Below are 72,089 nucleotides of genomic sequence, written 5' to 3' on the forward strand. Positions count from 1 at the left end.
TGTTCCTACACATCCAAGAGCCATCATGCACCGTGTTGTTTCAGAGTCTCCTATTTCTATGGCCTGCACTGTGGCTTGTATTGAGGGGGAGGACATTTCTTCTGTGCAGTTCTCCATCATCTCTTCGATGTCACAGGGCATCCTCGACAGGGCATCAGCGTCACCATTCTCTCTTCCTGGCCGGTACTTGATGGTCAGATGGAAGTCCGCCAGTTCAGCAACCCACCTACTCCCTGTGGCGTTCAGCTTGGCTGTGGACAACACGTAGGTAAGTGGATTGTTGTCGGTGTATACAGTGCAGGAGGAATTCATCAGGTAGTCTCTAAAACGGTCAGTCACCGCCCACTTCAAGGCCAGGAACTCTAGTTTCCCGGAGTGAAGGTGGTAATTCTTCTCCGCCTTGGTCAGTGTACGAGATGCATACGCGATGACACGTAGCTTTCCCTCCTGTTCTTGATACAATACTGCACCTAGACCCTGGTTTGAAGCGTCTGTGTGCAATATGAATGACTTGTTGAAGTCTGGGAACCCAAGGATGGGAGGCTCAACCAGATAATCAATCAATCTCTCCAGTATCCGCTGGTGGTCATCAGTCCAAGTGATTGGCTGATTCGAAGGCGTCCCTCTGTTCTTCCCCTTTCCTCTTGCAGTCCTCGTGTTGCTGTGCTTCTGTTTATCTGCTCCAGGTTCCATTTCAAGCAGTGCATACAGGGGCCCAGCAATACGTGAGAAATCCTTTATGTACTGGCGGTAATAACTGAGTAAGCCCATTACTGCTCTGCACTCACCCACGGTCTTTGGTCTCTTCTCCTTTAAGGCCCTCACAGCCAACGTATCAGCAGGGTCCATTTTACTGCCATCAGCGGACACGATCCGGCCCAGGTAGCGGACCTCGCGTCTGAATATCTCACATTTGCTGGGCTTCAGCTTAATGCCGTGTTGTCTGAGTCGCTGCAGTACTGTCCTCACATCTTCCACATGGTCCTGGAAGGATCTACAAAAGACCAGGGTGTCATCTAAGTATGGAATGCAGATTTCATCCCTCAGTCCCTCCAAACATTCCTCCATGCAACGCTGGAAGGCCGCTGGAGCGTTCATCAGGCCGAATGGAATTCTGATCCATTCATAGAGACCCCAGGGAGTCACGAAGGCTGTCACAGGTCTGCTCTCCTTGGCCATAAAGCCTTGATGATATGCCTTCATTTGATCTAACAGAGAGAAGTACGAGTTTCCTCCTAAGCCATCCATGATGTCTTGCACTCTGGGAATAGGCTGTCGGTCAGGGAGAGTTTTCTTGTTTACTTCACGGAAGTCAATACACAGTCGTAGACTCCCGTCTTTCTTACGAACACAGACGACCGGTGATGCATATGGTGAATTGGACTTCTGGACCCAGCCCTGTGCGATGAGGTCATGTAAGTAGTCTTTCATTTCTCTGTACAGTGGCTTGGGCACAGAGAGGTAGGTTCTCGCCACAGGTTCAGTGTCCTTCAAAGAAATGCTGAGTTGCAGCTTTTCAATGCATCCAATATCATCATCACTTTTTGAAAAGGAGGCGCACTCCTCTCGCAGCATCTGGTGAACTGTTTCTCTCTCAGACTCACTGAGGTGGTTCAAACTGACAGGCGGGTCCCATAGTTCAGCTGCTCTGTTCTCTTCAACCCGGATGTGACTCATACTGGCTGGAGGTGGAGGGCGGGACCCCTCTAGGATGGAAGCGGGGTACAGGGTTTGAATATTTTGGACAGTTCCAATCACAGTTCTCCCAGCTAACACTATGTCATGAGCTGTGGGGTTCTGTACACTTACAGTGATAGTGGGTCTGCTGTCTTTATCCACTTTGACGACGGTGTCACAGATTTCCAGTCCCTCTGTCCAGCGGGGGTTGACATCGGGCTCAAAGATCAGTGTGGTGTCTTCATATGGGGAATGCATCTGGACATGACACTCCACTTTGACAGACATGTGTTTAGGAATGTTGACCCGCTCCTTCTTTGTCTTAACAGCATATTCACTTCTCTGTTCAACGCTCACCTGCTGTACAAAGGCTTGGGCTTGCTCTGGTTCAATGTTGGGGAATACTGTTCTCACTGTATGACTCAGGCGTTCTCTGTCAGTGGCATTGGACTGTTTCAATTCACTGTCTATGATTAGCTCAATAACATTGGACCCAATGATTGGTCGGCCAAGCTTGTCACCCTTCATTACAAGCGTGGGGACTTTAACTGAAGTGGTGGGGGCTCCCCCTGAAGCTAGACTAAAGGTTACTTCCACCCAACCCACATATGGCATGTTCTCCCCGTTTGCTGCTACAATATCTAAAGGGCCCGCTTTGTCCAATATTTCCGAGATGTCTCTTAGTCTTGTGTCTGGTAGGTGCTCTTCTTTCCATAGCTCGTCAATGATTGTCACTTGAGAACCTGAGTCCCACAACGCCTGAACCCCTTGGCCTTGGATGTGACAGTCAATTAGACACTTCTTGCCTACAAGTGGAGCTACTTGGGCCTGTCTCTCTCTTCTGGGGGAAGTGTTCACAGTCATACATGAGGGGGGTGAACAATGTTCTCTGTGCACAGTCCAATTACTAACTTGGCAGGGCTTAGAACAGTAGAGGGCCTTTTTACATTTTGCACATTGTTTGAATTCTTCACTCTGTTTTCCACAGTGCGCACAGTGCTGGGACTTTGCTGGGTCACTGGTCACTCCCTGTCCCGTGCGAGTGACCCCTGCTCGTTTAAAGACTCACCTCCAAGCTGTCCCTGCTGTCCTCTCACCCGACATCCGGCTGCGTAGTGTTCACTGCTGCCACAGCGGAAACAGTGTGTGCAGTACTCTTCTGTGCCACGCTGTTGACAGCCGAAACACCTCTTCCCTCGTCCACGGTTTGGTGGGGGAAAGCGTTGTGGGGCGAACCCCTGTTGATATTGGGCGGTTCCTCTTCTCTGACCCGGACCAGGAGGGGGCCAGTATCCCTGTGGCAAGTTCTGTGTCTGCTGACCTTGGAACTGGTGAGGGTTGTACTGGGGCTGTGAGTGGCGTGGTGGGGGAATGTACTGGGGTTGTTGGGGGGTGTACAGGGGCTGTGGCTGGTACTGTTGGGAGTTGTACTGGGGCTGGGGTTGGACCTGTGGCAGGGGTTGGCACTGTTGGGGGGGGAACTGAGGCTGTGGTGGGCATTGGGGCTGTTGCATAGAGTCTCTGATTTGGGACACTTGGGCCTTGAGATCTTTCAACAGGGCCATTTCCGTTCTCATCTCCTCTAGCTGAGATACTACTGTAGGGGGCAATTTGACAGGGTCTTGTTGAGCAGGTGGCTTGTCTTGCTTTTCCACAGGAGCGTCGCTCGACTGTACAGAGTTGATTGTGGTAGGCCGTGGCTGTGCTAGTGATTTCTTCTTGTGCTGCCTCTCTGTCTCATAGGCACATGCTGTGTTCATCCTCTCTAGTAACAGCTCATCAGAAATGTCAGTCTGTTCAAGATAGGGCTGGAGATCACGTTTTATGTTGTCATTCTGTAGACCAGTTAACACAGTATGTAGGAACATGTTCTGCACTAGACCTGGGTCATATTTGAGGCCTGACTCGGCTTCCTGTGAGGCAAACAAAATCTTCTGTCTCAGGTCAAATGTACGAATGAGGAAGTTCTGTGGTGTTTCTTTCATGCCTTGCACTTCAGAGGTCAGCTGCTTGTAAAGCTCAGTGGCACTTTTCTCTTGATAATGGGAACGGAGTAGTCTTCTCAGAGTAGGAAGGGTTAGGTTAGCTTTCCCCTCTAAATAGCTACGAAGTTGCATGCCAGGAATAATGGCCCGTATTACGGCATCAACTATTTCGAGTTCTGGAACCCCTTTACTTAGACCGTGTTCAATTTGGCGGGCCAGACTTGAAAAGGTCAGACGGTCTTTCTGCCCCGGCTCTCCTATTTGGCCAGATATTTTAAAATCCTTGTGCCAAGGGGTAGGGGGGTAGTTGTGGGGTGGGCTCCGTGTTAACATTCTACTAGGGGCTGGGGTTTTTATTTCTCTTTTATCTGACTTGTCTCTCTCGTTCTGTTTCTGTTTCTCAGCCAACTGAAGCTGCAAGGCCTCAATCTCTTTCCGTATTTTTTCCTCTTCTTCTTGTAATTCTTCCTGTGCCTGTTGCTGCACTAGGGCGGCGGCTGTCTGAAGCTCACTGATTTTGTCTTTAAGTTCAAGCAAGTCAGCCATTCCACCATCCTCTCGCTGTTCAAGCTTCTCACTCTGTATGTGGTCTGAAATTAACTTAATGAGCCCTCCTTGACTTTTACCAGTCACATGCTCACGTGCTCCTCCTGCGATGAGTAAATGGTCACATAACTCTGCCAGAGTGTCTCGGGACAACTCACAAAGCTCTCTGATAATCTCGACCTGTAGTCGTTCTACTCCTGACGACGCCATCTTTGTGCAGGGTGGTTGTGAACGGTGCAATGCGATACCTTTTCACCTCTGGAACGTAGTAGCAGCTCTCCTGGTATGTAGCAATACCTCAGATCGTCTGCTCTGCTCACTGATGTCAGGTCACCACTGCCGCTGGTTCACCACGGTGCTCATGACGACGGTTGGTTAGGAGAGACGTGTGACGGCTGGGGACTTCTGTAGCAGGAAGTGGACCCACACTGCACACATCTCAGCAGTGCCTCCAAAATGTAGCGCCCCCTAGCTGTAGAGGGGCAAAAGTGTGAATGAATGATTCACGACGCTGTGTCTTGCTTCACAACACAAAGTGTACTTTTATATAAATTTCTTCAAGGCAATTATCAAAATTACAATCAATCATGTTCTTCACAAAATGTACAATAGTTCAGTAGCATCATGTCACATACTGTATCACTACCATAATACTGTCTCCATATTACCATGAATTCCAAACTGAATTCCCTCAAAATACCTTCACCGAAATACACAGTATACAGGCCTACTGCAGAATCAATGAATTAAATAAGGTGCCATTCAGTCAATAACTGTAGCATTATATAATAGCAATAAACAAGGCACCTTGTATGCTTAAACATCACTGTTACCATTATTTTCCCCAAAATGACTCAAAATAAATGCACTAGTTAGGCATCATCAATGCACTCTTATCTGTAAAGTATCACAATAGCAACAGAAAAGGCACATTGCATGCTAGAGCACTTAAATGTTACCATACTACACAAGCAAAGTGCATCAGAAGTGCTTCAATGCACTGATTAATTCAAAGGCACCTGTAAACATGTACTGTACATTCACATTTTTAACCCATATTATATAAATGAATTGTTTTTAAACCAAACCGTTTTTATCACCTTTTTAACCTTAGGTTATTCTTATTTATGTTTTTAAATGCACTTTTATCTCTCCATGAATTACTCTTGTTTTTAACAGCAACACTCTTATCTTCATGAATTAATCACGTTTTTAAATGACCACAGCATCTGTAATGCATCATGTAGTTTTTAGCTTTCACCCATAAAGTTCACAGTTTCTGTGCTCCATGAATTAAACAATGAAAAAGATCAAAGGCAAACACACACGACATGCAGCGACGCTTCACAGTGTAAACTGCGGAAAATGGCGTCTCCCTGCAGTTCACCATGTGAGTTCCAAACAATTCCAACTACAGGTGTAGATTAAACTCTTAGAGTAAACATTTCACAGCGAAAATACTGCTCTACACATCATATACAGTACCCAAATGATATAGTTTTCACATTGAGTTGTCTGGCGACAGTATTACCTGTAGAGGGGCAAAAGTGTGAATGAATGATTCACGACGCTGTGTCTTGCTTCACAACACAAAGTGTACTGAAGCGGAAACACCAACGCGCGCCCTGTACAGCTCTGATCCAGACCAACACAATCGATAGCAGATCCCCCAAACACTCTAGAGTCGATCACAGAAATGTAGATCACTGTAGTGATGTAAAATAAGAAAGAAGCATGTCAAACTATTTTAAATGGACCCAAATTGTTTCACAAATAACGAAAATAGCTTACAGTAGTTATACCAAAATAAACACATTGAAATACAGTACTATTAACCAAAAGAATAGCTTAAAAGACCGTTTTTGCATGAATGCATGAATCAATAAAATAATTAAATCAAATAAATTTCAGTCTACTACAAAAGCACAAAATAATGTGAAATAATGCTTTCCCAGTCTAAATGTGTTAAACCCCCTCCCCCTATGAAGAACATTCATGGGGGGCCCGCAGTGAATCCTTGTACCCTGGGCCCAGAATTTGGTGTGACACCCCTGGTATGGGTCCATTTGGTGCCGTTTGCCAACTCAGAGTTACACTAGCGCTAAGGACTTCAGGAGATGACTGGAGAAAAACAAACAGAGTAGTAAAGGACAGAGAAGTAGGAACGCCAAGCCAGTGTCAGAGAGTTGAGGAGGTGAGTAAACACGGATGACAAACCTCTGCCTCCTCCTCAACACTGTCTGACAACACTGCACGCACACACACGGACACGCGCGCTCACGCACAGATGCACACACGCGCACAGCACACACAGGAAAAAGAGGCAATAAAATAAACACTTATGAAAAGGCCTTGGTGTAAAAGTAGGTTTTCAGAGGTGATTTAAAACTGACTTTGCTAGCTTTAGATCCTCAGGTACTGTAGAGTGCTCTAAAGCCTACTGTAGGTGTCTGGGCCGCAAAGGCCCAATTGCCCCTAGTAATGAGGTGAGTTTAATCTTGGTTCATTCCAGTTTCGTGACAAGATAAAACTGTTTTAAGCCCGATTTATATTTCATCATACATCAAAGTGGAAATCAAGGTAAAATTGATCTGTAAGCTTAAAACACTGGATCACATAACAGCCAAATCCCCCACCCTTTCTTTGTTTTGAACACTACACCTTCATTACAGTTAAACTAGTTATAAAGTCATGCACTCAACCACTTAAAGCCCTATGTACTTTCTTGCATAAAAAAGGATCTACAAGCTCACAAAGCATTGTGATGCAATGGTATTGTGAGCTTAGAGATTGGTTATTTTCTCTCTCTTTAAAAAGTGAATGAAAGCAAATCTTTAAAACAGGGGTCTTCAACGTTTTCAGGCCAAGGACCCCTTAGTTGAGAGGGAGATGAAGCAGGGACCCCCACAACCTGTTCATAGATTCCATATGGTTTCATTGTTTGACAGCACAATCGTCAGTGTATTTTGGATTCATGTCAATTTGTGTTTTCAGATATTTAACCACTTGAACCGTCAATATTTAATAAATAAAGTTCTCAGAAAATGGACACTAGTGTTCAAGTGGCTAATATTAAAAAAGGAGAAAAAAAACCTATCACTCAACGATTTGGAGGACCCCCTGTAGTAACTCTGAGGACCCCCTGTTGAAGACCCCTGCTTTAAAATGTTGGAGGAACAGTCCCTGCAATGACCAATGCCCAAAATAGGGATGCCAGGTTGAACGCGGTGAAGCCAGGGGCGTCAATTGGGTATGGCAGGGGTATGCAGCTGCCATACCCTGGGTCCAGGTGGGGAAAATAAAAGTTACTTTTAAATATAAATCCATGAATGTCTCTTTGTCTATCTGTGGTTATGTTGTTAAATTACAGTAAAATAACTACAAATGCAAAATTTAACATAATGGTCACTTTAACAAGGTATTATAATTGTATTCTCCACACCTGTATTCTCCCCATCTTGACAGAATGTTATATTCCCAGGTTCCGCAGGTCAGCTGCACAGGTGCAATGCATTATTTGTTAATTGTGGCACGTTTACTAACATGCCAAGTTCAGCTGCACTTGAACAACCGTTCCAGGCTGCCTTATCCAGCCCAAGAAACCGTAGAAACCTGTGTAAAAAACTGACAAAAGTATTATTTTTTTTTCAGACATTGTGAAAATAGCAGATCTACATGCTCACAACGCCTCGCTGTGCGAGGCGTTGTGAGCATGTAGATCTGCTATTTTCACAATAGAAATGTGTTATCCAAAATGTAATGCCTATTTTCCATGAGGACTCCCATCTTTGCCATACCCTAGCTTTTGCTGAACTGACGCCACTGGGTGAAGCACAAACATATGACACGTACGCTTCTATAATGATGTTTTCACCGTCCTCCTCATTCCCATCATCATTCCACATACTGTTAGGTGACCAAAGTCACCGTTTTCCCCTTCAGAACGTTCAACATTCCTGTTCAGGGTTCACCAGGTGCACTCGGAGCCCCCCGGGTTCAGAGTTCGAGCCTCTTCTTCCCTGTCAGGAATCTCACTGCGAATGCCAACAATCACAGAAACCTCATTGTTCTACGTGGGGAATTATTTTATGGGCCCCTTAAGGTCCCAGAACAACATCCATGGTGTGGCCGTTATGTCACAAACACTGACATAATCAACAGAAAACAAGTCTTTGTTTCATTATTGCCATGCTGCTACAGTGTACTAATAGTTATCGTCACTGTCGGGCAGAAACCTCGTATCTCCAAGTTTCACATTTGTTTGTTTTTGTCGTAGATTAAAGCCTTACTTCATCATGCAAAAGTGTGGCACAAAAGTAGTGAAAATATTTTAGATCTTTTTAAAAATAATAACAAATAATGGAAGGTTTTGGACATACAAGGTTTCCACCCGACAACGACGTTATACCGGTAGAGGGGTTTATCACAGATAGGGTACTTAAAGTTATACCATGTAACTTTTTTTTATAAAACAAATCTTAAAATTGCCCTAACTGTTAAATCGCTAAAGTTTTAGAACACCCACTCCGTTATTTTCAGCTTCTAAAGCCTTCTCTTTATATGTTTTCTATGATCCTTGCCGGGGTCCGGATTTCGCGGAAAAATTACGTAATCTGCATCATCCGTATACGTTGTGTGTACGTTGGCCAATCACATTGCGGATCATACACACATGATACACTACCGGCCAATTACAGTGCATCTTGCGTCTCTTCAGGAAATAGCTTGCTTCAACAGCTTTGTTTACACTGGTCTAGAAGTCTAGCATGTAACTCCCCAACCGCTGCTCGTAGAGGAACACGAGAGACCTCTATGGATGCGTCTCGGCGAGGCGGACGCGGTTTGCTATACTGCTACAGACCACTAGTTGAGCAACTTACACAGTAGGCCTATAGCTTTAACTTGTTCTCGGTGGTTTTCAAAGTGGGGTTCCCCAAGGGGGCGCCAGGGGGCTCACTCGCCAGTTTACCCACTTTTCAACCTGGCATTCCTATTTTGGACATGTAATTATATACATTTTTCCAAAATTATCATAATTCTTTTACAAGCATTGCAAATCTCCAAGCACAAAGGCATTATGAGCTTGGAGATACGCTATTTTTATACTCTTTTTTTATATAAAGAAAGGCATTTTGCAATATGAATGAATGAATTATTTTATTTAAGTGTCATGCCACCCCGTGGCCCATCCCTCATGGAATCATATGGCACCTTTTCAAACAAGGTTACAATATTTGTAAGTACATTCCTTTTTTCTTTTTGAAGCGGTGAAAACCGCTTCCAATGAATGGCTTTGTGTGTATCACGCCCATATATGGTCATTTCATATATCATATATGGCTTTTTCAAAAACAGAATGTCCGTTTAATTACCATATATGGTGAACTCAGTCCAAAATGAACAGGGTTTTTCAAAAACACAATGTATGTCACCTCATGTCCATATATGGTCACTCCAGGCCAGAATGAACAGGTTTTTTCTGTCCTGTACGTGCAAAATATCAGTCCAGAATGAATAGGCATTTTCAAAAAGCAAAATGTGTGTCCCATGTCCATATATGGTCATTTCAGTTCAGAATGAATAGGCTTTATATGTCCTGTACGTCCAGAATATGTGTGCGGTGTCCCTCCCGGTCAGATGAATGGTGCGGTGTCCCTCCCGGGCAGATGAATGGATACTTTGAGGATTGGTCAAGCTTCACATGATAATTTGGCCTTCAGGGTTTATCTGTCTTGTACATGCAATAGGTCTCACCTATTGCATGACAAATAGCCGCATAAGAGCAAAAGTAAAGGCACAATAAGAATATACAGATGTCAACAGAATGGTAAAAAGGAGCATTAAGGCAGACAAGAGGTAATACTTTGAAAACCTAGCAGAGGAAACAGAGGAAACTGCAAGAAACAGAAAAATGAAACAGTTGTACGACACCACCAGAAGGATGTCGGGCAAATATAGTAGGCCACAAACGAGTTGAAAAATGTAGTAGGCCACAAAGATAACACGGCCAGATAACAGACCTGGGAAACTGAAATAATTATAGAGGGATGCAGTTGACAAACAACTAAGAGACAGGAATTTTTATATATGTTTTTAAAACCTATTATACCGGCTGTCATACCGGCTCTCCACACAATTCTATACTAAGATTCACCGCTTCACTTCGAACCGAGGTTTGATTTTTTATATACATCAGTTACGGGTGTACAAGCTTTCCCAAGCTTTCTCAAAGTAGTTTGCCAGTTTAAATACATGTTTTTCGATATAGACAGCTAATAAGTTGTGAGTATATATGTGTGCCGCAGCCAGACGCTATGGCTATTTGGGCATCCTTGGCATGGAAAAGGTCGGGTGCTTTGCCACAGACCACTTGTAAGCCCATACAAATGTTTTGCCTCCCGCCTCACCCTGTGGTAACTGTACCATCATAAACATCACCAATGGGTAGAGCACATGGTTGCTTTCTCCCTTAGCTTAGCATTGTCTCGTGATAATAATATGTCATCATGCTTGCCCACTAATACAGATTTAGAACAAGTACAGAATGTAGGTTTTCATCACTCTGTTATTGAGATGGCCCCCCTCTCGCGCACGTAATCACACACGCACGCACGCACACACACGCTCACACACACACACACACACACACACACACACACACACACACACACACACACACACACACACACACACACACACACACACGCACACACCTACCATTAATACCATAATGAAAAGAAAATTCCTGGTCTTAAAACCACATTCCAGACCTGTTTTCACTGAGACTCTCTGAGCCTTTATTGTTCATAAAAATGTTTTTCTACGCCTATTTGAGTCTCACATACTGTATGCACAGGTGGTCCCTGTAGAGGCTATAGAAGGCCATTCTTAACCAAAACCCGTAGCATTCCAGTGCTTATGGAGCTCTGCGGTAGCTGGGGGATGAAATGGCATTCGGTGGGGGGTCTTCCACATCTTAACCTGTTTAGAACGGGTACGCATTATTACGTGTTATTTTTTGCTTTAACTATTGAAAAATAGCAGATATACAAGCTCACAGTGCAAAAATTTTAGCGAGTTTTTGAATATGTTGACCCGATTCTATAAGTGTCTTCTAAATGCTTCCAAGGTTTTTTGAAAAAAAAAAAACGTATGTTTCTATGTCAGTGTTGCTCAAATTTTGTCATGTGAAGGACCCCCAAAATGATATGTATTTGGTCACGGACCCCCATCTCAAAATATGTTGTTCCAGGGACCCCCCAGAAGCAAACATTTGAGTTAAAATTGATCGCTTTTAAAAAGATATATTAAAAAAATCACAATATTTCAAAAATAGCAGATCTACAAGCTCGCAGCGCGGCACTCGGTGCCGCGCTGTGAGCTTGTATATCTGCTATTTTTCAATAGTTAAAGCATTAAATAATGTTATAAGCCTGAAAGGGTTAATGTAGGACTATAACACTTCAATAAACATCAACACAAAGTACAAAGGTGTCGAATGAGAGACGAAGCGAGACCAGACCAAATGCCATGTTTTTGGGGTCTTGAGGTCTTTGCGGCGATGGGTCCTGGAATGGGAGTGCACTTTACCCACTTCCAGGGCTGGATTACAGTAACTAAATATAAAGGCTTTGTACGTCTAGGGGTGGATGTCCTTTGTTCCCATTCTTGAACACTTTGCCCTTTAGTCACTGACTCACTATACAATCCACGGGCCGTTTTGATTTCCTTTTACAGTGAATGACTTTGCTAACACACCGTTTCCTGGCCCATTACAGATAGTGGTGATAATTGGACGGGTCTTCTGCTACTTTGGTCTGTCATTATTACTGAGTTGAGTTGTGATGGTTGGAGGCTTGTGATTTGGGAGGTTTGAAGGCAGAACCTGCTTTAAAACTCTGGCACAGAGAAAAGAAAAAGACATGGTCTCTGCTCTCTCAAGAACTTTCATGTCAATGGCGTCCTAGAATCTACAAGAGTCTTAGTTTTTCTTTTACTAGACAAGCCAATTGTTTTTTTCCCACTCATCTGCCAATTTAGTCGTTATGCCAAATTCTCACATTCCCCACACACTTATGTGTTATTGTTGCTGCTGTTGATCCCCTCTGGATCCCCTGCCAGAGAGGAGCCCCCACCGGGAGGACATAGCATGTCTAGCCCTGCAAGGCCCAGTGTTGCTTTTTGGCAACATTTTTTAAATCATTTTTTTAAAAATGTTATAATTAGTTTTCCTGTTATTTTTTCACATTAACATCACCATTAAATCCTATTGTTTAGTATTACAATGCTATTGGCCACGATATTTGCATATAAATACCTACCACAGAGGCTGACATTCACACCTCCCAGAGAAGTTGAAATTCCAGCGTCTGGACGAACAACATCTCACTTTTTAACTGAAGCTATTCCTCACTAAAACATAAGTTAAATGCCTGTAATCTTTTTTTTCGTGATCATTAGAATGTCTAGAACATGTACATATGTTATTATTGTGAAAAATATCCCCAAAATGCAAATTAGAGCATGATTTATGATTTATGATTTATGGCTATAAAATCTTACAAAAACATTATTAATTTTTTAACATTACATTTTCCTGTGATTAGGACTCCTACAACACCATCACATTTTTTGTAATTGTTTTTGGCCAGTAGAAATTAATTCGGGTCTTGCAGGGCTAGAGATGTCTAAATGCGATGTCTAATTGCGATGCACCAGGTATGGCTTATGAGCTTGGAGATAGGCTATTTTTATGAATGAATTAATTATTTTATTTAAGTGTCATGCCACCTCGAGTGGCATGCATTCTAGAGTGTCATGCCACCTCGTGGCCCATTCCTCCTAGCGTATCTCCAAGCTTATGAGCTTTTGGAGATACACTATTTTTATACTCTTTTAAAGAAAAGCATATTGCAATATGAATGAATGAATTATTTTATTGCCACTTTTATTGCCAGTGTCATGCCACCTCGTGGCATGACACCTCTTTGTCCGTATGACTCGGTATGAGTTACTGGTGCGTCTTTGTCCGTATGACTCGGTATGAGTTACTGGTGCGTCTTTGTCCGTATGACTCGGTATGAGTCACTGGTGCTTCTTTGTCCATATGACTCGGTATGAGTTACTGGTCTTTGTCCGTATGACTCGGTATGAGTCACTGGTCTTTGTCCGTATGACTCGGTATGAGTCACTGGTGCGTCTTTGTCCGTATGACTCGGTATGAGTCACTGGTGCTTCTCTCCCGTGAACACAGACGATTTGTTGTTCATATGGACCCTCAGCCAAGCCAGATGCACCATGGTGGACTCCAACCTCTAGTTTGTGTGTGGACAGGAACTTTACCCCTGTGCCACCGCAGTGTAGAGTTCTCAACGGGCCTAAAAATTAAGGCCCGGCCCTAACTGGGCAGGCCCGAGGCCCTACCCGGCCCTACTAGTTGGCATACATTTTAGGCCCTACCCTACCCTAAATGTCGGGTCGGGTTCGGGTATGGTCGGGTTCTCATTACTCTATCACAGAGTAATAGTAATAAAATAATAATAAAAATATATTTTCTTTTTTCATTGAGCCCGAGCCCTACCCGGCCTGACTAATTAGCATACATTTTAGGCCCTATACCCTACCCTAAATGTTGGGTCGGGTTCGGGTATGGTCGGGTTCGGGCAGAATTTGAGAACTCTACCGCAGTGCCCATGCAGGGTCTTAAGTAGGGATGGAGCCCTAAACAAGGGTAGCTCGATAACCCGATAACAGATGTATTGAGTACCCGGTATCAACAAACTTTGGGCTTATCAAGCTTGTTATCGAGCATAGCAGCCCATGATGTCATGTTTAAACAATCAAGACAAGAGGCGATCAAGACATTATTACAATACTATACATAATATAAACCATTTAACACTTATTTCACACTAATGAATGATTGTTTTGATGATCTTTAATGATTTCATGATATGTGTTAGATTGTAGTCAGCAACAAGCTCACAACAACTGGCCAATAAAAAAAGAAGATACCAGTTATATTCAGATTTTTTCATCTCAATCTCATGTCTTAATTTCCACAAAATATTAGAAAACGCTCAATAGTGGGCTCGATAAAAGCCTGGCTCAATTCCAATTCAAAGGAGCTTTATTGGCATGAGAAACATACGTTTACATTGCCAAAGCAAGTGTCACAAATGAATAAAAACAGTTGAAAATAGGGAACATACATTAGGAGGGGGTACAGCATTGTTAAAAGCCCGGCTCAATAAGCAGGATCGATAAGGTGCTCATTAGTCATTATCAATAAGAATTAACGAGCTCTAGTCTTAAAAGGATCCCTGGCTAATACGACAAATATGCCTTAATACATAATTGTCATCTATAACTACAATGTAAAATTAAAAACACCTTAAATATTTTATTTCTCCTAGAAATAGCTAATCTTTCACTCAATAGGGGAAATGCCTGTCGCAAGTTGATGATGTCATACATGTCATGTGTGATCTATCCCTATGGAATGTATGGCATGCATGTGCAAAAAACACATTTGAAATATTGATTTGATGCTCATATTAACCATAGGAAGTATATTAAGTTTGTTTTTATTTGCACATGCATGTCATAAATTCCATAGGGATAGATCACACATGACATTTATGACATCATCAACTTGCGACGGGCATTTCCCCTGTTGAGTGAAAGATTAGCTATTTCTAGAAGAAATAAAATAATTGAGGTGTTTATAATTTTACATTGTAGTTATAGAGGACAATTATAATGTATTAAGGCATATTTGTCGTATTAGTCAGGGATCTCTTTAAGGCCCTGACACACTACAAGCTCATTGACACCAGTGTCCCTGCCATGAGTCAAGTTAGGTCACTTATTCACATTGGAAATGTCAAATTGTCTCATTATCTTTTGTTTTGTATTTAATAAACAGCTAGTTTGTATTTTGCAGCAACACATTTTGCTCAGTTATTTTCGTATTGTGGTGGGAACAAGAATCAACTTGTGATGAATGGATTGATTGGTGACGACGAGTCATGCCCATCACCACCATAGATGGCGCTCTTGAGCCTCTCTCTTAATTTTGTAGAGCGACTTGTCTGTGCGACAAACTATAGACCTTTTTTCCAGAGCGCTTCCGTGTAGCTGCGGTGTTGGAGAAAAGCTGCACACACACATACAGTAGGGCATTAACGAATTGTGATTTTTGCAAGTCGACTCGACTCAGTAAAAGGTTGAGTTGAAATCGACAAAACCCGAAATCCTGTGCTTAATTCCATTGAAAAAACACAGTTGGAAAAGGAGAGAATCATTCTGTCCTTGACAATAAACAAACGTACTGTTTGAATGCTGTACACAAGCACACTTGGAGCAAAAATAATACGTTTGTTTTTATTTTTTATTTTTTTTCAACTTTCGACTTTCCCTTGTGGGAGTCGACTTGTGTACTGATATCAACTGTGTCGACTTGTCGACTTTTTGGTTAATGCCCTAACATACAGTAGTTGCCGCCTGACACCGTAGTTATGGTTGCTGCTCTGAGAAATCGGTCTATAAATCAAGTCTCTCTTTGGCAGACGGTTTGTAACCCATGGAGGATCGTTGCTGAAGTTGCTAGGGTTCTACGTTGTGCTGCAGTGAAGCTCATGCATACTGAACACTTCGACTTGGCTAAGTAAGAACTCTGTGACCTGCTGTGGACTGTGGAGCCTATGTGATGATGTGATGATGCTCCGTCCTCACACATTCTATGCAAGGCTGTGAGTCAACAGGAGGGCATTTGAGGATAGTAGGCCAACCAACCAATCAATGCACAGTTAAATAGATATTATTAACCACTTCCAACCTGCTGTCCCTGTTTGACCAAAATTGACAAAAATGTAATGTACTCTTAATTTTTTTTTTTCCATTTTCCCTAAAAATTATTAAACATAATTGAAAACAGTTATTGAAAAAACACGGCCTGCTCACATATTAGGATGGTATTATGAATCACCAGAAAAAATAATAGATGTTTTTAATGAATCTATCATGGTTAAAATGGAGTTTGAAGTTACAATGGGTGTGTATGGGGAAAGGAGGGCCTGATAACACTTACATCAAATATCTAAATACTGAATGAAGCAAATTAAAAACTGTTCAGGGTGTTCATAAAAGCCTGATTAGACAATAAAATGTCCAAAAGTTATTTTGAAAGTGGAATATCCCTTTAAGTGGTTAAGAGACAGTATTTTGACTGAAATGTCCCTACATATTCCATATCTGGGCATCACCACGCAGTAGCTGTAGGTGTATGATTAAGGGCTCGTCTAAGAATATTGATCTTGACAAGTGAATTACTTCACTCCTCCGTACATATTATGGCCCAAAGCCTGCCTGTCAATGTCAGGCTTTGTGTCTGCCTTACTATTTGCTCTCCTCCGTGTTCTTTAACCCTGGCATTCTAAAGGTCTGTCCAGGATCACAGTGAGTTGGGAAACATCAAGCTGAGGAAGAGAGAAGCAGTGCCACATTCCTCACGTGGAACCACATCACAGGCCATGTGTGCCTTTTAGCAGTGGTAAAGGCCTGTATGCACTTCCCCTATTCGTATCTCTAACCCAGGGGTCTATAACGTTTTCAGGCCAAGGACCCCTTAGCTGAGAGGGAGATAAAGCAGGGACCCCCCACTACATATTGTATAACATTTTGTAGCAGATTTTCAAGCACTGTCATCAGTATATGTTGGATTCATATAAATGTGTTTTTTTTCCCAGACATTTCACTACGTTGACAGTAAATTTCACCTTTCACTCTGTACTTGGTCAGATCTTTTTTTAACCTCTACACCAAACCTATTTGCCAAAAATAGCTGATCTACAAGCTCTCAATTGGCTCGCAGCACGAGGCGTTTTGAGCTTGTAGATTTGCTAAGTACGCAGCACGAGGCGTTGTGAGCTTGTAGACTTGCTATTTTTGGCTGAATTTCTCCTTAGTATAGGGATGCAAGGGTTCAAGTTGTTCATTTAAAAGAATTATCTTATCACACAAAGATTTTGGGGGCCCCCCTGGATAACGGACCCCCTGTTGAAGACCCCTGCCCTATCTCATTCAGTGAAAAAAGCAGATCTGCAAGATCACAACGCGTCACATCTTGCCAGTTTGTAGATGGGCACATTTCTGGGAACCTTACAAAAACAAAGCTTTGCATATTGTTGTCATGCCTAAAATAGGGACACCAGGTTGAAAGTGTTTAACTTATTAGTTATATTCATACTCCTGCACATGCAATAAAGGCTTCTAGCAGATCCCTGCCTCGAGGAGGAGTGTGGTTTGAGTCAGCTAGAGATTTTAATGCAAGACATGCTTGCATCAGCAGCACAGCTGTAGCCAATCAATATGTTACTGTTGTCTTGATAGTTCATTGCCAATCTTTCCTCATAAGAAAAGAAAAATCCATTGACAACCTGTGGATGGATAGAATTATGACTTACCAGTCAGTTACACATGATTACAATCTTATCCATTTTGAAGATGAGAAATGTACACAAGCAATAGACTTTTTAACAACTATTTATTGTCCTGGAAGGTACGTAACAAAATAATCGCTATGGATAAAAACAGCATTTTTGCATTTTACAACTAAAGTAAAAATGTTTACAAACAAGCGACACTAAATTGTACAAAAATAATGGGTGACAATAACGATACACAATAACAAAAAAAAAGGTAAAAACGATAAAGAACAGAACATCCTCACGTCAGTGTGCAAACCGTTTATACAGATGGACACGCCCCCCTTAATCTGGCGACGGATCCCGATAAATTATTTAAATAGCATTTATCTACACACTCATACACACAAATCAACCTCTCACAACAAACAGCTAAGGACGAAAACAGAACAATAATTTATCTGCTAAAAAGAGCATTGGACACGCATAACAGAGCACAAATCATTTTTATATATTTATATTTATATATAAAAAGAACTCTCCCATTGTACTGTATTCTCCACTGGGGTGGGTCATGGTCGGAGTAGGAAAGTTGGGGGTCTGGGATTTTTTTAAAGATACATATTACTAGTATTTACATCTCATGTTACAGTAGCGGTTAAGATGCCGATAATTTTGAAAGCTAATGAAAGAATTACTTAAGGTTTTTGTTTGATCAAATTATATAACAGCAATGAGGTAATATTTGTACATCATAAGTATCCTTTGTTTTTCATCTCTCTCTGAAGAAAAGGCACACAGGAGGTCAACATAACGTATTATACTAAGTAGACCTACCTTAGGAATCACCTAATACCTATAATTTACTTTATAGAGAACGATATGATAAGACACTGTCCAGAGTGTTGCTTCTTACTTTACGACACCATTATGGCTGACTGTACCTGAATCTGGGCCAACTGTTCGACATGAGGTTTTGGGGGAGTTCTCACCTTTTTTCTTTTAAGTACTCAAATGAATTTTGCTGCCTACATTGTAGGCAAAGAGTTAATAAATTACATTTATTTACATATTTTCAAATTCAAAGCCTCAATGAGCTGGAGGGAGAAGCCCCTTACTTGATGTCTGCGTCAGTGGGGGAGCGTTTCATTCAGAGGCCTCAATACAACTGGCTCCGGCTTTTGTCTTGTTAAACGTTTTGCATGGTACCGCCATGGTTGTTCTTTCTCTGTACTGGTTTGATATGCTAAGATGGTTATTTATTTCCATCTCACCCTGAGAATACTGTTCAGTCGACCAACATGGATCCTTCTGTACTGCCTGCCACAAAGCCAGTGATACTGAAAGCCCGGTATGTTTTTCAAAGACACTTAAAAAGCAAATGGCCACGTTACTTTAATAATTCTGTCTCCGCAAACTCTTCTATATTTATCTGTTCTTGCCCTGATGGGTCAAAGCAAGCAGGTTTAACGTTACATCTTACAGTATGACCATTCTTTCACCTTACACACATACACACAAACATACACAACATAATGTTCCCTCCGATTCTTGCTCGCTCCTAATGGGTTCTTACAAAAAACGAAAACAAGGTCAAAAGTGTTCTGTGACAGAAAAAAGGAAACAAATGTCTTATTGCTTTCTTCATCCTCCCGACGCCTCAGTGCTGCTGCGTCATTCTGTTGAATCTACATCCTGGTAGATTCAGTAAAGCCAAAGGAATCATTTTCATCAGTCTTTTTCTTTGGGACGTCCATCCAGAAAGTAAGAGAGAGAAAGGCACAGAGGAGAGAGAGAGAGAGAGAGAGAGAGAGAGAGAGAGAGGCACTGAGTCCGAAGAGGAAAGAGGGAGAGAGAGAGAGATGTAAAGGCTTGCAAGTGCATAGTCATCTATGGGGAGCTGCTCCCGCACAGCGATTGATCGAGGTCTTTCAGGGAGCGAGACAGAGTGAGGAGAGCTGGGGACAACAGAGAGCTGTTGGCTCTCCCTGCTCATGCAAAGCAACAGGGCAAGGTTATTTGTTTCCCTAAGCTTCCCCTTCTCTCTGTGGATGGCAGGGTCAGGGAGAAAGAAGGGTGGCAGGATCGATTCTCTGATCCTCAACTGGCAGTCAGCCGGTTGGTTGGTTGGTTGCTGCGTTCCCAACCAGCTTCAAGTTACCCTGAGGCTGACCACACGTGCCCATCCATTGGCTCCATCCGTGTGTGTGTGCGTGCCCGCAGAAGAAAGAGTTTACGGAGATAAATCGGTCCCTGGACTTTGCGTCGGAATACATCGAGTTCATACTTTATACAGAAAGGTGCATTCCTCAGAGCTTCCTGTGCAGCGCGTTTATGCATCTGTGAGGACAAAAGTAATATTATTAGTCAAAAAATATTTTTTCTTATCATGATCTATTGATTGCCATTGTATTTATGGCGAGTAAAACAAGCATGTTGTTTGTGTTCACCAACTATAGCCCCATTTCCACTGTAGGGCCGACCCAGAACTAGAACCAGAACTTTCCAGAACCAATTGTTCTGCTTACATTTCCATATGACCAGACCTAACCGGGAAGGTCCCCAAAAAACAGCAGCAGCGCTGCTGGCCCCGCCCATAGGTTCCCAGAACTCAAGTTTAGTTCTACCTCAGGAGCAGGACATAAAAAAAGGTTCCAGGAACCTTGTCTGGAACCGGGCCGTACACAATGGAAACAAAACCAGAACCAAAAAAATAGGTTCAGGTTCCTGAAAGTTCTGGTTCCACCTTGCAGTGGGAAGAGGGCTTTATACAACATGAATGTAGCACAATATCACTATAAACCTATAATCCATACCTCTGCATTCATACTTGAGGTCAGAGAAATAAACCATCTCTTGTGAGAAGACGAAAAGGCCTAGTCGCCCACCGGCGTACGTCTTGTCGTAGATGCTGCCGGTATCGGCCATAATCTTCTTACCCTCGTACATCACAACTCTGTAGACGTAAAGCATGTTAAATGTTAAATTACAATGAATCCCATAAGGACTTGAATAATCTCTCCTAATCCGTTTTTCCCCAACTACAAGGGACCAAAGCTAGCCTCTACTGTAGCTCACCTAATATGTCCTGTTCTGGGCCTGTGGATGAGGTGCCATCTGTAGGCCGTGAAGTCTTTCCATCCCACATTCTTAGGGTCGTGCCAGAGAGTTCGCACCTAAGGAAGGGACAACATCGATTTTATGATTCCAACACAGTTAAACTATTACCAGTAAGACTCCCTAATCGGGAGATAAGCGACCGCCAGGTCGCATGTAAAAATCGGCCTGATGGTGGCGCTAAATGAGACAGATCCATGTTGATGACATGACTTTAGAGATACTGTGTACCGCTTTGCGTGATTTTAGCCCAAAATCTGTAGGAGCAGTGTCCAAAAATGTGTCAAAAAAAGTGTCCAAAAGTCAGCCTGATGGTGGCGCTAGAAGAGGGCCATGTGAGAAATGAATGTTGGAGGTTGTGATTTGCCATCCAAGGAGTGTGTGTACACAGTTTGGCATTGATAGGGCCAACGGTGGCGGAGATATGAGTAGGGCAAAAGTGTGACGTGACGGACAGACTGACAGCCGGCGGAGCTTTTCATAGTAACTGTGACCTAACGGTCGCAACAATATATCGTCACTGTCGGGCAGAATACTTTGTATCTCCAAGTTTCAAATGTGTGTGTTTTTTCGTAAAGTAAAGGCCTGCTTCATCATACAAGAATGTTGCATAAAACTGTAAATAGCTGATCACGTTGTGTGCTTGTAGATCGTCTATTTTCACTATTATTTATTTTTAATACAAAACAAACGGTTTTGGACATACAAGGTTTCCACCCGACAACAACGATATTTTCTCTTTAGTTTATATAAATGATATGACTATGCTCTGACGTCATGTCCCATATCTCACCTGTCCTGGGGTGTTGCCCGTGTGCCACAAGGCGTTCCTGAGGTGCTCTCCCGGCCCAGTGGTGGAGTTCACCACCTTGATGGACAGGCCAGAGTAGCCCTGGGCCTTGGTGGGCTTGTTGGACCAGTAGGTCTGCGTGATCTGCTTCCACATGACCACGTAGAACCTGGAGCTGGACTGGTAGCCGAACACGAAGCCGGCGTAGTCGTCGTCTCGCTCCGTGTTGATGAAGAAGGTGCCGCTGAAGTCCACCGCGTTGAACTCATCGTAACCTGGTGGTGAGAGAGAGAATGACACTGTTGATGTGGTACACTCATTTAGGAAGTAAAGGTGTTGTGCCTGTATGTATGCTTTTCTGGTACAAATTAGTTTTTGTTAAAACGTTAAAACTCTATAGCAGGGGTCCTCAACGTTTTCAGGCCAAGGACCCCTTAGTCGAGTGAGAGATGAAGCACAATCATTAGTGTATTTTGGGTATTTAACCACTTGAACCATCAATACCTTTCACTCTGTACTTAGTCTGCTCTTTTTCCCCTCTACACCAAAACTCTTTGCCGAAAATAGACGATCTACAAGCTCACAACGCCTCGTTGTGAGCTTGTAGATCGTCTACAAGGGCGTGTTGTGAGCTTGGGGCTTGTGTCACAAGCTTGGGGCTTGTGAGCTATTTTTGGCTAAAGTTCTCAGAATATGGACGCTAGGGTTCAAGTGGTTAATATAGAAAAGGAGAATTTTTTTTTTACCACAAATATTTGGAGGACCCCCTGTAGTAACTCTGAGGACCCCCTAGGGGTCCTGGACCCCCTGTTGAAGACTCCTGCTCTATAGGGCATAGCAGTGGGTGTGGTGTTCTGGTTTCAAATTTGTAAATTCTTTCGCAAAGTAAAGCCCTGCTTCATCATACAAGGCCGTAACACAAAAGTACTGAAAACAGCAGATCTACAAGGGTGCGAGGTGTTGTGTGCTTGTAGATCTGCTGTTTAAATAATTTAAAATCTTTTTTAAAAACCAACGGTTTTGGACATACAAGGTTTTCACTCGACAACAACGGTATGACATATTGCTTCTAGAATCAATCGCTCAGTTTATCCACGGGCCTACTTACCGACAGCGATGCCAGGGTCACAGTTGACGGTCTGAACCAGCTCTTTGCCCTGGTGGCGGACCACCCAGTTGGGGTCAATCTGGGAGGTGCCTTTGGGGTCCAGCGGTACCATCTGGAACTTGCGGAAGTCTGTCTCGCTGATGTCAAAGTTCTCCGGACACACGTCGTAGATGTCTGGCACGTTGTCCTGGTCGAAGTCGTCTTTGCAAGCATCGCCACGGCCATCACCTGTAAAATATAGTACATGATAATACACAGTATATCCATTAACTTGAGCCAAAGCCTGGTGAAAAACTGAATTATAAACTTTTTAGGCATTCTACAATGAATGAATGAATGATTTTATTTTTGTGTCTGGCTACCTTTCACAGCCCATTCCTTACGGGATTATTCAGACACAATTTACCGGTAAATAACAGTTTATCCAGTGCCAATATGCTGACACAAAAATGAATAAATACATAAAATGAAGTAATACTGCATAATGTATACTATACTGATCAAAAGTACATCAATAGTCCGATATTCTGAACGAGAGTGGAGAACGCAATCGCAGCACTACAAGTATTGCGCAATAAAAACAACTGATTTGGTTATTTTCCATAATTGATTCAGTTCTTTTCTGCTTAACCACAGTGTGGTAGCATCCCTATTCTGGGGCAAACCTTCTAAGGAAATATCTAGCTTGTAAATCTGATATTTTCTGCAAGGGAAATATTGTAAGAAGAGGGGCCTAGTAAAGACCTCTGGGGGACTTCGGTCAACAAACGCGTACCGTATGTAGGAATTTAAGTATGTTCCAACTCACCATCGGAGTCCAGCTGGTCAGGGTTGTGGGCGAGTCTGCAGTTGTCCTTCTCATCGGGGATGCCATCGTTGTCGTCATCGTGGTCACACGCGTCTCCCTTGCCGTCCTTGTCGTGGTCAGCCTGGTTGGCGTTGGGGATGTAGGGGCAGTTGTCCAGGTTGTTCTGGTGTCCGTCCTCGTCGATGTCCTGGTTGCTGTCACACTTGTCACCCACGCGGTCGTCATCTGAATCCACCTGAGGCGTTGGGAGTAGAGGAGCGAACATCGTCATGACCAAAATCACCAAATGAGTTACTTATTGGCATTGGTGATTATTAAAGATGAAGTGCCATGATTCCCCCCCCCCCCCCCCCCCAGGTATCAGGTATTATGATTATACTAGGAGGAAGCTTTTTTCCAAAAATGTGTACAGAAAGAGTTAAAATTAGGTTTTTATGTGGCCACACCCACCAGTTCATTAAGTATGCCTAGTTGGTCAGGTGGGTGGTGATCCGGCTGAAGTTGGCCACACCCACAGTGTTGGGTGAATGGTAAAAGTGGAGGGGATGATTCTATGATATCACTCTATCTGTGTTTTTGGATCGGCACTTTTGACCCACAAGGTGGCAGCCTCAAGGAAGAAATCCAAAATACAAAGGGAATACATAATTGCTCATAACATCCACACCAGGGGGTCTGATGAAGTACTGTCAACCTCCTAGACACATGAAAACCAGAAAAAGTACAAAACTATGGCACCGCCTCTTTAACCATTAAACTCTTAGTCAACTAATGCTTCAGGGTCATTCAGGGGCCGGCTCTGTATTTGTCTGCTCTTTTTTTCCCCTTGAGATTTTGTGTCTGCTATTTTCTGAAATGATCCCGCCACAGAATAGGGATGCTAGGATTCAAGTCAGTAGATTTCACAGCACTTGGTTCATTACACCTCTGTTCTGTTCAATATGCCTTTTCTCTTTCAACTCCTCTTCTCTTCCTGCTTTCATGTTGGGTCCGTTCTTAGAACTCCCGATTATTTCCCCCTTTATAAAACTGCCAGTTTGTCCAAAGCATGTCGCCGTTCTTCATCTCCTGACAATCAAAGGTTCCACCACACCACTCCCTGCTCCTCCTACGTCAATTCGCTTGGCACTAGAAGCCTCCATACTGCAGTTATGGACACTGGTGTAAAGTAACTAAGTAGATTTACTTAAGTACTGTACTTAAAGGGGAAGACCACCCATTTTCAATATTGAACTATTTAATTAATATAACTTAGAGGAGTTGTGTGGAAATAGAAAAAAAGTTCCCCCTCTTCTGTGTTGCCTAGAACTGGAGGATTGATTTGGGGGTTTGTATTGTAAAGTAGAATGTGTGATGTCATCAAGTTGATGAAGAATGATTTTTATACATCTGAAAAGGGACATTCTGTCTTTATGAGTACTTTTACTTTTGGTACTTTAAGTACATTTTGATACCAATACTTTTGTACTTTTACTCCAGTTTACTTTGAATTCCAGATTTTTACTTGTAACAGAGTATTTCTACATCACAGTATTGATACTTTCACTTAAGTAAAACCTTTGAGTACCTTTTCCACCACTGGTTATGCAGGACTACAAACATACACACACACACACACACACGCATGTGCGCACGCACACACACGCACGCACACGCGTGCGCACGCACACACACACTCATCCCGGCAGCATGAGGACGGAGTTAAAGCGATGGAGGGAAGAAATGAGGGAGGGTGTTTTTTTGCGGGGCATTTGTCTTAATGGGGCCAAAACATTTGGACGAAATATTTCACTCGTGTACTTTTCAAAGAGAACAAAACCCTTTGAAACCAAACGTGTGGAAACTACGCCGCCCACCCCCTCTTTTACAGGGCCTACTGTTCTGTTCCAGCATTCCTCCTCTGCAGTGTACCGTAGCACAGGTGGACTGGGCCAGGCCATAGTGTGCACATGGAGCATGCCATGCACACAGCACAGCACAGCGCCGAGCTTTTCCACAGCAATTTACCATCATTCCTGTGGTGGAGATATTACTCAAACATCATACTTTTGAGTGCATGACACCCAGGACCAGGGCAGGAATTTCATGGAGGCCATGAATGCCATGGCCGCCGTTGCCCCTCAGTTTGGCCTTGTGCCCCTCAAACCAATGGCATGACTTGAGACCACAGTGGCCTTAATGCCCCACAAACCAATGGCATGACCTGAGGCCACAGTGGTCTTAAAGCCCCAGCTGACTGTACCACTTTCTGCTCTGTCTCTTTGGTCAATATGTAGACAGTCTTTCTTGTCATGTAGACGCCAGTGTCTTTTGTTGAGATTCTGAAATCTTAACTCCCCGAGTCCCCATCTTTAAACCAATCCAGTGACTTTGATTGGTGCAGGGCTGAGCATGGATCAGATTGTAAATACCATTACAAATTCTTTCAATGGACTACAATCTTGTTTTATTTGATGGCCTTCCTGCCCTGACATTTGGCCTTTGTGCCCTCACAAAATGGACAACACCAAAGGCCAAGTTGCCGTGCCCATAAAATGACGAAATTCCAGGCCTGCCCAGGACACGCCACCTTGTCCGATTACGGTCAATAACCAGCCATGGGCCTCTTCTCGCACTCTGGCAACGTCAACTAACGTCAATGGGCCATTGAAAAGATCCCCCCTAGCACGCCTTATTGAACTGATATGCCCTTGGGCTTTGCGTGGGATTTGCGCCTCCTTTCATGTAGCGTGCAAAAGCCTAGGACGGCTACACAGGGCCAATCAGTAATGCTTAATGTATGCTCTGTCGCGCGTCGAAACTAGCAGACCTACAAGCTCACAAAGTGTCGCAGATGCGATGTGTCGTGAGCTTGTAGGTCGGCTATTTTTGCTTGCGTGATGTCGTCGTACGACGAAGGATGAATCGGGCTTAAGGGGGATTTCAACTGAAAAAGAGAGGGATGCTGAGCTATAGAGAAGGGCAGTGGGTGAAGTGGAATGAAAATAGGGAAGGGTGGAGTGTGTGTGTGTGTGTGTGTGTGTGTGTGTGTGTGTGTGTGTGCGTGTGCGAGTCGCCTCAGTAAAAAAGTTGAGTTGAAGTCGACTTTATCGTTTGATGACGTCATCACATCACACACGACCCCCCAATTATTTTGGGGGGTCCCCAGACGAGTAACTTAATGTGCAACATTGTTTTCTCACTCAACTGTAAACAGACCAACATAAAGTTTAAGTGTATAGAGGGTATCTTCAAATTTCTAAAGTGACAATTTAAGGACTTTTTAATACCGCTAAAATGACAAATTAAACATTGTCCAAATTGCCAAATATATAGAGGCAGAAATTGTGAAAATAGCCGATCTACATGCTCACAACGCCTCGCATCGCGAGGCGTTGTGAGCATGTAGATCTGCTATTTTCACAATAGAACCATATTATACCAAATGTAATGTAGCAATGTAATATTGGATCATTCCGTCATTGACAATGTTTGAATGCTGTACAGACACACACATGGAGCAAAGATAATGAAATACAAAGGATTTCAACTTCGACTTTCTCTGGTGGGAGTCGACTCGTTAATGCCCTAGTGTGTGTGTGTGTGTGTGTGTGTGTGTGTGTGTGTGCGCGCGCGCGTGCATGCGTGCCTGTACACACCTGGTCAGGGTTATGCTCCAGAGGACAGTTATCACACATGTCTCCAACTCCGTCCAGGTCCGTGTCTCTCTGGTCCACGTTGTACACATAAGGACAGTTATCCTTCTCATTCAGAATGCCTGACGGATACATAAACACATCATCTAGGTTAGAACAGACACAGTTACTCAGTGGTTCCAGCCACTGTTGTTATAGCTTTGACATTTCATATTATTATTTTGTGAGTTTTCAGTGTGGTTTACAAACTGCGTTACATTCACCCATTCACACAATGACAACAGAAGCAACTACACAAGGCACCACCTGCTCATCGGGAGCAGTTATGGGTTCAGTGCTTTGCTCAGCGAAACTTTGACAAGAAGCCAGGAAGAGCTGGAACCGAACTCAGTCGGCCACTCAGTTAGCCACAAACTTAGTTTTTAACATATTTTAGGTTCATTTTTCAGTTTTTTTTTCCAGGGTCAGATCGAATGATTTGCAGCAATTCTTTTCTATGTCTGATTTGATCTAAATTCTGTAAAGTAGTAAATCCATTCACTCTTTTAGTGTCAGTTATCGTTAATAACAACACTCTAATGCTTCTTTGTATGACGAATACCAAAAATAACCGATCAACCAGCAATTTGAGAAGAAACATTAAGGTTTTTGAAAGATGACACATTTTAACAGATTTAGTGAAAATGTGCAAACGTCAGACAGTCTACATTTTCCCAAGCGGAAATGCATGGACTTCCAACGTAAAAACGGATTTGGTATGTTCCTTTTAGGCAGGGTGTTTAACTGTACTTTCTATTGTATTGACTATACTATACTGTTCTCCATCTTTTTGTCTAATAAATAATCAATCAAAAATGTATTTAATTCAGCCTGACCAGAAGCATATAACATATTCCCAGCCACCATAAGAATGATCAAAAGCAGAGGCATGGACCCTCCATCGTCCCAACACAGACACAGACATGGTCCTCACCATCTCCATCAATGTCCACAGAGCAGGCGTCTCCCTCCCCGTTGTTGTCGGTGTCTGTCTGATCAGGGTTGCTGTTGTAGGGACAGTTGTCACAGCGGTCGCCGACGTCGTCGCGGTCGTAGTCGTACTGCCTGGGGTTGTAGATGAACGGGCAGTTGTCCTGTTTTGGAGGGACAAGGGTGATATGAGCGACAGACAGCGAGGTCAAGTCGTTTTGCTTGGACAGTGTTAAAGGGGCCCCACCATGCTTTAAAAAATATATATTTTATATAAATATTTGTCCATAATACGGTCTTATACAGGTTTTAACCTAAACAACCACTCAGATATTGAAATGTAATGTTCTGTCTGTCTCTAATTCCAAGCCGTTTCAGATGCAATACTAAAATGTCCTTTGTTGACAGTGGGGCGCTGTCTTTGGGCTGAAATTGGAACGATACAAAGAATATTAGAGAACCACGATGAGAACCATGTAGAGTCAATTGTAATCTTCTCTGTATCGTTCCAATTTTTAGCACCACTTTACCTCATATGTATAGTCTCAATAGAATATAGCCTTCTCGAGGGAATATAGAATATAGCCTTCTCGAGGGAATATAGAATATAGCCTTCTCGAGGGGGCCCAATAGGAAATGAGCCCCCTGTGATATAGAATGGGGCCCAATTTCAAAAGAGTACCGTTCAGACACGCCCATTCAGAAAATCACTGAAATGAAAGGCAAGGCTTAGAGTTAATGAATTGTTTTTTTTGGGCTGGAAGACCAAAAAACAAGAAAAAAATGTAAAATTTGAAATTCTTGGTGGTTGCCCCTTTAAACCCTCTATGCTTTTAAACTCAACTCTGTACTTGGTCCGATACGTGAGTAGAAGCTTGTAGAGCGGCTATTTTTGCCCGAACGTACGCCCCCGGAATAGGGGAGCAGTGGTTCATGTGGTTGGAATCACACCAGATGCAAATGTTCTGATTCGGCGCTCGTCACTCGCTGCTGTGGCTCTATTTTACTGCTGGGAGGGGGAGAACGGCCATGAAAGGGTTGCTTTATTTTTAGTCCCCCCCCCCTCACCCACACCGCCCCGCCCCCAGGGCCCAAATCTAACGGTTGGATTAGCAGGACACACTGTGGCTCCTTCAGAGTTTTACCTGCGCTGGAATTTGAGGTTTGGCTCAGACCAGAGAAATATTCACCTTCCTGCTGCATCCCCCTTCCTCCCCCATCCTCCCCCATCCGCCCCCACAAACACACACTTTTATGTGACATGAATGATGACTATATAAAATGAAATTCCTGCCCTTATTACCCGCCTACGAACACACACGCACACACACAGTCACACACACACACAATGACTAAGCCGAACCTTTGCCATCACTTGACGATTCAACAGCTTCTTACCCTGTCATCAGGAATGCCATCGTTGTCGTCATCATCGTCACAAGCGTCTCCGATGCCGTCCTTATCGTAGTCTTCCTGCCCCGAGTTGGGGAGGTTGGGGCAGTTGTCCTGGAGGAGAGAGAAACACCAGGTTAGGTGTAACGTGTCACAGTCAGACATTGTAACAGACATACCGTATCATTTATATTGTGTAAAGCGCATTTAACCATTAACCCTCAATGACATGCTTTGGCCTGCTGGCTTTACCTTCATGAATATACAATATGAAATACTGTCTCTGTCTGACTCTCCTTAGTCTCTCGATTACAGACTTCCGCATTACTGCAAAAGAGCGACCAAACTTTTCCTTGCGGATGGCTATCCAGATTGGACTCTCCTAGACTTAACTCAGACCTACAGTAAAAGGCTCTGGAGCTCTAAAACCTGGCCATACCACTAACTACATAGTAACTTTACACCACTGCCACTAACTACAGTATCTACCTTCTTGCAACTACGGTATCTAATATGTAGTGGGGTAAAAAAGTGCAATGTTTGCCTCTGAGTTGTAGTGGAGTAGAAGTATAAAGTATTGAAAAATGGAAACACTCAAGTAAAGTAAATATACCTAACACCTGTACCTAAGTACCCTACTTCAGTGGTTCTCAACCTGTGGGTTGGAACCCCAAGGGGGTCCCCAAATTATTTTGCGGGGTCCCCAGATGATTAACTTAATGTGCAACATTGTTTCCTCACTCAACAGTAAACAAACCAACATAAGGTTTAAGCGTATAGAGGGGTAACTGCACATTTCTAAAGTGACAATTGAAGGACTTTTTAATACCTCTAAAATGGCAAATTAAACATTGGCCAAATTGTCAAATATTAGAGGCAGAAATTGTGAAAATAGCCGATCTAAATGCATGTAGATCTGCTCACACATTTTGTATAACACGGTTGTGTTATACAAAATGTAATGCCTCAACTGTTAGTGCTCGTCAGGGTTCCCAGTTAAAATAGGATTATTTTGGGGGTCACGGCCTGAAAAGTTTGACAACCACTGCCCTACTTGAGTAAATGCACCATTGGTAGCTACCTTCTTGCAGTGGTAGGTGGCGTTCTGGTACGTACCTTCTTGCAGTGGTAGGTGGCGTTCTCCACACACACCAGGTCAGCGTTGGGCCACCCGTCCAGGTCGGTGTCCTCCCCACAGATGTGCCCGTTCCCGGCGTAGCCGGGCTTGCACTCGCAGCGGAACATGGGGTCAGCGAACTGTCCCAGGTAGTTGCAGCGGGCGTTCTTGTTGCAGTCGTGGCTTCCGTCCAGGCAAGGGTTGCGGGGCGAACACACCTGGAAGATGAAGAGGGAGGAGGAGGAGAGGAGAGGGACGATGAGTTGTTTGAGCGATTGTTCTCGGAGGGTTCAGAACCAGAGCATTCTCTTCTTGGCTCTGAGAGGAAGACCCATTGATCAAAACATGAAGGAGCGTGTCAGGCACTGTGTCAGGTTTCTATCTGTCAACCACTGTGTAAACTAGGCCTGGGCAATACGACTTCATGTTGGTAGGATGATTATTTCAAACTTTTGCCTCGATTACGATTATTGAACGATTCTTATTTATTAAATAGTGAAAATAACACATCTACAAGCTCACAATGTGTAACTTGTGATGCTACGCGTTTCTGACGGATCTTGTAGACTGGCTATTTTCGCCACCATTGTTCAACAGAGTATAATACAGGGCTTGAGGGGGTTCCAGACGGTACGCGGTCACCGCCTCCTAGTCATTCATTTTCAATGGGAGGCGGGCAGCTATTTTGGCCGCGCAGAGAATTTGAAAGGTGGCGAGGCGAGCGGGCGCAGTCCTGTGAAATCCCCGCGAGCGTGCTCGTTCGTGCATGTGCACGTGCGCGGCAAGAGATGGATTGTGTTCATCTTTGTGAAATACCGCGTGGTGTTTACTCACTGAGCGAGTTGTGTCTGTGTTTGTGTCTCACCGTGGCGCGGCCGCCGCTGATACTAGCGGGAGCCCCTGCGGCAACCGCTGCTCATCTGAAGAGCCCTTTATAGTGGTTAATCAATTTAATTGATGGACACTGATGGCTCCATAGACAAGACAAAGACGGATAGACAAACAGACAGTACATACCTGTTTCTTAGCAGCAGCCTCCTCCACTCCCTTGCCAAAGGGCTGCGGTCCAGAGTAGCGTGGCGGGCAGGGCAGGCAGTTGTACCCAGGGTTGGTGTTCTCACAGCGGTGGGCGCCGTTGAACTCAAAGCAGGCGTCGGGGACCTCTTTACACTGTTTATGTGTTCACAAACCATAGAGTGCAGATGTCACAAAGTGGAAGATAAATACATAAAAATCATACGAATAAACAAATGTTTTGAAAGTGTTAAGAAATCTCACCTCGTCAATGTCCTTGCATTTGATGCCGTTACCGGTGTAGCCAGCGGGACACTTCCCACACTTCCAAGAACCGTCGGGTAAGCTGGTGCACTTGGCTCCAGCGAAGCAGGGGTTGGACAGACACCCGTCTGAAAACAAGAATATTATATTAATGCATCCTGAGTGTTATATGATCTAAACAAAGAGTCTCAGGAAAGATAGGTGACGTTTCCATGAAGCCGTTTTTTGCGCATTAAGGCTTTTGCGCATAAATCTTTTAATGGAAACACCTGAAAAAAATCGAGTCTTCATTTTTTGCAAAAACACTTTTAACGCTTGGAGGGCGGATTTTGGGGCTTAATCGGAAAAACTAAATGCGCAAAAGTGCAATGGAAACACTAAGCAAATAGCTTTTGAATTAAAACGCATTGAAATCGCAGGAAGGGGTGCTGGGGGGGGGGGGGGGGGCAGCCAGCCGCCTCTAATTCCAACACCGGGCCAGAAAGATACTGTCACAGAACTGCTTATTTCATGAACTATCTCCCAAGAATCGCCTTTGATCAGTGGATGAAAACAGACAAAATGCGCATTTTCTTTTTTTGAATTTCTGATGATTTGCTTCCTATTTTCGAAAAAGATTTATTGAAACGCAACTATAGAGATCTACTAAAGACTCTTAAGTCCGGGAAAAATGGGGGTGAACGTGGATTCGCCTGATTTCGCCATGATTTAGCTAGGGCGCCCGAGTCTGCGACATTCGGGGTCGCCACAGCGGCCAAATCAAGTTGGGCTCCCATCGACTTTAGTGATGAAAAGTGATGAGTCATCACTTTTCAGAGTTTTGTGGGTGTTGTGGTGACCCCGAAGGTCGCCGACCTAGCTAAATCATTAGAGCATGCCCTGAGCTACATCTGTGCAAAGTTTTGCGCTTTTAGACTGATTAGCACGAGAAAAAAATCCCTAAGGCCTCCGACTAACATGAATACTCACCCATACGTGTATTGTTTTCTGAGGCTATTTCTAGCCCACGGAATGTTTTTTGTGCAAAACAAATGCCTGCAATGGATTCAACATCATAACAAACCCCTAGTTAGACCCCTCAGATCCTCCTTAAATACCCCAAAAAATAATCTTTTTCTGGGTATTTTCCTCCTGTATAGAAAGTCAATGGGAGCCCATGTTTCAGGCATTAAGGGGTTAATAATAAAAAATGCTCAATGGATATCACTGGTCATCTTCTTGAATCCTTAAGAGGTGACCCCAAGCTACAAGAATCAGTTGAGAAAAAAACTTTTACAGGCGAATCCACGTTCAGCCAAAAATCACCCTTTTTTTCCCGGACTATCTCATGAAAGACACAAAATGTGATGACATTTAAATTACAAAGTGAGATTATCAGTGACTCACCGACGGGACAGCTTTTCTTATTGCAGATCTGGTTGTCCTTGGCGTCACCCACACACTCTTTGCCACCATATTTGGGTACAGGGTCGTTGCACAGGCGTTTCCGTGTCTGGGCCCCGCCTCCACAGGTGACCGTGCAGGTGTCCCACGGCGACCACGGTCCCCAGTTGCCATTGACTGAGGAAGATACAAAATACCACATGATCACTTGTTGTGCTGGACACGTGAATGCTGCTGGCTTTGTCAACTCAGTAATCACTAGTATAACGTTATTGTGGGTAGAAACCTTGTATGTCCAAGACCGTTCGTTTTGTATTTATAATTTTAAAAATGACTGAAACTAGTGAAAACAGACGATCTACAAGCCCACAACGCCTCGCACCACGAGGCGCTATGTGCTTGTAGATCTGCTGTTTTCACTAGTTTTGTGCGGCCGCCTTGTATGATCAAGCAGGGCTTTACAAATTTGAAACTTGGAGATACGAGGTTTCTGGTCGACAACAACGTTAAACTTCTATGAGTGTGATTTGTAAAAAGGGACCCCAATTGAAACAAGCCCAAAAGCTTTGTTGTGTTTTTTTTTATCCTTTTAGTTGACCTTGTACCAGTGTCCCGTACCTTTCACTATGCAAACCTCTAATAAAGTCTTAAATCAATCAATGATAGTTACAAACCAAATGGACCCTTACAGGTCGGTCTTTAACTCCAAGAGTGTATAAACGCATCACTCCATTTGTTCACTCCATGTTAAAACCAGTAAGACTCCCTAAATCGGGAGATAAGCGTTACATACACAAACTTTAGAAGGCAATGGCAATCAGGAGGGAATATGGGAAATGGGAAAGATCCATGTTGATGACATGACTTTAGAGATACTGAGTACCGCTTTGCATGATTTACGGCAAAATCTTTAGGAGCAGTGTCCAAAAATGTGTTTTGCAAAAGTCGGCCTGATGGTGGCGCTAGATGGGACAGATCCATGTTGATGACATGACTGTAGTGAGCATTGTTGTAAATTAAAGACATTGAGAATCACTGCGTTATAGTTATAGTTATAACAGAGACTCACTCTGTTGTTATCACTGAATTAAATCAATCAATAGGGGGGGTCCTTCCTTACTGGGACATGGAGATTTCTGGCACTTCTCAGTCTGCCGGCCCTCCCCCGCGCAGTCCTTGCCCCCCAGCTGGGGGGTGGGGGAGTTGCAGAGGCGGATGCGGGTGATGACGCCGGCGCCGCAGGTGACGGAGCACGACGACCAGGGCGACCAGTGGCTCCAGCTGCCGTCCTGCTTGACTGGAGGTCGCAAAAACAGGGCGAAGGTCAGAGATTAGAAGAAGGCGGCGGGGAGGGAACAGTCTGGAAGGGCGGCTAGCGCAGGTCAAATGCAGTAAAACAGCATGTTGATTGTCATGGGACAGGGACGTGCAGAGAATGTTAGAGAGGCAGGGGCTGACATTTCTAAAAGGGCCCTTTTGGTGAAAATATCGAAACTGAGCTTGGAGGTCGGCTATTTTCGATGCTTGGTCTGTTTCTACTCAGAGAGGGCAATTCTTTCAACATAAGATGCTGCGTTCAAGTTCGGGAGAGTTTGGACGAGGTAATTCTCTTGAATGCTGCCTTCAGCTCTGGCATGGAAAGAGGGTGCCATGACATCTCATTGTTCCTACATCCCATTGGTCAGAATCTGGTGATGTTAACCTGGTGAAAAATACTATGCCTAAACCTAAACCCAACTCTAACCTCAGTAAAACTATGCCTAAACCTAACCCAAACCCTAACCTCAGTAAAACTATGCCCAAACCTAACCCTAATCCTAACCCTAACCTCAGTAAAACTATGCCTAAACCTAACCCAAACCCTAACCTCAGTAAAACTATGCCTAAACCTAAGCCTAAAACCTAACTAAATTCGGACTAATGAGATGTAGGATTAATGAGATTCCGGACTTATGGGCAGTCCCCGGAAAGAGGACATTTGCATTTCTTTCACCATAGTAAAAAACTGCATTCATGGTCTGGAGAGGGCACTTTTTTTACCGAAGGATAAAAGGGCTAGGGGCTCAAGCCCCCTTTGATGTCGTATGTGTGCACGTGCCTGGTCATGGACTATTGCGATGCGAACAGGGTTTTTTGTGTGTTCGACTCACAGCGCTTGTCGCACTCCTGGAGGTAGCAGTCGCGCGTCTGCACGGAGGTGCCCTCGCAGTTGTTGTTGATGCGGTCGCAGGAGCGCCCGCGCTGCTGGATGCCCCGCCCACACGACACGGAACAATGGGTCCATTCAGACCAGGGGGACCAGCCGTCCTCCGCGTAGTCACTCGCTGAGGGAGAGGGAGAGAGGGAGAGAGGGAGACAGGGGTGTCACACCACATTCTGGGGGCCCTGGGTGGGTACAAGGATTCACTTGCATTTTGTGCTTTTAACTGTTGAAAAATAGCAGATATACAAGCACCGAGTGCCGCGCTGCGAGCTTGTAGATCTGCTATTTTTGAAAAAATCGTGAACAGTCTATGAATATTTCAAATCCTTCTTAAGGTTTTGTTGGAAAAAAATATATATGTTTCTATGTCAGTGGTGCTCAAACTTGAAGGATCCCCAAAAGGATATGTATTTGGCCACGGACCCCCATCTCAAAATACTGTATTTAGTTCCAGGGACCCCCCAGAAGCAACATTTTGAGTTACGAATGTTTGCTTAAAAAGTACATATATTCAAAGATTTGCACACATTTCACAACTTTTCTACAAGCTTGCAGCACGGCTGTGAGCTTGTATATCTGCTATTTTTCAATAGCTAAAGTATAAAATAATTCCAGGCCCCTTCACCTTGGGCCCTAGTAACTCAGTCCCACTCCCCCCCCCCTTGTGACGCCCATGGAGGGAGAGAACGAGGCAGAGAGAGAGAGACAATAAAAGAGCTATTTCAGCAAGGGAATGAAAGCGCCCTCTCCTCCTCCCCGAAAGCCCTAAATGAGGAGGGGAAAAGCTCTTAAAAGCAGAGAGCTAATGGTGTGTGTTTAGCTGGGTCTGCGGGACAGAGAGAGGGTTCACTGTTGAGAGGAAGGGCAGAGACCAACGTTGTTCGAGAGGGCCAGTTGAAGAAATAGAGAGAAGCACTGTCCTCAGAACACACTGGGATGTCCTACTGACTTAATCCATTCAGAACGGGTACTGCGTATTATTATTTTATGCTTTAACTATTGGAAAACAGCAGATCTACAAGCTCACAGCGCGGCACCGAGTGCCGCGCTGCAAGCTTGTAGATTTTTGAAAAATCGTGAAACTTTGAATTTTGACCCGATTACTATAAGTGTCTTTTGAATCCTTCTAAGGTTTTTTTGAAAAACCTATGTTTCTATGTCAGCAATCTGGCCAGCCATCGTCAAAGAAAAGGTCATTTTCACTCAACTGGAGCTCAGTTAGTCTGTTCTTGAGAGACTACTATGTCAGTGGTTCTCAAACTTTTTCATGTGAAGGACCCCCAAAATGATATGTATTTGGCCACGGACCCCCTCTCAAAATATTTAGTTCCAGGGACCCCCCAGAAGCAAAATTTGAGTTACAAACGTTCGCTTTAAAAACACATATATTCAAAGATTTGCGCACATTTTCATGACTTTTTCCAAAAATAGCAGATCTACAAGCTCGCTGTGAGCTTGTATATCTGCTATTTTTCAATAGTTAAAAAGCATCCAATAATCCCGGGCCTAAACGGCTTAAGTTTTCCTAAAGAGGAAACAGCTCGAAACACATTTAGCAAACATGGCCCCGGGGCGATGTAATGACTTCAACGAGGAGGCACCCAATAGCGATGAATGCAAGCTCCCCGCTGTTTATTTAGTTTTTCGGGAACCGCCGCGAACCCAGCCCACGTAGGTATGTGGAACATGTCACTTCTCCTTTGCGCGGAAGATGGCTTCACTAAAAACAGCCGACCAATTTTCCGTCCCACTTTAACCAATTTGGTCCAATTGCAGCCATTACAACTTGAAGATTCAAAGATGTTTCGGGGCACAAAGCGCCAATGTTCCATACACATATTACAGGGATGTTATTGCAGTTAAATCATCACGGGAATTAACATGGTTTTCACTTCTGGTAGAAACCTATACATCTATAGGAAATAACTGTGGGTTTTTGTGTTTTTATGGCAAATACAGTAACATACAAAATGGCTTTGAGTAAATAGAGCAGCATTTGAATGGCCGGTCTGTTTTAAGAAACATATACATTCTGGATTACATGGTCCATTCATAGAGTAGAAATATAGCACCAACCCACATAACCGCAGTTATAAGTTGCATATCATCACCGTCGGTCAGAAACCTCATATCTCGAGTTTCAAATGTGTACGTTTTTTTCGTAAAGTAAAGCCCTGCTTCATCATACAAGACCGTCGCACAAAACTAGTGAAAATAGCCGATCTACAAGCACACAACGCCTCATGGTGCGAGGCGTTGTGTTCTTGTAGATCGCCTATTTTCACTACTTTGAACCATTTTTAAAATGATAAATACAAAACCAACGGTTTTGGACATATAAGGTTTCCACCCGACAACAACGATATGGCTACATAGATTTAGGCCTGAACACATTATGACGCAATATGTTATGCTTTAAATATAAAAAAATAGCAGATATACAAGCTCACAGCGCGGCACCGAGTGCCGCGCTGCGAGCTTGTAGATCTGCTATTTTTGAAAAATCGTGAAAATTTGAATTTTGACCCGATTCTATAAGTGTCTTTTGAATCCTTCTAATGTTTTTTGAAAAACCTATGTTTCTTTGTCAGCAATCTGGCCAGCCATCGTCAAAGAAAAGGTCCTTTTCACTTCAACTGGAGCTCAGTTAGTCTGTTCTTGAGAGACTACTATGTCAGTGGTTCTCAAACCTTTTCATGTGAAGGACCCCCAAAATGATATTTATTTGGCCACGGACCCCCATTTCAAAATATCTAGTTCCAGGGACCACCCAGAAGCAAAATTTGAGTTACAAACGTTCGCTTTGAAAATACATATATTCAAAGATTTGCACACATTTTCACAACTTTTTTCAAAAATAGCAGATCTACAAGCTCGCAGCGCGGCACTCGGTGCCGCGCTGTGAGCTTGTATATCTGCTATTTTTCACTGGTTAAAGCATTCAACAATTCTAGGCCTAAATGGGTTAAAACAGAGTAGAACAGAGGAGAGAGATGCTTTCTGTGCAGTTCTTACGTGTTCCGCAGCGAGGGCAGCACTCTCCATCGGGCACGGTGGCGTTGGCACAGGGGATCAGCGGGCAGGAGATCTTGCGGCACACGGTAGCAGAATTCTACGATGGTACAGAAATAAAGTTAAAGGTGGATCGTATGCTCAAAGGTATTTGCCCAGTGCAACGCTACAGATGTCCTCCATAGTGGAGGTGGAGTGGATGGATGATGTAGGTACAGATGTCCTCCATAGTGGAGGTGGAGTGGATGGATGATGTAGGTACAGATGTCCTCCATAGTGGAGGTGGAGTGGATGGATGATGTAGGTACAGATGTACTCCGAGGTGGAGTGGATGATGTAGGTACAGATGTACTCCATAGTGGAGGTGGAGTGGATGATGTAGGTACAGTGAAACTAGGGAATTTAAGGAGCCCGTTTCTACTGCCGCGACGTGAGGCGGGACTACGGCTGCTATGACGCAATCGCCATTACAGGTGTCCCACCCATGGCACCATGGTGTCCCACGCAGCAGACGTTGTAGACGCTTCGTGGAAAAGGGAGCTTCTGGTGTCGTTAAGGTTCATCTATCGAGCGCTGATCCTTTCCGGTTACCGTTGTCATCTGCTGTAGCCGTCCAAAGCTTAAATAGCCTACTATTTCAATCGACAAAAGCCTTGATTATTGTGTAAACCAATTAGTGGACAATCTTAACACAACTAGTGCCTCTTAATCTGAAGGTTGCTTGTTGCCTTGGTGCCGCGTCGTTTCCTCCGTCGGCCGCCGCTATTATTTTGAAGGGCTGGAAGGGGGTTGTTTTTGTTTTTTTGGATTATCACTTGACGGCAACGATTACGTCATCTAGTCACATGACAGTGTGAGCCCAGAAGAGAATCATGGCTGCGCCCTGCTTTGTGTATTGTTTACATTAGATCTGCCTCAAAATGGCTCAAAATGTCCCTTTTGGATTAAATGAAGTTTCTTTATGGGCCTCGCCATTGACTTAACATGGAGGAGCTTCACTTCGCGTGCACGCCCAACGTGCGTTTTAAACAAATCGCGGACATTACCGATGCGGCCGCGACCGGAGCGACATTAAGTAAGTATTAATACATTTACTGTAAATACAGTAAGATTGACGGTGAGCGCTGTCAACGGCGTCATGTAGTCACCGATTTGAATGACGGTGAGGATCGTCTACAGCAGCAGAACAGTTAATACTATGGACTGGGCTTAATCCATGTCCGTGCAACCAACTCGTTAAGGGTTCCACTCTTTATCCAGAGTTTGTCTCGGTCTCCGGTGCCAGGGAAACTAAGAAGGGGAATTTTGGCTGCAAACGGAGACCCCTACGGACATCCACCTGCCTACTGGAGACCCCTACGGACATCCACCTGCCTACTGGAGACCCCTACGGACATCCACCTGCCTACTGGAGACCCCTACGGACATCCACCTGCCTACTGGAGACCCCTACGGACATCCACCTGCCTACTGGAGACCCCTACGGACATCCACCTGCCTACTGACCCCTACGGGACATCCACCTGCCTACTGACCCCTACGGACATCCACCTGCCTACTGGAGACCCCTACGGGACATCCACCTGCCTACTGGAGACCCCTACGGACATCCACCTGCCTACTGGAGACCCCTACGGACATCCACCTGCCTACTGGAGACCCCTACGGACATCCACCTGCCTACTGGAGACCCCTACGGGACATCCACCTGCCTACTGGAGACCCCTACGGGACATCCACCTGCCTACTGGAGACCCCTACGGACATCCACCTGCCTACTGGGAGACCCCTACGGACATCCACCTGCCTACTGGAGACCCCTACGGACATCCACCTGCCTACTGGAGACCCCTACGGGACATCCACCTGCCTACTGGAGACCCCTACGGGACATCCACCTGCCTACTGGAGACCCCTACGGACATCCACCTGCCTACTGGGAGACCCCTACGGACATCCACCTGCCTACTGGAGACCCCTACGGACATCCACCTGCCTACTGGAGACCCCTACGGACATCCACCTGCCTACTGGAGACCCCTACGGGACATCCACCTGCCTACTGGAGACCCCTACGGGACATCCACCTGCCTACTGGAGACCCCTACGGGACATCCACCTGCCTACTGGAGACCCCTACGGACATCCACCTGCCTACTGGAGACCCCTACGGGACATCCACCTGCCTACTGGAGACCCCTACGGACATCCACCTGCCTACTGGAGACCCCTACGGACATCCACCTGCCTACTGGAGACCCCTACGGGACATCCACCTGCCTACTGGAGACCCCTACGGACATCCACCTGCCTACTGGGCCAGGACGGAGACCCCTACGGACATCCACCTGCCTACTGGGCCAGGACGGAGACCCCTACGGACATCCACCTGCCTACTGGGCCAGGGCAGGGTGGGAACGGAGACCCCTACGGGACATCCACCTGCCTACTGGGCCAGGGCAGGGTGGGAACAAGGCCAACATCCTAATAATGGATGTTAGTTTCACTTTGGAACTGAACGGGGCACTGAGTGCCAAGCGCCTGCCTGTGAGAATCTGGTAAATAAAAGTAAAACATAAATGGACCTTACACTACACCAGTGGTTCTCAAACTTGCCCCAAGTGGGGTCCCTGAATTGTTTTGTGGGGTCCCCCAGATGATTAGCTTAATGTAATTTCTTTCCCCCACTCAATGGTAAACAAACCGACACACAGTATAGTGTATACAGGGTATCTGCATTTATGAAGTGACGATTTAAGGACTTTCAAGACCGTTTTAATACCAGACTGGCCAAACCTTGTAAGCAAGAGGCGAACAATAGGAGATCTACATGCTCACAACGCCTCGCGTTTGCGAGGCATTGTGAGCATGTAGATCTGCTATTTTCACAATATTTATCTGTGGAACCGAGTCATATTAAATGTAATACCTACAATTCCAAGTGCTTGTCAGGGTGGGGGTCCCCAGTTCAAATATGTTTATTTTGGGGGTCAAGGCCTAAAGAAGGTTTGAGAACCCTTACACTACACCTATGCTGTATGATGTTTCTCTCCTAAGCTTCTTCTTCTATGCTAGCCTCTTATCTGAGCCAAAGTCTTAATTATAGGCAGGAATCCTGCTGTGACACTCTCTGGTCAAGGCCCTCTCTTGGCAACACTAGAAATGAGACGATCACTTAGCACTCCAAACCACAACAATAACCCTCATTGGCTCGCTGCCAGACATTCACACTACAAGCAATTACTGGCTGGAGGGGCTGGAGAGGGGGGGGGGGGGGGGGGTGAGTGAGTGTGCAGTGTGCACACATGCATGGTTTGATTTGGAATAGAACTGAGGGGCTTGCCGTACGACAAACAGTGAATAGCTCACAACACAAATAGCTCACAAGCTTGTAGAATGTTTGTTTTGATTTGTTTTTGGGCTTTTATGCCTTTAAAGTCTACTAGACTATTATTGATAGGACAGTAATAATCAGGAAATGGGGGGAGAGAGATGGGGAGTGACAAACAGCAAAGGTTGCCGGGAACGGGATTCGAACCTGCGACATGCTGCCAGGCATCAGAGCCTACGTATGTGGTATGCGCCTAGACCCCTAGGCCAGCAGGCCACCAAGCTTGTAGAATTTTGACAAATTTTGATAAATACCGTACATTCTGATATTATCGAACACACATTTCAAACATATACCCAAAAGGAAATACATGTATTTAATTCAGTCTGATCAAGGGTAGGGATAAAACATATCCCCACCAGTGACCTGATCCCCAAAAGACTGACTGACGAGAGGGGGGATTTCAAAAGTAGAGTCATGGACTACCCCCCCCCCCCCCCCCCCTCCCTCCATCAAATAACACTGCATGGGGTGCATTTGAGGGTCTGTGCAGCAGTATTGTGCATGCGTGTGAGTTACCTGACAGGTGCACTCGGTGCAGTCATCCACGGTCCACTCGTCCCTGTTCTTGCGCACGATGCCGTTGTGAATGCAGACGCCGCTGTGAATGCCGATGCGGTTCTTTATCAGCTTGTTCTCGTCCGTCTGGGGGTTGGGGGCGGGGGGGGGGGGGGGACAGACAGGGAGACGGATATCAGATATTAATATGGAATGAAGAAAGAACGCCTGGCTATCTGCAAAATACATCGCAGGGCCCACTGTGATAGACAGACATACAGAGACAGACGGACAAACAGAAAGACAGACGGACAGACAAACAAAGACAGATGGAACGACAGACAGAGAGACAAAGAGAGAGACACGAATGGACAGACAGAGAGACGGATGGACAGACAGACGGACAGAGACAGTTAGGCCTGTCACAATTATTACATAATCGTCTAATCACAATGATTTGATTTTTTTTCCATAATCGTCATAATCGTTTCCATGTTGAGAAATGTTAATATAGTTTCAAACACTTTCAAAACGTATTGGAAATAGCAGATCTACAAGCTTATGCGACGTGTTGTGAGCTTATAGATCGGCTATTTCCACTATCAGTGTTGTATGTCAGTAATTTCTTTGTATATTTAAGTTATGTGTCATAAATTGCCATGTGTGCAACTTGAAAGCCTAAAAGCCAAACAGGAATGTGACTTGTCAACGACAAAAATACAATTAAATCGTTGATCGCTATTATTTGAGTGGCAATTACTGGTCATGTAAGATGTCATAATGGTGACAGCCCTAGTAGAGACGGTGTCTCACCAGTTTGCGGAGGTCGTTGGACAGCTCTTTGACCACCACACCCAGTCCCTTCAGCTCCTTGAACATGCTGGCCAGGTCGTCACAGGAGAAGCCACACACCATCTGCAGATCTGGACACACAAACAGCATGATTGTGGATCGCTTTTGGTTGATAGGAATTTTCATTTTACTGTGAACTTCAAACGTAAATAACGGAGCAATCACTCATTCAGGCTTATTGTCGTGTTCTGTTTTATTTGTAGTGGTAATTTTAGGTTTACTTTACTTAGGCTTATTCCAGATGATTAAACCCAGACTGGCTGAGGAACTCGGCAATACAATGTGTGTATAGGCATTAGGCAGGGGTGTCACACCAAATTCTGGGCCCTGGGTACAAGGATTCACTCACATTTTGTGCTTTAACTATTGAGAAATAGCAGATATACAAGCTCACAGCGCGGCACCAAGTGCCGCGCTGTGAGCTTGTAGATCTGCTATTTTTGAAAAATGATGAAAATTTGTGCAAGTTTTTGAAGATTTCAAATTCTATGTTTCTATGTCAGTGGTGCTCAAACCTTTTCATGTGAAGGACCCCCAAAATGATATGTATTTGGCCACGGACCCCCATCTCAAAATATTTAGTTCTAGGGACCCCCCAGAAGCAAAATTTGAAAAATTTAGAAAAAAAAAAAAAAAAAAAAAAAAAACATAAATTAAAAGATTTGCGACTTTTCAAAAAGCTAAAGCATCAAATAATTCCAGGCCCCTCCACCTTGGGCCCTAGTAACTCAGTCTCACTTCCCCCCCCCCCCCCGTGTGACGCCCTTGGTATAGGTTCACATGGCACAGCCTCAGCAGCAGCAGCAGTGTTTACCTTTGGTCTTATGGCCGGTGTACTCTGTTCTGATCGCCGAGGAGCCGTTGAGATTCTCCAGGATCAGGGTGTCGGTCGGTATGGCTGAGAAAAAAAGACCACAACAACATAATGATAATGTAAGCCCAACAAGAAGAAGTATCACATAAACTGAGCCTCAACAAGCAAACTCTCTCCAGGTTCATCCAAGGAATTTGGGTGCATTACGAGTGACAGGAAAATTGTTCTCTGTGTAGTAGTAGGGAGTTAAACACACTCACAGGGACGTGCAGAGAATGTTAGAGAGGCAGAGGCTGAACTTTCTAAAAGGGCCTTTTAGTGAAAATATCGAAAATAGCAGACCTCCAAGCTCACAACGCGTCGGAGCTTGGAGGTCAGCTATTTCCGGTGCTTGATACCACATTGAACTAAGCATAATCAAGTCAATACTGGAGATGTGGCGTAACGGCATGGGTTTCTACACAGAGAGGGCAATTCTTTCAACATAAGATGCTGCATTCAAGTTCAGGAGAGTCTGGACAAAGGCAATTCTCTTGAATGCTGCCTTCAGCTATGGCATGGAAAGAGGGGGCATTTGCATTTCTTTCACCATAGTAAAAACTGCATTCATGGTCTGGACGAGAGGGCACATTTTACAGATGGCTAAAAGGGCAGGGGCTCAAGCCCCCTTTGATGTCTATGTGTGCACGTGACGTGCCTGCACTGCACACCCACATTATCTTAAATCACAACTAAAGGGATTAAAGGCAATGTGTTCCTCCAGCCCAGAGAAAAGTACTTTGTAAATTCATACTCTTCTGAGATGTTTGCAAACTGAGTTAATGAGAGGTAAACGCCTCCTTGAGGACTTCATACGAGCGGCTGTACACATTCCTTCAACTAAGGGGATTTGGCAGAGCAGAAGGAGCACAGATGATGCATGAATACAAAAGAGGGTTTGCTCTCTGATTACTCACAGTTCTGGCAGCCTTTGTTGCGCAGGATTGCGTCCAGAGTGGTTCCAAACACAAAGCGCACGTTCTGCAGCACCCCCTGCAAGCATCAGAGCTGACTTTAGGCTGTGAGCTGCACAATACCGAGCCAACCCTCCCCACATTACAGCTGTGAGCTGCACAATACCAACCAAGGACGTGCTGGCCATTGGGAAAAGCGGGACAACTCCCGAACGGCCGGTTGATTCCCGGCCGGTCCAGGCCGGCCATTAGGAAAAGAATGTAAATAAAACGTCGGCCTTTGTTCCATTTTGGGGGCTGGGCGGCCAACAAAGTAAATCGTCACTGTCGAGCAGAAACCTCGTATCTCCAAGTTTCAGATTCGTTTTTTCGCAAAGCAAAGCCCTGCTTCATCACACAAGGCCGTCGCACAAAAGTAGTGAAAACAGCAGATCTACAAGCACACAACGCCTCGCACCGCGAGGCGTTGTGTGCTTGTAGATCGGCTGTTTTCACTAGTTTAAATTGTTTTTAAAATTATAAATACAAAACAAACGGTTTTGGACATACAAGGTTTCCACCCAATATCGACAAAATATAACTCATGTAATTGGCCCACTGGCTTGTCACTTTGTCACAAATCTTTGAGTAGCAGCAGCGCTATGGAGAGAGATCTCTCTCTATAGCGCGCAATGAGGGCCTCTCCAACTCTTTTTCCCGGGCTGAATCAGGGGCCCAGCATGTCCCTGATACCAAGCCAACCCTCCCCACATTACAGCTGTGAGCTGCACAATACCAAGCCAACCCTCCCCACATTACAACACAACAACACCAACACAGAAACCAGCGATAAATCATCAGGCTGCGCTGCTGCGTAAGCGCGCCTGAACACATTCACTGTGCGCACAGCATTTCATACAGCCTACTAATCTCTCTCTCACGCAACAATTACACACTTCAAAGTCATACATTTGGCCTCCTCTCAGTAAAATCATCAATGTCTTATCATAGGCTACTATCCAGTGGTGTAAAGTAACTAAGTACATTTACTTAAGTACTGTACTTGAGGTATTTGTACTTTACTTACTACATTTTCCAATACTTTTACTTCTACTCCACTACATCTCAGAGGCAAATATTGTACTTTTACTACACTACAATTATTTGAAAATGTTAGTTACCAGTTACTTTGTAGATTTTGATTATTGTTAGTACAAAACAAACATTAACCACTTCAGCCCCCATAGCCTCATACATTCAGCCTGAATGTTTCAAAATAGCCTGAATGATTCAGGCTATTTTGAAACGATTTTTATACATTTGATATATTTGAAATCTTGTGAAATGGGATTGTGCATAATAAGTTGTAGCCTACTTTCTACTTTTGATAGTAGGTCTACCAATACTTTTATACTTTTACTCAAGTAACGTTTGAATTCCGGACTTTCACTTGTAACATCGCAGTATTGATACTTTTTACTTAAGTAAACAAATGTAGGAGCGACTTTTTCCACCACTGCTCCAATCCCATCCCAGTGCAGTTAATGGACCTGTAGTCTATTTGACTAAAATAGCCGTATACACGCTCGGAGTTCAATGAATAGGGTTCTGTGCATCCAAATCCAATAATGCAGTGTTTCTCAAAGTTGTGGATTCCAGTGACTCTGCTTTGGGTTCCTTTAGGAGGGTCTAAATCGACTCTTTCAAGTCTGTAACTCTGACAGTGTACAAATGGAACCAAATGGACCCTAGCCGGTCCATTTGGTTCCATTTGCACACTGTCAGAGTTAAGGGGAGGACCTTGGAATTTAAAAGTTTGAGAAACACCGCAATAAAGTGTTGCGCACACACCAAAATACCTATGAGTGGAATCCGCAATCCGCCAATACATTTCAATGAGAATTGAGCGTTGTTTTGCTGAAATCCTCTACTGGCATGAAACCGCTATACATTCTCGAAATGCATTGGCGGAATGCGGATTCCACTCTCATGGGTATGTTTGGTGTGACAGGTGTGTGCGCACAGCGCACCCTAATGCGTAATGTTCACGGTGTCTCGGTTCTCCTCACCATGAATCGGTCCTTCACGGCTCCCTTGCCGATGCGCAGCTTGGCGCTGGCCGGCGTCTCCAGCGTCAGGATGCTCTGGATGGGCGCGTCCAGCTCCGCCACGTTCACCTCCTCGCAGCCGGCGAAGAGCTGCGCGCGGTCCTCCTGCACGAACAGCGTGATGTTCTTCCAGTGGCCCGTGGCCAGGTCCGCGTCCTCGATGCTCACCACCTGCTGCTTGTTCTCCGTGGAGTAGACGATGTCCAGCGTGTTGGCCTTGCCGTTGGACACGAGCTCGAACACGGGGCCCGAGCCGTCCGTCTTCTCCACGGTCAGCAGGGCTCCGCGCGTCCGCTTGAACTGCTTGAAGTTGAGCAGCAGCAGGAAGCCCCGCTCGGCGTGTATGGAGTCCACCAGGTCCCTGAAGGCGTCCTCGGGGACCGGGGGGATCAGGTCGGGGTTGAGGATCTTGTAGGCGGGGCTGTACGGGTCGTCTCCCTTCACCAGGGTCACGCCGTGGTTCTTCTTGGGGACCTGGACCACCTCGAACAGGTCGAACACGCTACTGTCTTCTAGGCTCTCTGCGCGTAAAATGGATAAGCGGTCATCCTTTTTGTTTTGGCGCACAGCTCTAATAGCAGTGGTTCTCAATCAAACTTTGACATTTGAATGTCTCCCCTTAACTTTGACAGTGTACAAAATGGAACCAAATGGACCCGTCAGGGTTCATTTGGTTCCATGTGTACACTGTCAGAGTTACGGACTTGTATGGGTCAATTTAGACCCCCATAAAGGAACCTATATAGAGAGTCTCTCAAATCCACTTGTCTTGAGAACCACAGCTATATAGCGCTGATTGATTGCACAATGAACAAGCCGGGTATGTAGCTATGATTTATTTGAATCAGCAATTTATTTAATTTTTTCTTCGTTAAAAGAAATATCAAAGCTTGAGTTAAAATAGCGTGAACTCACCTGCTACTCGTGCGCTGTCGCAGCTCCATGAAAGCATCAATAACAAAAATATCCCTGTCAATTTCATGATCGAGCAATATTTCGGTGCCTACAATGACAGAACATGAACAATTATTATTCACTCGATGTCAAAATGTCAAAAATAAAAATCCACTTTTGTGATCAATTAAAATGCTGGATTTGGAAGGATTCAATAAATTATGTCACATAATTATGTATGTGTAGGCTATATTATAGGCTTTCTAGAGTATTGCTTACCCACCTGTTTATAACGAAAGCAGCCGACAAAAAAATATTAAATCCACAAAAATGTATAGAAATCCAATAATAGTCCTTTTGAGAATAAAAAAAGAAAATAATGTTTCAATGAAAAGGTCCAATATTTCAGCGCAGTTAAATCCTAGGTGCTTTTAGGCTATGTAATATGTGGATGTTGTCCTTGGTGTTGTTAATCGCGGCCGCTAAAAAACGAAGTTTAAGCCGAAGGGACAAAGTGCCATTTAAATAGTTTCGTGAAATTCCTAAGAAGTCCTCTCGCCCAATCAGATCGTGGAGAGAAAAAAAAGGGACGAGCCTATAGCCCTGTACCTCACTGTGAGTGTGAGTACTGGTGGACAGTGGCGTCAGTTCAGCAAAAGCTAAGGTATGGCAACATGACCGGCACCAGTCATGTTGCCATACCTTAGCAACAGGCATGATGAATTTATTTTAAGAAGTGTATTTCATTTTTTCCCCACTGTAGCCAAGGTCTGGCAGCTGCCATACCTATAGGCTATAGCCATACCCAATTGACGCCTCTGGTGGTGGAAAAAGTACTTAGATTTTAAGTAAAAGTATCAATACTGCAATATAAAAAAATACTCTTTACAAGTTAAAGTCTGGGATTAAAAATGTACTTGAGTAAAAGTACAAAAAGTATTGTCTTCAAAATGTACTTAAAGTACCTAAAGTAAAAGTACTCATTATGCAGAATGTTTTGAAGTTTTCAAATGTATAACAATTCTTTTTAAATAGCATTGTGAGCTTGTAGATCGGCTATCTTCAAATGTAGGCCTATATAGGGCTGAAGTGGTTAATGTAGTTTTGTATTAATAATCAAAATCTATAAATTAGTAGCCTAACTAAAGTTTTCAAATGTATAAATGTAGTGGAGTAAAAGTAGTAAAGTAATTGGATCCGAGATGTAGGCTAGAAGTAAAAGTATTGGAAATTGGAAATACTCCAGTAAAGTACAAATACCTCAAAAGGTTACTTAAGTATACAGTAAATGTACATAGTTACTTTACAACACTGCATATGCACACAAGGAGAGAGAGAGAGAGAGAGAGGGGGGGGGGAGGAGAGAGAGAGAGAGAGAGAGAGAGAGAGAGAGAGAGAGAGAGAGAGAGAGAGAGAGAGAGAGAGAGAGAGAGAGAGAGAGAGAGAGAGGGGGGGAGGGGGGAGAGAGAGAGAGAGACAGAGAGGGGGGGGGAGAGAGAGAGAGAGAGAGAGAGAGAGAGGGGGGGAGGGGGGAGAGAGAGAGAGAGAGAGAGAGAGAGGGGGGGGGGAGAGAGAGAGAGAGAGAGAGAGAGAGAGAGAGAGAGAGCGAGAGAGAGAGGGAGGGGGGGGGGGGAGAGAGAGAGAGAGAGAGAGAGATAGAGAGAGAGAGAGAGAGAGAGAGAAAACACATTCCACCAAAGGATGAGGGACCAAATTCCATCACTGGACTTGTACTTTATTAGCCCGGCGTTTCCGGTCGCTGGGCCTTTCATCACATTTTTATTATTATTATTATATTTATTGTATAATTTTCCATTGCTCTGATCTTTTAAAGGACATATACTGTAGCCTTGGTGACTTTTATGCTATTCCAGCACATCCACTTCATTATTCGCAAACACGCATGCTTTTTACGCGGTATAGATAGGCCTGCTGTAGCCTATATTAAATTCATTTAAAGTCAAATGGTGATTATCTTTCTCTTTAAATGATATCTCGCACCAGTGCTTCTCAAAGGGGATTCCAGGGGACTTTGTGGGTTTCTTTATGGGCGTCTACTCTAAACTGACCCATACTCAAGTCATTTGTATGCTGTCAGAGTTAAGGGGAGACCTTGAGGTGTAAACGTTTGAGAAACACGTGTCTCCCACCATGATGGAACACACAGCACAGGCACCCTGAAATAGAGTCGTCTCCTCTATCCATGGCTATAGGATGCTCTGCAGGTTGCCTGTTGCACTACTGGGTTTGTCCACTAGGAGCCGACGTGAGTTCACTGCTGGAGCCTGAGGCTGTGCAAGGTGTTCAGTTGGATGAGCACACCTGGAGTTGTTGTCATGCACACCTTCTCCTCTGCCTTTGATAGACATTTGACTGCATTGTGGAAATATAGCTTCATGTCGATTGAATTAAATGCTTAGTAATCTTTATTCTTTTAGTTGAATTGAACCTTGAATTGAACCTGAAAGTATTGGGCCAATGCTATATTATAATAGTACAAAAAATCAGTGTTGAATGAAATGCAGGGGTCTTCAACGTTTTCAGGCCAAGGACCCCTTAGTTGAGAGAGAGTTGAAGCAGGGACCCCCACAACCTTTTCATAGATTCCATATACTCAGGCCCGGATTTATATGACATGAGGCCCCTGGGCAAGGGGAAATAAAGAGGCCCTCGTGCGCGCGCAAAAATTCCACCTCCGGTCCACCTGACCACACCGTGACCTCACCTCCGGACCGGCCCATGCATAATGTGACTGTGTGCAGAGGCGTAATTTGACTAATATCTAGGGTGTTGCAAGGAATTAAGTGTATCCACCCGCCCGTAGGGCGGGTGCGAATTTTTGGGGGTTTTACCTGTTTTTGGGTGCTTTTTATATCAATTTCGGGTGTTTATTCCCCACACAACAGTCTAACAAGGAGCTGCAGATAGCTGTTATTATTTATTTAGCATGCAGCGAAACACACACACGCGGATACAGAATTGGAGTTTGCGTGCATGTGTGTAGCCTACGTGTGTGGAAAGTACCGTATACATAGAGTGGGCGGGCTTTAGACTGCACTAAGTTTTCAGAGCAGCTATATGCAGTGCGGCCAGCAGAGCAGAAGCTCTCAATAATAAAACAAAATGTACTGTAACTAAACACAAATATCACTTTATTTGGATTGTAATACTTTAAAATTTCATCATTAAATTAACTCATTCAGGGTCTTTTCAAAATGGCTTCCAAGTTCCACACCACCTCCCTCTCCATAGACTTCCATGTAATTCATAGTGCACGGATCATGCACGCCCATGCCTAGATCATGCACCACGTGTGTGCACACTGTTCACAGCTTTCAAACAAAAAAATCCGAATGGAAATCCGTTCAGGCATTCATGAGCTAGCAGCCATTATGTTTTCTTGAAATGTAAACAAACATGGCTGCCATGTTTGAAAGATGGGGTTGGTATGGGGGTTAAACATGGAATTTCGCGATTGCGATCATGCCTACTAAATTTTTGGGGGTCCAAAAAAAAAAGTTTTTTTGAAAAAAAAAAAAAAAAAATTTTTTTTTTTTTTTTTTTTTTGAGGCCCCCCTCCCCTGAGGCCCCCGGGCGCGTGCCCACCCTAGCCCAATGGTAAGTCCGGCCCTGCATATACTGTAGTTTCATCGTTTGACAGCACGATCATCAGTGTATTTTGGATTCATGTCAATTTGTGTTTTCAGATATTTAACCAATCAACACTATAGAATCTTGACCTTTCACTCTGTACTTGGTCTGCTCCTTTTCCCCTCTACACAAAAACCCTTTGCCGAAAATAGCTGATCTACAAGCTCTCAACGTTGAGAGCTTAATGTAGATCTGCTATTTTTGGCTAAAGTTCTCAGAATACGAACACTAGGGTTCAAGTGCATGCATATAAAAAGGAGAAAAAAAGTTTCTATCACACAAAGATTTGGAGGACCCCCTGTGTAGTAACTCTGAGGACCCCCTAGGGGTCCCGGACCCCCTGTCGAAGACCCCTGTTGTAATATATTTTTGTTAGTAGGCTACATCCACGTATATGGGTATATGTGTTTTGGTTTCTTTCAACCATGCACCCACCCACCCATCCAGGTCGGCTATCAATAACCTGGTTCCACCATGTGGTTTTCCATCATTCAGCGTCTGTCTGTGGATCAAGTCATCTTGTAGTGGACAGGGATGTCGCACCAAATTCTGAGCACTGGGTACAAGGATTCACTGCGTTGTTTTGTGCTTTAACTATTGAAAAATAGCAGATATACAAGCTCACAAGCGCGGCACCGAGTGCCGCGCTGCGAGCTTGTAGATCTGCTATTTTTGAAAAATCGTGAAAAGTCTTTGAAGTTTTTTTTTGTGAAAAACCTATGTTTCTGTGTCAGTGGTGCTCAAACTTTTTCATGTGAAGGACCCCCAAAATGACATGTATTTGGCCACGGACCCCCATCTCAAAATATTTAGCTCCAGGGACCACCCCCCAGAAGCAACATTTGAGTTACAAATGTTCACTTGAAAAATATACTTTTCAAAAAATAGCAGATCTACAGGTGCCGCGCTGTGAGCTTGTATATCTGCTATTTATATCTGCTATTTTTCAATAGTATAACATAAATAGGGCCCCTCCACCTTGGGCCCTAGTAACCCAGTCCCACTTCCCCCCCCCCCCCCCCCTTGTGACGCCCGACGGTCAGTGATGTGTTTCACAGAGCGTCCCCACTGCGTCTCCACCACTCTTCTCCCGCCAGGCTCATAATAAACCCCCTCTTTATCTTAATCCAGGAGAGTTATTAAAAAGGGGGATGAAAAGAAAGAGAGGGGAGCTCACTTCGAAGCAAGTGCTCCTCCGTCTCCTCCTCCGCCCCTATAACACGTTCTCCTAACAGACATCACAGTGTTTTGGACCAGGGTTGTCGCACCAAATTCTGGGCCCTGGGTGGGTACAAGGATTCATTGTGGGGCCCCCCCCCCATGAATGTTCTTCATAGGGGGAAGTGGGAACGCATTATTCCTTTAATTATTTGATATACTTTAGCTATTGAAAAATAGCAGATATACAAGCTTGTATATCTGCTATTTTTGAAAAAAACGTGAAAATGTGTGCATCAAGTCTTCGAATATTTCAAATCCTTCTAAGTTTTTTTTTGTAAAACCTATGTTTCTATGTCAGTGGCGCGCAAACCTTTTCATGTGAAGGACCCCCAAAATGATATGTAGGCTATTTGGCCACAGTTACAAATGTTTGCTTAAAAAATACATATATTCAAAGATTTGGCACACATTTTCAAATAGCAGATCTACAAGCTCGCAGCTTGTATATCTGCTATGTTTCAATAGCTAATGTATAAGATAATTAAGGCCCCTCCACCTTGGGCCCTAGTAACTCAGTGCCACTTTCTCCCCCCCTTGTGACGCCCCTGGTTTTGACTGACGACGGTAGAAACATCAGCTGGAGATACCCCCCCCCCTTTGACGGACAAGTAATCAAGCCTCTTGCCTTTCATGGTGACACAGAAAGACGCGAGCGCCCTTGGCTGCTGGGAGAAGTGCAGTATATCAAAGTGGATGGCTAAGACAGATGTGTTTAGGACTTCTAAGGACAGTTGTTCACTGTTGGAGTAGCCTATACTGCATCCAGGGGGTCTGGGCTGTGGAGGCTGGTGATTTGCTGGTTTGCACTCACTGACAGGTAAGTGAGGTGTCTGGGAAAACGTGGAGTGGTCCTATGGCTACGCTGGTGCCTGTCAGTCTCTGGCTCAGGTTAGGACCCCCGATGGAACCTAGATGGATTGTTACAGTCAATGGCTCAGGTTTTGAGACAGTGTAAGCAAATACCGAGATTGGCAGATTTCACCCAGGTTTTTTCATCTCACTCACTTTGTCTGCTGACCTCATTCAGCAACGAAATAAAAAAAGAAACAAAAATTTAAAATAAAACAATTCACAGGAGACTAAAAAAATCGAACCTCTGTTCGAAGTGGAGCTGTGTGTGTGTGTGTGTGTGTGCAACAGCGCCCCTCCCTTAACATGTGTGGTCAGAAAAGGTTACTGCAGGCTACAGACAGACAGACACGGAGACAGACAGACCCACACACACGGCCACGTATAGGGAGCTTGTGTTCCACGCAGCTCCAAAAAGAAGAAGACGCGTGTGACGTGTGATCTTGGCAAGTTGCCCCAGAAAATGTGCCAATCTCATCTGGCACCAACCAGAATGTACATACATTTAGTTCACATAACAAAAGCCTACACGGGTGTCTTCTGCAATGTAATATGGGTTAAGGTTGAATGATGTGATCTGACACTTTTTTTTAATGATCTTTAATTGACCTCCAGGTAAAAAAGAAAGAAGAAAAAGGAGCAAAATAGCTTTAAGGCAACGTTACACTGCTTTACTTTACAGGTGCCTATGCACATGCATTCAGGTTGAGGTTTGTTGTCACACATATCCATACAGGTACAGATACAATGAAATGCTTGTGCCAGGAGCACTCTCAGCCTTATAACACAAAGACATGGTCACAGTGACCTACAAGAGTCACAGTATATCTTTTAATCTAGGCGTGCAAAAGCCTAGAGTCACTGAAATGATCTGCACACACACAAACTAAATTGTAATTGTATATTGTACAACATCCACAGTGTTAATTGTTTACTGTCAGAGCCGGCACCTGACACCGGCACCTGACACTGTGGTTCCCCTGACACATCACAGGTGACATCACAGGTGACATCACAGTGATGTCAGATACTCAGAGCAGGGATAATGCCTCACACTGTGGTTCTATTGTTATATTGTTGTTGATGTACTGACACATTATCTTGCTTATTAGATGTATTGTATTACCGGCTTATTGTAATTCGCTTTGGATTAAAAGCGTCTGCTATATGCCTAAACTGTAAACTGTAAACTGTTCCCCTGATACATCACTGTGACATCACAGAGGTTCAGACAGGGATCTCCATGTATGGGCATAAAAGGGATTGTATGTTGTGATGTCATGGGAACCACTCTATGCCCATATATGGAGATCCCTGATGTCATCAATATTAAGCCCTGCATATCTAACAGGACTTCATATCCATATATGGGGAACTGGTCCGATATTCCAGGACATGGCACGACCTCGGTCGCTCGTCGCCCTGAGGCGTCTGTCTTACTAGTTTAACTATGAGGGTGTAAAAATAGACCAATGTTTGTTCTCATTGATGACTCCCTCCAGAGGCACCAGTCTCATCAAACCTGTGTGTGTGTGTGTGTGTGTGTGTGTGTGTGTGTGTGTGTGTGTGTGTGTGTGTGTGTGTGTGTGTGTGTGTGTGTGTGTGTGTGTGTGTGTGTGTGTGTGTGTGTGTGTGTGTGTGTGTGTGTGTGTGTGTGTGTGTGTGTGTGCGCGCGCGTGCGTGCGTGCGTCTTCGTGTTTCTCTCCCTTTCTGTTTGTGTGTGTGTTTTGTAAATACTGATTTGTCACAGTCCCTTGTGTACCTTTGGTCAAAGTGACGACACCGAGAGCCCTGTGACGTGTGGGGGGCACCTTTCCTTTGTGCACAGATAGCATAACATCCCCCTATCTGTTGCTATAGGCATAACATCCCCCTATCTGTTGCTATAGGCATAACATCCCCCTATCTGTTGCTATAGGCATAACATCCCCCTATCTGTTGCTATAGGCATAACATCCCCCTATCTGTTGCTATAGGCATAACATCCCCCTATCTGTTGCTATAGGCATAACATCCCCCTATCTGTTGCTATAGGCATAACATCCCCCTATCTGTTGCTATAGGCATAACATCCCCCTATCTGTTGCTATAGGCATAACATCCCCCTATCTGTTGCTATAGGCATAACATCCCCCTATCTGTTGCTATAGGCATAACATCCCCCTATCTGTTGCTATAGGCAGTTGGCCTGGGTCCCCCTATCTGTTGCTATAGGCAGTTGGCCTGGGTCCCCCTATCTGTTGCTATAGGCAGTTGGCCTGGGTCCCCCTATGTTGCTATAGGCAGTTGGCCTGGGTCCCCCTATCTGTTGCTATAGGCAGTTGGCCTGGGTCCCCCTATCTGTTGCTATAGGCAGTTGGCCTGGGTCCCCCTATCTGTTGCTATAGGCAGTTGGCCTGGGTCCCCCTATCTGTTGCTATAGGCATAACATCCCCCTATCTGTTGCTATAGGCATAACATCCCCCTATCTGTTGCTATAGGCATAACATCCCCCTATCTGTTGCTATAGGCATAACATCCCCCTATCTGTTGCTATAGGCATAACATCCCCCTATCTGTTGCTATAGGCATAACATCCCCCTATCTGTTGCTATAGGCAGTTGGCCTGGGTCCCCCTATCTGTTGCTATAGGCAGTTGGCCTGGGTCCCCCTATCTGTTGCTATAGGCAGTTGGCCTGGGTCCCCCTATGTTGCTATAGGCAGTTGGCCTGGGTCCCCCTATCTGTTGCTATAGGCAGTTGGCCTGGGTCCCCCTATCTGTTGCTATAGGCAGTTGGCCTGGGTCCCCCTATCTGTTGCTATAGGCAGTTGGCCTGGGTCCCCCTATCTGTTGCTATAGGCATAACATCCCCCTATCTGTTGCTATAGGCATAACATCCCCCTATCTGTTGCTATAGGCATAACATCCCCCTATCTGTTGCTATAGGCATAACATCCCCCTATCTGTTGCTATAGGCATAACATCCCCCTATCTGTTGCTATAGGCAGTTGGCCTGGGTCCCCCTATCTGTTGCTATAGGCAGTTGGCCTGGGTCCCCCTATCTGTTGCTATAGGCAGTTGGCCTGGGTCCCCCTATGTTGCTATAGGCAGTTGGCCTGGGTCCCCCTATCTGTTGCTATAGGCAGTTGGCCTGGGTCCCCCTATCTGTTGCTATAGGCAGTTGGCCTGGGTCCCCCTATCTGTTGCTATAGGCAGTTGGCCTGGGTCCCCCTATCTGTTGCTATAGGCAGTTGGCCTGGGTCCCCCTATCTGTTGCTATAGGCAGTTGGCCTGGGTCCCCCTATGTTGCTATAGGCAGTTGGCCTGGGTCCCCCTATCTGTTGCTATAGGCAGTTGGCCTGGGTCCCCCTATGTTGCTATAGGCAGTTGGCCTGGGTCCCCCTATCTGTTGCTATAGGCAGTTGGCCTGGGTCCTCCTATCTGTTGCTATAGGCAGTTGGCCTGGGTCCTCCTATCTGTTGCTATAGGCAGTTGGCCCGGGTGATCTTGGAGGTTTTCCATCTGGTCTAAGCTCATTAAAGAGTCATGTTGGTGTTCGGTGCAGTTGTTATTCTGTATGTTAAGCCAGTGAGGATGGAGAGGATCTGTGTGTGCTGAAGCCCAGTGAGGATGGAGAGGATCTGTGTGTGCTGAGGCCCAGTGAGGAAGGAGAGGATCTGTGTGTGCTGAGGCCCAGTGAGGATGAAGAGGAACTGTGTGTGCTGAAGGCCCAGTGAGGATGGAGAGGATCTGTGTGTGCTGAGGCCCAGTGAGGATGGAGAGGATCTGTGTGTGCTGAGGCCCAGTGAGGATGAAGAGGATCTGTGTGTGCTGAAGCCCAGTGAGGATGGAGAGGATCTGTGTGTGCTGAGGCCCAGTGAGGATGAAGAGGATCTGTGTGTGCTGAGGCCCAGTGAGGAAGGAGAGGATCTGTGTATGCTGAGGCCCAGCCAGTGAGGATGAAGAGGATCTGTGTGTGCTGAGGCCCAGTGAGGATGGAGAGGATCTGTGTGTGCTGAGGCCCAGTGAGGAAGGAGAGGATCTGTGTGTGCTGAGGCCCAGTGAGGATGGAGAGGATCTGTGTGTGCTGAGGCCCAGTGAGGATGAAGAGGATCTGTGTGTGCTGAGGCCCAGTGAGGATGGAGAGGATCTGTGTGTGCTGAGGCCCAGTGAGGATGGAGAGGATCTGTGTGTGCTGAGGCCCAGTGAGGATGAAGAGGATCTGTGTGTGCTGAGGCCCAGTGAGGATGGAGAGGATCTGTGTGTGCTGAGGCCCAGTGAGGATGAAGAGGATCTGTGTGTGCTGAGGCCCAGTGAGGATGGAGAGGATCTGTGTGTGCTGAGGCCCAGTGAGGAAGGAGAGGATCTGTGTGTGCTGAGGCCCAGTGAGGAAGGAGAGGATCTGTGTGTGCTGAGGCCCAGTGAGGATGGAGAGGATCTGTGTGTGCTGAGGCCCAGTGAGGATGGAGAGGATCTGTGTGTGCTGAGGCCCAGTGAGGATGGAGAGGATCTGTGTGTGCTGAGGCCCAGTGAGGATGGAGAGGATCTGTGTGTGCTGAGGCCCAGTGAGGATGGAGAGGATCTGTGTGTGCTGAGGCCCAGTGAGGATGGAGAGGATCTGTGTGTGCTGAAGCCCAGCCAGGATTCCAGTGCTGCGCTGGGCTACTGGAGTGCTGTTCTTGGCAGTGGAAAACATAAGCAATAGGATCAGGAGACAAGGCCTCTGAATACACAGACATATTTTCATACAGACTCGTCGAGTCCACCTGCACGCACGCACACACACACACACACACACACACACACACACACACACACACACACACACACACACACACACACACACACACACACACACACACACACACACACACACACACATATATACACATATACGTACACAACACATGCATGCATGCTGGTAGAGTTTACAAATCTCCTTCTCTTTCCTGTCCTCTCCTTTCCTTCTCTGTCCTCTGTTCTTCTCTCTGAATACTCTATGCCAGGGGTCTTCTCTGTCCTCTGTTCTTCTCTCTGAATACTCTATGCCAGGGGTCTTCTCTGTCCTCTGTTCTTCTCTCTGAATACTCTATGCCAGGGGTCTTCTCTGTCCTCTGTTCTTCTCTCTGAATACTCTATGCCAGGGGTCCTCTGTTCTTCTCTCTGAATACTCTATGCCAGGGGTCTTCTCTGTCTTCTGTTCTTCTCTCTGAATACTCTATGCCAGGGGTCTTCTCTGTCCTCTGTTCTTCTCTCTGAATACTCTATGCCAGGGGTCTTCTCTGTCCTCTGTTCTTCTCTCTGAATACTCTATGCCAGGGGTCCTCTGTTCTTCTCTCTGAATACTCTATGCCAGGGGTCTTCTCTGTCTTCTGTTCTTCTCTCTGAATACTCTATGCCAGGGGTCTTCTCTGTCCTCTGTTCTTCTCTCTGAATACTCTATGCCAGGGGTCCTCTGTTCTTCTCTCTGAATACTCTATGCCAGGGGTCTTCTCTGTCTTCTGTTCTTCTCTCTGAATACTCTATGCCAGGGGTCTTCTCTGTCCTCTGTTCTTCTCTCTGAATACTCTATGCCAGGGGTCTTCTCTGTCCTCTGTTCTTCTCTCTGAATACTCTATGCCAGGGGTCCTCTGTTCTTCTCTCTGAATACTCTATGCCAGGGGTCTTCTCTGTCCTCTGTTCTTCTCTCTGAATACTCTATGCCAGGGGTCTTCAACGTTTTCAGGCCAAGGACCCCTTAGTTGAGAGAGAGATGAAGCAGGGACCCCCCACAATCTGGGCATAGATTCCATATAGTTTCATCGTTTGACAGCACAGTCATCAGTGTATTTTGGATTCATGTCAATTTGTATTTTCAGATATTTAACCACTTGAACCGTCAATACTTAATAAACTTGACCTTTCACTCTGTTCTTTGCAAGGCATTGTGAGCTTGTAGATCGGCTATTTTTGTCTTCTGGCTTAAGTTTTCAAAATATGGACACTAGGGTTCAAGCGGTTCATATACAAAAAAAAGTTTATATCACACAACAATTTGGAGGACCCCCTGTAGTAACTCTGGGGACCCCCTAGGGTGTTGAAGACCCCTGCTCTATGCCATATGGATGCCTCTTAATGACCAGTGTGTGTAACATTTTAGGAGAGTTACATCTCGCCCGGTGCCAAGGTTCATCATTACCAACAGGTTCAGACTCGGTCACACACAGCTCATTCGCAGCACTCTTGCTCATAGACATAACACACCTCTGAAAAGTCATCCATCCATCGTTAGCGACGGGAATCGAGTGATTCACTGGTTTGGAATCAAAGGTGGCCGGTGTGAGACAGCTTTGTCATCGAGGGCTGACAGGCTGTCAACTTATTCAGCGGTTGAAGTCAAAGCCTTTTTTCTTTTTGTTGGACTTGATATACAGTACAGTACATGTACATGTCTTGCTTGCAGATGGATGAATTGCTTCTGTTGTGATTATTATTAGTCTAGTCAGGTCGTAGCCTGGAACCAGACCAATCCGCCTGGGCAAAGAAACCTGCCCTTGGCAAATATGGGTCTGGCCCGCTCTATTGTGAATCCATTTCCTCTCCCCAAAGATTTGGGGGACCAATCAGGGCCCAGCATTGGTCTGGTCTAACCAATCGTGAACAGAGCGATTTTTTTTACTCGGAAATTAAAATTCTGCTTGCGAGTCCAGACTAATATCCGATACGCAGTGAGGAATTAGTATAAGCAACGCCAGGCTAGTCGGGTCGTATATTGCTCTGGAGAAGGTGACATGACACTTCCAAAATACCATCAGTTTAGAAAGGACTGTCACTCAGGTAGAACTGGAATCACTCTCCTCCTCTTACTCTCTTCCAATGGCACAGGAGGATTCATGGATGTGCAGGTGTGTGTGTGTGTGTGTGTGTGTGTGTGTGTGTGTGTGTGTGTGTGTGTGTGTGTGTGTGTGTGTGTGTGTGCGTGTGCGTGTGCGCGTGCGTGCGTGCGTGCGTGCGTGCGTGCGCATGCCATGCATACATGCACACACCTGCCAGTGTGAAATACTGTATCTGAGAAGAATATTGTCGTTGTCGGGTGGAAACCTTGTATGTCCAAAACCGTTTGTTTTGTACTTATCATTTTAAAAACTATAAGTGAAAAAGCTGATCTACGAGCACACAACGCCTCACACCGAGGCGTTGTGTGCTTGTAGATCTGCTGTTTTCACTACTTTTGTGCGACGGCCTTGTCTGATGAAGCAGGGCTTTGCTTTGCGAAAAAACGTACACATTTGAAACTTGGCGATACGAGGTTTCTGCCCGACAGTGACGATATACTTGTGTGCATATGCACTTTACTGTATACCTGTGGGATTTTCCCCAGTCACTGACAGTGGGTACATGTGCTTTTGTGCCTTCAGCTGGTGGTGCCAGGTTTATTTAAGCAATGAACTAACTCTTTCTTTCCTTATTCATGACAATGAATACCCTGCCAGGTTCTGCATGGTGCAAAAATGTATGTTGCGGTTGTGTAATCCATCTGGTATTTTCTGGTGTCTATTTGGTATTTTTCTAGTCTAGTTGTCATTGTAGTTTTGAGGATCGCAGGTGTCCTAAATGAAAGGCTGTGTCTTAGGAATAAAAAACTCTGATTGCGACCGTAGGTCGCATTTACTATCAAAAGCTCCAGGGCCTGTCTGTCAGTCCGTCAGTCAGTCACACTTTTGCCCTGCTCATATCTCCACAACCGTTGCCCCGATCCATGCCAAAATTTCCACACAAACTCCTTGCCTGCCAAACTACAACCTCCAAGGATCCCCGGAGTTCCAGGGGGACCCCCAGGTCCCTGGGGGACCCCCAGGTGTAAAAACATTACCACATACACGTCACACTTTCCCCCTACTCATATCTCGGCCACCGTTGCCCCGATCCATGCCAAAATTTCCACACAAACTCCTTGCCTGCCAAACTACAACCTCCAAGGACCCCCGGAGTTCCAGGGACCCCCAGGTCCCTGGGGGACCCCCAGGTGTAAAAAAAATACCAAATGTGCAAAAATGACCAAATGACCACCCCCACGGGGCTGCTCACGGGGAATTCCCGGGGACCACCCACTCCTGGTACTCCAGAACGGATGCAACAGTGGTGGCGCCCCCAGTGGAGGACCCCCTCCACTGCAGCTCACATAAAATGCCCTAACTCGGCCTAGGAGCGTCCGGGAGAGCCGGGGCCAGTACCTATTCGTCCGCCAAGGCAACGCGGAGACCCCACCCCTCATTTCTCACATGGCCCTCTTCTAGCGAGACCTACGGTCGCTTATCTCCCGATTAGGGAGTCTTACTGGTTATATATACTGATTATATTCTAACCATACCGCAGTCAGAGGAATGATGTGTTTGTGCTTTGCTGGAGTGTCCCACGTTCCCAACATAGGGTGAGACTTTGGGCTCTATTTTGGTCCATGCCTTGGCTTACCCCTTATCCATGAAACTACTTTGCCTACTTTTTACTATTTTGAAAAAAGTTTTAAAATACTTCAAACCATACTCACAAGCTCACAACGTGTCATTGTAGTTCGGCTAGTTAAACTGTTTTAAAACATTTTTGAAAATAGTAAAAAAAGGCAAAGAAGTTTAGGGATAAGGGGTAAGGCATGGATGAAAATATATCGTCACTGTCTGGCCAAAACCTCTTAACTCCATTTTTGAGGTTTTTGATTTTTTTTTGTCATAAATCAGGGCTATTGAACACCCTTTATGTCTGTGTGTTGGTTAAAATAATATTGAACCAATGGAAAGTAGTAAAAAGCCCTTCGGTCAAAACCTCCTAACTCCACTTGAGCTCATTCTCACGAAAATTAACAGGATGTTTCGGCCCGACAGCAGAGATATCTGTCTGCCTCAGGCACAAACCCCTTTTGACTGATTATGTACACGTATCTGCATTTCTGTCAATACAAACATCAATCAATCAAAAAAGAAGCACACATAAGTAGGGCCGTCACAATTATTACATAATCGTCTAATCGTGATTATTTGACATTATCGCAATTATTTTGTCATAATCATCATAATCGTGAATGTTGAAAAATGTCCGAAATAGTGGAAATAGCAGATCTACAAGCTCACACCGCGTCGCATCGCGACGCGTTGTGAGCTTGTAGATCGGCTATTTCCACTATCAAAGTAATTTCTTAAGTAGTAAGTTGTCAAATATGTCAGTAATTCCTTAGGATATTTAGGTTATGTGTCATATCTACCATGTACAACTTCAAAGCCTAAAAGCCAAACAGAAATCTAATTATCAACGACAAAAACACAATTAAATCGTTAATCGCCAATTATTTGAGTGACAATTAATCGTCATGTAAAATGTCATATCGTGACAGCCCTACACATAAGCCTAAGCCCTTTACCATTGTTATTAACCAGCAGACATCATAACATCACAGCCTAAGCCCTTTACCATTGTTATTAACCAGCAGACATCATAACATCACAGCCTAAGCCCTTTACCATTGTTATTAACCAGCAGACATCATAACATCACAGCCTAAGCCCTTTACCATTGTTATTAACCAGCAGACATCATAACATCACAGCCTAAGCCCTTTACCATTGTTGTTAACCAGCAGACATCATAACATCACAGCCTAAGCCCTTTACCATTGTTGTTAACCAGCAGACATCATAACATCACAGCCTAAGCCCTTTACCATTGTTATTAACCAGCAGACATCATAACATCACAGCCTAAGCCCTTTACCATTGTTGTTAACCAGCAGACATCATAACATCACAGCCTAAGCCCTTTACCATTGTTATTAACCAGCAGACATCATAACATCACAGCCTAAGCCCTTTACCATTGTTATTAACCAGCAGACATCATAACATCACAGCCTAAGCCCTTTACCATTGTTATTAACCAGCAGACATCATAACATCACAGCCTAAGCCCTTTACCATTGTTATTAACCAGCAGACATCATAACATCACAAACAACACAAAATAGTTTACCAGGCCCTCCCCGGGGTCTGGCCGAACGCCAGAGGCTAAAGTATGGCCGCACCGCACCCATCTCACTTATCAGCTATTACTAAAATGATGTTTAGAATTGGACAGAGTGCTAAGAATGGATCTTTGATAAGAATGGATCTTTGAACGGGAATGTCTTGCTCTTTTAATGCACAACTTGCTGCTGCCACATCATATACACTTGGTGCACTCTTCAACTTTTTCAAATGAGAAAACAAATAATCACATTCTTTTTACTCAGTCAGCTGTAGGCTAAATCAGACACAGGAATTACTGTGTACATACTGTAGTATGTAAAGGGGTATATACTTTAGTTGAGTCTACCGGGTAGACTGTTGTGAGCTTGTAGATCAAACATTTTGTACTTTACTTTTGGCACTTTCTGAAGCCAATACTTTCATACTTTTACTCAAGTACATTTTGAATTCTGGACTTTTACTTGTAACAGAGTATTTCTACATTGCAGTATTGATACTTTTACTTAAAGGAGTAGTTCACCCCCAAAATGACTTTTTTTCCCTATTGATTACTCATGCCATGGAGACTAGAGTTCAATAATATTTTTAGTTTTTTGTCGCATTCCTAAGACAAAAATGTGATAACAATAAATTTACGCCCATCCGGAATCAATGGGGGTAAATTTACTCGAATCAAATTTTTGTCTTAGGAATGTGACAAAAAACAAAAAATATTATTGAACACTACTCTCCATGGCATGAGTAATCAATAGAAAAAAAGTCATTTTGGGGGTGAACTACTCCTTTAAGTATAAAATGTGAGTACTTTTTACAACACTGTATGCCATATTGAAAGATCATTTCCCGGAGGTCTCTGGACCCACGGTTGACCAGCTGTGTGTCTCTTTCAGTTCAGCCCCCGCCCTGCGTTCCTCTCGTCCCACTAATTCCTAATAAACTACTCGTTGGAGTGTTCACCCGTGACATTGCTGTGCCCGTGCCAAGGCCCAGGGGTGTCCACACCAAATTCTGGGCCCTGCATGGGTACAAGGATTCGTTTCAATAATCTTTTGCTATTTAACTATGGAAAATAGCAGATATACAAGCTCGCAGCGTGGCATTCGGTGCCGCGCTGTGAGCTGCTATTTTTTAATCGTGAAAATGTCTCTTTTCAATTGTTTCAAATCCTTCTAAGGTTTTTTGAAAAAAACATGTTTCTTTGTCAGTGGTGCTCAAACCTTTTCATGTGAAGGATCCCCAAAATGATATGTGTTTGGCCACGGATCCCCCATCTCAAAATATTTAGTTCCAGGGACCGCCCCCAGAAGCAAAATTTGAGTTACAAACGTTGACTTAAAAAAATACATATATTCAAAGATTTGCACACATTTTCAGGACTTTTTCAAAAATAGCAGATCTATACAAGCTTGCAGCGCGGCACTCGCTGCCGCGCTGTGAGCTTGTATATCTGCTATTTTTCAATAGCTAAAGTATATAAAATAATTAAGGGCCCTCCACCTTGGGCCCTAGTAACTCAGTCCCACTTTCCTCCCCCCCCTTGCGACGCCCCTGCCAGGGCCATTGGCTGGAGACATTTTGTTGCCACAGGCTGAGCCACTCTGTGTGATTTCTAAATATCTACGTAACAGTGTCCAAGAATGTGCTTCTTGATCCGCTTCCATATTCTGCCTATTAGGAGGCTTTTTTGTCTCTGCGTTGCCAGCTTTCTTTTCATGGCTCTGCTATGGACAATGTCATTTGCATTCCAGGGCCTCGGTGCGGACGGGGAGGGGAGACGTTTTGGTTGTTCTGAATCATCTGATATAATTGCTGCTGAGAGCGTAACTGCCCGATTCTATTTAATTCTAACGAGGGCCTCTGGTGAAGTGTTTTCTCCAAATTAAGGGGAATCGGTTGAACAGCCTCGCATGAGCATTATAGCAATATAACAGCTGTATTAAAATAAAATAATATAATATAAAACCCGACAGTTTAGTCGCTCATAAATCTGTTCTGAATCCTAGCTGTCCCTGGTAGCAGATCAGTTATGTTGTTACTGTTGGTCCCTAGTGAGTAAGATGTATTTTGTTTTCACTGGTAGGGTACTACTATAGAGAAAAATGTTCAGATGCTAGCCTGCAGTTATGAAGCTAAAAGCTTTTTCGGCAATAAAGCACACAAAAAAGAGAGATAGGTATGATAAATCGTCTCTGCCAAGGGTCTTCAGATGCCAGGGGTCCTCAGAGTTACTACAGGGGGTCCTCCAAATCTTTGTATGATAGAAACCTTTTTATCCTATTTTATGTTAACCACTTGAATCCTAGCGTCCATATTCGGAGAACTTTAGCCAAAAATAGCAGATCTACAGTACAAGCTCACTCTCTGCGAGGCGTTGTGAGCTTGTAGATCAGCTATTTTCAGCAAAGAGGTTTGGTGTAGAGGGGAAAAGAACATACTAAGTACAGAGTGAAATATCAAGTTACGTATTGACGGTTCAATACGTGGTTAAATGCGCATCTGAAAACACAAATTGACATGAATGCAAAATACAATGATGGTTGTGCTGTCAAACAATGAAACTATATGGAATATATGAACAGGTTGTGGGGGTCCCTGCTTCATCTCTCTCTCAACTAAGGGGTCCTTGGCCTGAAAACATTGAAGACCCCTGGACTATGCAACAACAAAATATGTGACCTTATATGTCCTTTGGGCTTTCTGGTGCGGTATAAAAACCATTAGTTCTAAAGAGTGTTCTGTAATCGTTGTTTTACACATGTGAAGGCACTCAGTGCTTACTGTATCTCGTCATTTAATTTTTCCTCTCTGCAGAATGTGCTGAGACATGTGCTTGATAGACAGGGAAACCCAATATAGAAGCGCTGGTGCGTAATCACGCATGCCCAGCTGGCGGTGTGATGATGATGTACTTCCTGTGTGATGATGATGTACTTCCTGTGTGATGATGATGTACTTCCTCCCAGGCTCTGCAGGACGCGATGCCTTTTTAATAGTGTGTTTCCTGCCTGTTTTACTCTCAGATAGCCTGACACGTGACACACACACACATTTTAGTTCTTTATTGGAATCCACAAATTACAATACATTTTACAAGGAAACAAATGTAAGAGTGGGGTGGCTCAGAGTAGATGACAGAGTACAGCAACTTGCAATGGGCCTGGTGTACAAGATGCACTACACCACTATGATACCCAAGTACCTGTCAAAATACTTTATAAACATTAAAGGGGAAGACCACCCATTTTCAATATTGAAATATGTCATTAATATACCTTAAAGGAGTTGTGTGGAAATAGAAAAAAAGTTCCCCCTCTTCTGTGTTGCCTAGAACTGGAGGATTGATTTTGGGGTTTGTATTGTAAAGTACAATGTGTGATGTCATCAAGTTGTAATTTACAATACAAACCCCAAAATCAATCCTCCAGTTCTAGGCAACACAGAAGAGGGGGAACTTTGTTCCTATTTCCACACAACTCCTCTAAGGTATATTAATGACATAGTTCAATATTGAAAATGGGTGGTCTTCCCCTTTAAGGATGTCCATAATTACAACACCAGAGGCAGCGCCACAGATCACTTTCAACCCAGAGTCAAAACCAACAAAGGCTCAAACTTGTTTTTCTGCTATACCACCAAAATGTGGAAAGCCTTACCGAAGGCCATAAAGGAGTGTGGATCACTATAGCATCCTTTAAAATTGCCCTGAAAAACCACTTACAGGCAGCAGCCATTCGCAACTGTAAAAAAAAAATAACCTAGCCCAACCCTACCCTCCCCTGCCCCTTCTTTGTATATACTTACTGTTTGTTTAGACTTACTGTTTTCTTTTTTTTTTTTGGTTCTTTCATTTTATTTTATTTACATATCTACTGCATAGTGCTGTGTTCTATTCGTCTGTCATTCAATGTTATATGAAATACTTAAATGGTTTCCTGTGGAAATAAGCTTAGTCTTTTTATGGATCTCCTTTTAGTAGACCTTGTACCAGTGAACTGTACCGTCATGAAACTGTACCTTTTCCTATGCAAACTTCTAATAAAGTCTTCAATCAATCAATCAATCAAACGGGTTGATAGTTCATGGACATCTAAGGATAAACATGACACCTTCTTCTCCACAGACAAGCTGCCTAGAACTGCTGAAACAGAGCAATATTTAGACAGCTGTTTGGCCTTTGTCATGCCAGATATTGTTTTTGTTTTTTTTAAGATTTGTTTTTGGGCTTTTTTTTATGCCTTTATTTAATAGGATAGTAGACTGACAGGAAATGGGGAGAGAGATGGGGAATGACATGTGGCAAAGGTCGTCTGGATCGGGAATCGAACCGGCGACGCCAGCAGGCATCATAGCCTAGTATGTGGTATGCGCCTTGACCACCAGGCCAGCCGGCGCCCCATGCCAGCTATTGTTAGGTCGTGGTCAGTTTATGTACACGGCCCAGGCTTCCAAATTATGAGTATTGAGAATCTGCATCTGTACCCAAAGTCTGTTATGATTCCTAAGTAATGGTTGGTACTTAGAACGATTGTCTTGGAAGGCCTGGTTCATGTACAGATGGAAAACACATCCCACCTCCAGAATCAGAACCTCCCTGTGACTGGTGTCAACAAAAACAACATCTGGTGTATTTGGGATGCCAGAGCAAAGACATCACAAGCACAACCAAACCAATCCGGTAACACTCCAGAGTGTTTATACATTGCCGCACTGGATGGCATACATTTTCTAACTGCATCGGACACTACAGTATGTCGACAATGCGGTCGTGGCGGGCAATGTATACGTTGTTATATGCACTGCAGCCACACACACACACACACACACACACACACACACACACACACACACACACACACACACACACACACACACACACACACACACACATACATGCACGAAACGCACACAGAAGCACAAAGTCAGTAATTTGTAAAACTCTTTGTCTAGAACATTTGGAGCACAGAGACTAATGCTAGCATTTTACCCTCCATGCGGATCTTAGCAACAGCTATCCTCCCATCGCTATCAGACCAATCGCCCAAAAAATCCGACCTAAGTCTACGTCCAGCCAATATGGCTACTCCCTTGGTTTTGGAAGATGCAGCTGAAAAGGCTAAAACACGGTAATGTTTATTAGCCAATCGGTTGGAGTGCTGTTTTAAAAGATGAGACTCCTGTATAAAAGCAAAATCAATTGATTTAGATCGAAAAACCCTCAAAATGCTGGTTCGCTTATGCCGTATATTCGCTCCCCTTACATTACCCTTATATTTTGTCATAATTGTGGTTCAAACCGTACACACAGCAAGCACAGTGGAGCATTTTAGAACTTCCTAGTTGGTCCCACACGACAAACCTTCCCACAAAGTCACAAAGACACACAAACATCTCTCACGTCCAATATTTCCCCATTCACTTGTACATATTGCATCTGCAGAGCATTTCAAACAGTGGACCTCCTCACGTTATGGCTCTGCACACATTCCTCCAGCAAACAAACACACACTGTGGCGACCTGGGGAAGAGCGGTAATATACAACCGTCAAGTGGCCTTATTTGGAGATATAGAAAGGTCACCTGCCCATGTTCACATTCCTGACATTGCTCCGCACCATAGATAAATATCCCAGGAGACTTGTTCCATGTGCCCAGGGGTGTTGTTGCACCAAATTCTGGGCCCTGGGTACAAGGATTCACTGCGGCCCCCCCCCCCATGAATGTTCTTCATAGGGGGAGGGGGTTTAACCCATTTAGACTGGGAACGCATTATTACCTGTTATTTTGTGTTTTAACTATTGAAAAATAGCAGATCTACAAGCTTGCAGCGCGGCACTCAAGTCGTGAACATTTGTGCAAGTCTTTGAATATTCCAAAGGTTTTTTGAAAAACCTATATATTTCCCATCTCAAAATATTTAGTTCCAGGGACCTCCCCAGAAGCAAAATCTGAGTTACAAATGTTCGCTTAAAAAAGATATATATTCAAAGATTTGCATGCATTTTCACGACTTAAAAAAAAATAGCAGATCTACAAGCTTGCAGCGCGGCACTCAGTGACGCTGCATGAGCTTGGGCCCCTCCACCTTGGGCCCTAGTAACTAAATCCCACTTTTCCCCCCCCTTGTGACGTTCCTACATGTGCCTTCCGCTGTTTATCTGCCATGGTCTCACTCAACACAACACAACACAGAGGCATGAGGCACGCGGCAACACCACTCCCTGTCCTGTGTCGTCTGCGAGGGGCTGAACTCCTCAAGGATGTTTTCCTCCTGCAGCCGTTTCTGATTGAATCTGTGTAAAGGCCGAGTCACGATCTGGCTAGCTGCCTTGTTTTTGTTTAGTTTTTTTCTTCTTTTTTTGTTTGTTTCGTATGAGCGCTTTGTTATAATTATGACCACTCCAAACTCTGACTTCACATTTTTTGGGAACACCCTAAATGTCACCTCTGCGTTGGCCCCTGCAGCTCATTCCTGTGAAACATTCATTCCTGTGAAACATTTTGCATCGTGAGTTATGAGGTTACAGCAAGTGGGAGAGAGAGGGGTGACATGGAGGGAGGCAGAGAGAGAGAGAGAGGTAGCAGGGACGTGCTGGGCCCCTGATTCAGCCCGGGAAAAAGAGTTGGAGAGGCCCTCATTGCGCGCTATAGAGAGAGATCTCTCTCTATAGCGCTGCTGCTACTCAAAGAGTTGTGACAAAGTGACAAGCCAGTGGGCCAATTACATGAGTTATGTTTTGTCGTTGTCGGGTGGAAACCTTGTATGTCCAAAACCGATGTTTTGTATTTATCATTTTAAAAATGATTCAAACTAGTGAAAACAGTCGATCTACAAGCACACAACGCTTCGCACTGTGAGGCGTTGTGTGCTTGTAGATCTGCTGTTTTCACTACTTTTGTGCGACGGCCTTGTATGTTGAAGCAGGGCTTTGCTTTTCAAAAACATTTACAAATTTGAAACTTGGAGATACGAGGTTTCTGCCCGACAGTGACCATTTACTTTGTTGGCCGCCCAGCCCCCAAAATGGAACAAAGGCTGACATTTTATTTTTTATTTGTTTCCTAATGGCCGGCCTGGACCGGCCGGGAATGAACCGGCCGTTCGGGAGTTGTCCCGCCTTTCCCAATGGGCAGCACGTCCCTGAGAGAGAGAGAGAGTGTGTGAGTGAGAGAGTGAGTGCATTCAAGGGGGAGGATTGGTCCAGACCTGCACAGCTTTGAACCGCTCAGCCAAATAATCCAGGAACGCACAATTAGATGAGTGTCTCAAATACCCGGCATTCGCTTGCAACGAGAATGGGGCGTGGAACGGCCGGGGCGTGGTGGCACAGTCACAAGCGAAATACAAGAAATACCCTCTCACTGTGGGCACATGTTTGCACACCACCACCTCCAGGTGTTGTGTTAATTCCACACCCCTGGCACGGCATTATCTCTCATCTAAAAAAATAAAAATATCCCAGCGTTGTTGACATCAGGTGTAATGGTTTTACTGTAGGACAGGCTGCCACACCTCGTTGGCTCTGTAGTCTAATCTCTCCGTCGGACGGATGCCCCGCCCACACAGTCTGCAGTGGATTTGGCCAGGGACGTGCAGAGAATGTTAGAGAGGCAGGGGCTGACATTTCTAAAAGGGCCTTTTGATGAACATATTGAAAATAGCAGACCTCCAAGCCCACAACGCGGCTATTTTCGATGCTTGACTTCTACACAGAGAGAGCAATTCTTTCAACATAAGATACCGAATTCAAGTTCAGAAGAGTTTTAGACGAGGCGATTCTCTTGAATGCTGCTGCCTTCAGGTATGGCATGGAAAGAGGGGCATTTGCGTTTCTTTCACCATAGTAAAAAATCACACCCAATGTGAAGTGAGCGGTGGTCATAAAGTCTTCAGACTAGGATTTGAGTCTAGGATGTACAGGCTATGCTACACACACACACATTTTACTATGGCAAAACGCTGAGGAAAAAGGCTACAGACACACGCACAGCCACTCTATGGAGCGGTTTACCACCGCTCAAAAACACATTCATGGTCTTGAGAGGGCACTTTTTACAGATGAATAAAAGGGCAGGGGCTCAAGACCCCTTTTGATGTCTATGTGTGCACATGCCTGAATTTGGCCCGAGGTGCTGGTTTTCTGCCTGGCTGGTTGAGGTAGTATTCGCGGCCCTCGAGGCTGGGAGCTTTGCACGCTGCATGGTACCGGGGATGAGTTCTTAGACCAGATGCCCTAAATGCCTGCTTTCAGCGGGAATTAAGTGCATGAGTGAACTGTCTGTCTCTCTGAGCACCTGCTCTTACAGGAGCCATTGTGAGGATGTCAGCCATTCTCAGTCTCTTTCATTTCAAGGACCCCCAGTTTGATAATGCATTAGATCAGGGGTCTTCAACGTTTTCAGGCCAAGGACCCCTTAGTTGAGAGAGAGATGAAGCGGGGACCCCCACAACCTTTTCATAGA

At 44.6% G+C, this 72,089-nt stretch overlaps 1 protein-coding gene across 1 annotated transcript; it reads right to left on the bottom strand.

The window, feature by feature from the left end:
- Positions 1 to 17,765: 17,765 nt before the first annotated feature.
- Positions 17,766 to 48,349, bottom strand: thbs1b (thrombospondin 1b). The gene is made up of 23 exons (XM_080745104.1): positions 48,220 to 48,349; positions 47,958 to 48,045; positions 47,004 to 47,563; positions 44,959 to 45,034; positions 44,003 to 44,086; positions 43,150 to 43,259; positions 42,358 to 42,483; positions 38,451 to 38,547; positions 35,383 to 35,556; positions 34,353 to 34,529; positions 33,236 to 33,409; positions 31,850 to 31,977; positions 31,589 to 31,741; positions 30,571 to 30,789; positions 29,461 to 29,568; positions 28,067 to 28,226; positions 27,097 to 27,215; positions 23,459 to 23,693; positions 22,651 to 22,878; positions 21,546 to 21,817; positions 20,714 to 20,811; positions 20,452 to 20,591; positions 17,766 to 19,975 (listed from the first exon to the last, which is right to left on the bottom strand). Exons 2-23 carry the CDS (start codon positions 48,022 to 48,024, stop codon positions 19,968 to 19,970), a joined length of 3,513 nt encoding a protein of 1,170 aa, XP_080601230.1. The 5' UTR covers positions 48,025 to 48,045; positions 48,220 to 48,349; the 3' UTR covers positions 17,766 to 19,967.
- Positions 48,350 to 72,089: the final 23,740 nt, after the last annotated feature.

Source organism: Nannobrachium achirus (genome assembly GCF_963921795.1).
Source record: "Nannobrachium achirus genome assembly, chromosome: 16".
Taxonomy (NCBI): Eukaryota; Metazoa; Chordata; class Actinopteri; order Myctophiformes; family Myctophidae; genus Nannobrachium; species Nannobrachium achirus.

What these genes read in the sequence shown, in the direction of transcription:
- thbs1b (XM_080745104.1), bottom strand. Translation starts at nt 48,024, where the DNA reads ATGAAATTGACAGGGATATTTTTGTTATTGATGCTTTCATGGAGCTGC. An exon ending in AATGCAAGGACATTGACGAG is followed by an intron (nt 31,742 to 31,849) that starts GTGAGATTTCTT and finishes ACACATAAACAG; the next exon opens with TGTAAAGAGGTCCCCGACGC. An exon ending in TGTGGACATTGATGGAGATG is followed by an intron (nt 27,216 to 28,066) that starts GTGAGGACCATG and finishes TGTATCCGTCAG; the next exon opens with GCATTCTGAATGAGAAGGAT.